This window comes from Dreissena polymorpha, chromosome 9 (genome assembly GCF_020536995.1).
Source record: "Dreissena polymorpha isolate Duluth1 chromosome 9, UMN_Dpol_1.0, whole genome shotgun sequence".
NCBI classification, from domain to species: domain Eukaryota; kingdom Metazoa; phylum Mollusca; class Bivalvia; order Myida; family Dreissenidae; genus Dreissena; species Dreissena polymorpha.
The window spans coordinates 14,731,362-14,803,450 of record NC_068363.1 but is presented as its reverse complement, the minus strand read 5'-3'; the positions used below and the strand labels follow the sequence as shown (position 1 = coordinate 14,803,450).

At 34.2% G+C, this 72,089-nt stretch overlaps 1 protein-coding gene and 1 long non-coding RNA gene across 3 annotated transcripts; one reads left to right on the top strand and one right to left on the bottom strand.

The window, feature by feature from the left end:
• The first annotated feature begins 40,120 nt into the window (after positions 1–40,120).
• LOC127846677 (uncharacterized) lies at positions 40,121–48,515 on the top strand. Its single transcript, XM_052378162.1, has 6 exons — positions 40,121–41,414; positions 43,271–43,427; positions 44,915–45,040; positions 45,385–45,654; positions 46,074–46,248; positions 46,762–48,515. Exons 3-6 carry the CDS (start codon positions 44,997–44,999, stop codon positions 46,873–46,875), a joined length of 603 nt encoding a protein of 200 aa, XP_052234122.1. The 5' UTR covers positions 40,121–41,414; positions 43,271–43,427; positions 44,915–44,996; the 3' UTR covers positions 46,876–48,515.
• On the bottom strand, positions 48,250–64,270 carry LOC127846678 (uncharacterized). Of its 2 annotated transcripts, XR_008033609.1 has the most exons (5): positions 64,022–64,270; positions 50,732–50,810; positions 49,937–50,065; positions 49,098–49,160; positions 48,250–48,347 (listed from the first exon to the last, which is right to left on the bottom strand). It is a non-coding gene; the product is annotated as an uncharacterized LOC127846678 (long non-coding RNA). The 2 variants fall into 2 exon arrangements; XR_008033608.1 differs by lacking the exon at positions 48,250–48,347 and having other exon boundaries at positions 48,872–49,160.
• Positions 64,271–72,089: the final 7,819 nt, after the last annotated feature.

Below are 72,089 nucleotides of genomic sequence, written 5' to 3'. Positions count from 1 at the left end.
TAGGCCTAGAATTTTATTAAAACACGGACAATAATCAAGAGAATGAAAACATAAATCAATAAAAAAGTACACGATTAAAAGTTCAAAACAAATAAATACAAATGCCTAAAACACCTGATCTGCACATAATTCTAGTTATTGTTGAACTTAGTCAGTTACCCTCAACTCCTGTGTGAAGTATCAATTGCATACCTATATATCTAGCAGAAAAAGGAATATGAAGCTGTCGCACGTTTACCTTTACCATTACACAGACGCCGACATTTGGGTGAGTAGTATAGCCCGGGCTATTCGGCAAATAGTTTAGCTAAAAGCTAATAAAACGTATTAAAATTGTTTACATCAATCTTTTACTGTGATCTTTAGTCAGAATTCTAAATCCTAACTTCTGATCGTTCGCTGTGCAATTCTATAATTTCACCTATGGATACAACGACATGACTTGTAAAATTACATGTATAGGTAATTGGGAAGTACCCAAGAGACCACTAAACACCCCGCCAACGAAAGAAAAGCACGCAAGCCGAGCAGCGAGTAGAGAGAGAGTAGAGAGTAGAGAGAAGAGAGAGAGAGCGAGCAGGAGCTGAGAGAGAGAGCAGTAGAGAGAGAGATAGGTAGAGAGAGATCGAGAGAGAGAGAGAAGAGATATGATGGCGAGACCTAAATAGCAAAAAATATAGATATCTCGTCTACGTCTTACTAATATGATTATCTATATCTATCCTCTTTCTCTTCTCTGTCTCTGTTTCTGTCTATTGTCTCTAGACTCTGTCTATCTCTAGTTCCCTATCTATTCTTCGTCTATCTCTCTCTCTCTCTCTCTCTCTCTCTCTCTCTCTCTCTCTCTCTCTCTCTCTCTCTTCTCTTCTCTCTCTCTCTCTCTCTCTCTCTAACATGAAAACATCGTATTATCTGGGCCAAGCTCGTTATCGTGTTATTATATAGATATCTATCAATACTGAATAACTAGAACCCAATCATTGGCAAAACTGTTCCTTTGTCCTTCTTAACAATAAAACCAAATCCTAAAAAGGCTGGGCATTTGAAAGAAAGTGCTTGGCTCATAAGCTGTTATGGTTGAAGCACCACATATCATCAACGTGCCTGAATCCGATTTTCTATCGGTATTTAAGTAACGACATATATGTGTGGAATCATTTAACATGCATAAATTGTAAGCATTTAGATGACGTTTTTTAGGTTTTTGGTAAACCGTTATTTCCAGTTGCCCGGAAATGCCGTTTCACCGTCCAGAGGTCTCAAGGAGACCCCCGGGTCGACCCGTGTTTATTTGCTGCTTTGTTTTCGCTGCAGTAAATACTGGGGAAAAGTGTTCATGTGCATAGTTTGGTTCAAAGTAAATAGGTAGCTGTTATATTCTATCTGATGTTCGTCAGCTTCAATAATTGCTATTTAAGGAATTTCATGTTTAATCATATATTTTAAATTAATGAAGGTTATTCAGAGTTTGGAACCGATTCTAATTGACGGAACTGTAATATAGATGTCATACCCAAAATAACTGGGCGAAATGTTCGTTCGAAGAAACTTATTTACTGATTACACACAGAAAAGTGAGAGAAAGCGGATATTTATCTTTAGGAATACATAAACTGGATTCCCAAATACCTGCATATAAAATGCACATTCAGCTTTTCTATATACATGTATATGCCAATTATAACTCTAAACGAATGCGAGAACAAAAAAAATGTGTCACATCCATTTGTAACAAGAGAGCTAACCGTAAATTGCCTGTTTGAGAAATATCGATTACGATTGTTCCCCTTTCAAAGATCGTGAGAGATGTATGATGGACAAAGTTAAATTGGCTGGCCGTTAAAAAGGGATCTTTTCACGCTTTGGTAGATTGACAAAATTGAAAAAAGTTGTTTCAGATTCGCAAATTTTCGTTTTAGTTATGATATTTGAGAGGAAACAGTAATACTGAACATTTACCATGGTCTAATATAGCCATTATATGCATCTTTTGACGATTTTAAAACCTAAAAATTATAAAGCGTTGCAACGCGAAACGATTGAATAATTTGGAGAGTTCTGTTTTTGTCGTTAAATTTTGTGAAACTACGAAGACTGCTTATATAAGGTATAAAATATATGAAGTATGTGTAATCGGCGGAATAGCTCCGTAGGCTCAAGCGTTTTAACTTCAGGACTCTGGCAGGACTCCAGGGGTCACTGGTTCGAAACCTGGTCCGGGCAATGTTCTTTTCCTTTTTTTAATTTTATTCTTGATTTTTTACTGGAGATTTTACGATTTAAATGTTTACATTTATCGATATAAAGCATTTAATGAATAAGTTAAAAAATGCCAAAATCTGTGAAAAGGCCCCTTTAAATGGGCTGATAGCAACAAATCATAGACATGTCACATTACCGTTTGTGTTAATTTACATTCCATATGTATATAATTTAAGGGATTAACAAACGCAAACTCGTTATCATATGAGTCGTGTTCTGAGAAAACTGGGCATAATGCATGTGCGTTAAGTGTCGTCCGAGATTAGCCTGTGTAGTCCGCACAGGCTAATCAGGGACGACACTTTCCGCTTTTATGACATTTTTCGTTTAAATAAAGTCTCTTCTTATCAAAAATCCTATTCAGGCGAAGAGTGTCGTCCCTGATTAGCCTGTGCGGACTGCATAGGCTAATCTGGGACGACACTTTACGTACATTAATTAAACCATGCATGCTGTTGGAACTTGTGATGTATTTAAAGCCCTAAGTTGGTAATACACGTGTTTGCTTAATTGTCGATGGAAACAAGTTCGTTTAAGATATGGTGCTAAGAATCCATTCGTGGCGCCATTGGTTTGTAAAACTGAATCGGTATCATTGCTGCACCGAGCTTGAGCAAATGTAGGAACTTTCCTATCCACGTTGTTCAAAAGAATTTCATACTATAACACGTCCCATGTATGGTCTTTTTCTTTTATTGAACAGCGGAATACTTGTTTGCAGTTGTTGAACGTTCGCAATTTGGTGATTTGTTTAAATCCAGAGCACGTTTTAAATTCTATTTCTTGTTTGATCCTTCTACTATATATTATTTGCCAAAAAAAAACGCGTTAATTAACCGACATAACGTTTTTTTCTGAAGAAAAGTTTTCAAACAAGTTATTAGAAAAATAGCGCTGGTCAGATTAAAAACGTTACATGGTGGAATTCGATCTTGTGTCCACATTGTTTAAAAAATAATAATTCCTTGCAAATTGCAAAATTTGCGTAGACGTTAGCATACAAATCAATACAAAAATAGCTCTGGGGCATTGAAAATAAATGCGTATGTTGGGATTCGCATAAGCGACCGCACGCATGTTGAAATAATGTTTTGCAAGCAATAGACTGAGACGCTTTCACAGTTCTAACATTGCCTGATCATAACACTGTGGGAGTGAGTAGTTGTTCACACCCATATATATGCAGGACATGTGAATGTCTAATTGCAATCACGATTTTTATGCCGACCAAAATGAGTTTGTCGAACTATAGCCAAACAATTTTGACCCATATGTCTTCTTACTTTAAGTTTGGCATCACATTTTTAAATGGAATGAGGCACGTTCAAAAAGGTGTCATGGATTTATTTAAGTGTGTGTTTTATGCCAACAAGGAGTGGGAGGCATTATGCATTTTACTTGTCCGTCTGCCCGTATGTACGTATGCCCATCAGCTTGTGTTTTCAACTTCTCTTTAAAAACTGGATGGATCTCGCACAAACTTTCACAGTTGAATGACCTTAATGTGTAGCTGAAAGGATTTTTTGGCTACGACGAGTTTTGGCAGAAATATAGCCCTTTATATGTTTTACGTTATAAAATATATACATTTAGTCCTGCCAGTTTTCAACTCTGTGCATTTTGGATCTTCGTCTATTAGGAACTGAGGTCCACAGTGATTGGAAGGTTTTGTCTTATATACTGATGATATTCTACATTGTATTGGGTTAAAGAAAAAAATTTGTTCCCAATAAAAATGTTGTACACCAGGGGTCTAAGATGGCCGACCAAAAACCTAGGAAATACCTTTATTTCGCAAATGACACAAACAACATAAACGTTTCATGATTTTGGCAAGCTGTATGAATTTAAGCCATTGAGAAGCCATTGAGGTGTTTTCACAAATGACATAAACAAAATCTGATTTCGACCATTTCGATTAGCTTTATAATTGAAGCAATTTATAACATATTATTTTTAAAAACAATTAACTTTTGTTATGAAATATAATACGTGTAATGTAACAAATGATGAAATACACGTTACATCGGTACACAAAACTGGTTGTTTCTGCCTAGGACATGTTTCAAATTTTACCCGAAAAGCTATTTGGATTTAATTAACATACACACTTCGTATATAAAGAGACTTAGAAATACAACGATAATGATTTTATGTGAATATGATTCATAATTGCGATACACAAGAATAGAAAAGTGGTGAGGCAAATGAAAATCTGACGAAAAAATGCATGTGTTTTATAATATAATATAATTGAGCCTTTTTAAACTTCTTATGTTCACGGATATACTGATTAGTTTTCTTATTGATAAGTACATGTACAGTGCATGTAATTAGACAATACATTCCATTAACTCATACCAGTATTGTTAATAAAAAATACGAAAAATTATTTTATAATTTTGTGCATTTAGGTAACGCATTAAAGTATCTCAAATAACTCACACTGTTGTAAGATATTATTGTCGGTAGGTACATTTGTTGTCGGTCGGTAGGTCGGTATGTTGTCGGTCGGTAGGTTGGCATTATTGTCGGTCAGTAGGTTGGTTTTCTGTCGGTCGGTAGGTCGGTTTGTTGTCGGTCGGTAGGTGGGTTTGTTGTCAGTCAGTAGGTTGGTTTGTTGTCTGTCGGTATGTTGGTTTGTTGTCTGTCGGTATGTTGGTTTGTTGTCTGTCGGTAGGTCGTTTTTTTGTCGGTCGGTAGGTTGGTTTGTTGTCGGTCGGTAAGTCGGTTTGTTATCGGTCGGTAGGTTGGTTTGTTGTCGGTCGGTAGGTTTGTTTGTTGTCTGTCGGTAGGTTGGTTTATTGTCGGTTGGTAGGTCGGTTTGTTGTCGGTCGGTAGGTTGGTTTGTTGTCGGTCAATAGGTTGGTTTTCTTGTCCGTCGGTAGGTTGGTTTGTTGTCGGTCGGTAGGTCGGTTTGTTTTCTGTCGGTAGGTTGGTTTGTTGTCTGTCGGTAGGTTGGTCTTTTGTCGGTCGGTAGGTTGGTTTGTTGTCGGTCGGAAGGTTGGTTTGTTGTCTGTCGGTAGGTTGGTCTGTTGTCGGTCGGTAGGTTGGTTTGTTGTCGGTCGGTAGGTTGGCTTGTTGCCCGTCTGTAGGTTGGTTTGTTGTCGGTCGGTAGGTCGGTTTGTTGTCTGTCGGTAAGTTGGTTTGTTGTCGGTCGGTAGGTCGGTTTGTTGTCGGTCGGTTTGTTGTTGGTCGGTAAGTTGGTTTGTTGTCGGTCGGTAGGTTGGTTTGATGTCGGTCGTTAGGTCGGTTTGTTGTCGGTCGGTAGGTCGGTTTGTTGTCGGTCGGTAGGTTGGTTTGTTGTCGGTCGGTAGGTTGGTTTGTTGTCGGTCGTAAGGTCGGTTTGTTGTCGGTCGGTAGGTCGGTTTGTTGTCGGTCGGTAGGTTGGTTTGTCGTCTGTCGGTAGGCTGGTATGTTGTTTGTTGGAAGGTTGGTTCCTTGTCGGTCGGTAGGTCGGTTTCTTGTCGGTCGGTAGGTCGGTTTGTTGTTGGTCGGTAGGTCGGTTTGCTATCGGTCGGTAGGTTGGTTTGTTGTCGGTCGGTAGGTTGGTTTGTTGCCTGTCGGTAGGTTGGTTTTTTGTCTGTCGGTAAGTTGGTTTGTTGTCGGTCGGTAGGTCGGTTTGTTGTCGGTCGGTAGGTTGGTTTGTTGTCGGTCAATAGGTTGGTTTTCTTGTCCGTCGGTAGGTTGGTTTGTTGTCGGTCGGTAGGTCGGTTTGTTTTCTGAAAGTAGGTTGGTTTGTTGTCTGTCGGTAGGTTGGTCTTTTGTCGGTCGGTAGGTTGGTTTGTTGTCGGTCGGTAGGTTGGTTTGTTGTCTGTCGGTAGGTTGGTCTGTTGTCGGTCGGTAGGTTATTTTTGTTGTCGGTCGGTAGGTTGGCTTGTTGCCTGTCTGTAGGTTGGTTTGTTGTCGGTTGGTAGGTCGGTTTGTTGTCTGTCGGTAAGTTGGTTTGTTGTCGGTCGGTAGGTCGGTTTGTTGTCGGTCGGTTTGTTGTTGGTCGGTAGGTTGGTTTGTTGTCGGTCGGTAGGTTGGTTTGTTGTCGGTCGTTAGATCGGTTTGTTGTCGGTCGGTAGGTCGGTTTGTTGTCGGTCGGTAGGTTGGTTTGTTGTCGATCGGTAGGTTGGTTTGTTGTCGGTCGTAAGGTCGGTTTGTTGTCGGTCGGTAGGTCGGTTTGTTGTCGGTCGGTAGGTTGGTTTGTCGTCTGTCGGTAGGCTGGTATGTTGTTTGTTGGAAGGTTGATTCCTTGTCGGTCGGTAGGTCGGTTTGTTGTCGGTCTGTAGGTCGATTTGTTGTTGGTCGGTAGGTCGGTTTGTTATCGGTCGGTAGGTTGGTTTGTTGTCGGTCGGTAGGTTGGTTTGTTGCCTGTCGGTAGGTTGGTTTTTTGTCTGTCGGTAAGTTGGTTTGTTTTGGGTCGGTAGGTCGGTTTGTTGTTGTTTGTCAGTAGGTTGGTTTGTTGTTGGTTGGTAGGTTGGTTTGTTGTCGGTCGGTAGGTCGGTTTGTTGTCGATCGGTAGGTTGGTTTATTTTCGGTAGGGTTGTTGGTTTGTTGTCGGTCGGTAGGTCGCTTTGTTGTCGGTCTGTCCGGAGACCATTTGTTTCCGCACAATATATAACACACACATTTGCGTACAACCATGTATTCTTGGGAGAAAGGGAAAAGGCATATTGAGTTTAACGTTCCGATAGTAATTTTATGTTGCATTTATGGCTTTTTATGCCAATTAAAATCCCTTACAAATACTTCTAACTGTTATCAAAGACCATCGGATCAATTTAAATTGAATTCAAAATTGATTGCATACTAGATAATTAAACTGGTAACAATAAACATCATTCAAGCGTGTAATCATGTCGATCATGGTGCTGACAAACAATAGCAATGACAACAAGCAACATGATTCAGTCAGTTTTATTACGCGTATATTCATTTTCACTTGAGGAACGCGGAGCCATCAGTGTACCTCTTTCCTTCATGTCTTCCTGACCATCTTTCAATCCGTCAGTTTGTCCGTCCGTCAGTTTTACCTTTCGCACAACTTGATCCTGAAAATACTTGGTGTACTTATAAACGGCAATAATTAGTTGCGATAGTTACTTTTTACCTTTAAGGTCAAATACCAGGGCGCTGTTTCTTAAATACAACAAAGCTATACACAGTAGTGATCAAAATACTTAAGATATTATAATGAAACTTGATTTACATATTCAGCGATAGTTTTTCAGTAAATATGTATGTCAAACCATTATTCTCTTCGTCCGTCTGTTGTTCAGCCGTCCGCTATATCTAACATTTTGGTGAATTGAAAATGGCCTTAAATATTTAAGTTTGTAATGTTAATATCTTTTAATATCATTCTATGTTCACCCATCTTTCTGTCTGTCCGTACTTAAAAACCGAAACACAAACAAAATTATATAATTATCATATGATTAAATCCTGCAAATTTTCACAAAGCACTGAAGATTGTTTGACAGAACTTAGTGAACTACAATGAGCCGTGCGCGATTGCAATAAGACTTTAATTCCATGACTTAAATTAATATTTATGGTAACATAATTATCTCGATTAACACATTGTATAATCCCATTCATATAAAACGAGATATTTATTTTATAAATAAAATATTACATCAAATGCTTAATAAATTATTCAAAGCATAATTTTACAATCTTTTTCATTGGTTCATTTAGTTAGTCTGTATTAAATTGAATACTTATGACATGCAACAAACAATGCTTATAATACTAAATATCTTCGTGATGAATTAGATTTAAATGTTAAGTACGTTGAACGTTATTGGAACTTTAACTAGGTTACACGCTTTTGGTTTAAAGTGCATCATGTTCAAAGTCATCGGATATAAAGTTGAGCGCGGATTACGTCACTGAATAGTTTTTGACGATGCTGCGAAGCAGCTCGTCTAAGTTATCATACCATGAAAAAAATATTCACAATGGCGACCTATGTAAAAGACCGAGCCAGTCCGATTGAGATAGCTAGATTTTTCTAATCGGAATACCTCGCTGATTATCGTTGATAAAGGTATAGGAAGCTCAGCTATAAATAGGACAGCATATTCTGGGGAAAAGATTTAATAATAGTTTGAAAACGTTAATTTTAAATCAATTATATTCAATCCATTATATGTTTATAGATCAATGAAACAACTATGCATTTTCTGTATTGTATTTGACATTTGTCGTGATTCAGTAATTAAATTGCGAATAAAAACGTGTGTAATTAACTTTCAACGCGATCATGAGTGTAAAGAAAACGAATTATTTCGAACCTGTCATTTGTTAACGGTGTAGCGACTATGGTATATAAACAGCATAATAGCCGTATGACATCTGTGAAACTCGCTCTTATGAGTGCTTTATCATTTTGCATATTTAATAAACTTTTCAAACAGAAATTACAGAGCCACATCAGTGCACATACTATGTCTGATAATTCGTTCGTTTGTTGGATATTGTTTGCTGTTTTCAACACATATTAGGTCATATCGCGGAGATTAAGTTAATCTTACCATGTGTTCATGGGCGAACTCACGTATTCACGTGCTCTTACGACTATGTGCTCATACCTACTTTCGGGAATCATCATGAATTTATTGCCGTACTTAACGAACAAACATGCCTAAGCTTATTGAATTAGAGAAAAAAACAATAATCATGTGAAACCACGTCCGTACACATAGCATCATTAACTTAGAAAAGGAAACAACGAAATATAAAGTTTGGTATAATATACATGTGAAATTAAAGAGCATGGTGTAATTAAAGAGCATGTCAAGTTTTGAATTTATATGCTGAAACGTAGTGTTATAACCCACAAACGTTTTACTGTAACATAACGTTTTAAGATAAGTGGTACAGAAAATACACGATGAATATCTTTTTAAAGATATTTCTTTTTATATTTGATCGAGAATGTAACCCGCCTCCCAGTTTCGCTGAATGGATCAAGTTTCCCACGGGTACTACTTTCCCGTACCCCCATTTTTTTTCGAACCCTACATTTATCGTACCCAATTTTTTTTCGTACGCAATTTTTTTCTTACCCAAATTTTTGCTTGTACCCAATTTTTTTTTCGTACCCAATTTTTTTTCCTACCCATTTTTTTTTTCGTAGCCAAATCTTTTTTTTGTACCCAATTTTTTTTGGCATAATTTTTGTACCCAAAATTTTCGTACCCATTTTTTTCCTACCCCACATTTTCGTACCCACATACACAATTGTGGTGATGTAGATAAACTTAAATATATGCTTTTATATCAATTCTCTTCAAAAGCATCGTCACACCAGAACTGTCAGTACTTTGATTAATTATTACTGACACTTGTTTATCTTTTGAAGAAAATGTTAATGGATTCTATGAATTTGAGAATATAATCTCGGTGTTTGTTTAATTATCCTATTTTTATTTTTATTGACTGTAAACACTTAACAGTGTGTGTATTTGAAATTTTTTTACTTATTTGAAACTTTTTAACCTGTCCTATTTGATGAGGACAGACAGACAGACAGAACGACAGACAGTTTATTCAGACTTATGCATAAGTACATCGTCTTCATGCACAAATATACACATTATTCTCTGTCACGTAAATAGGTATAAAAACATTACATTACATAACATAACATAAATGGTCATTTAAGAATACAAATATAAATAAACACAATCGATTGCAAGAATACGTAAATTCCATCAAAGCGGTAATGAAATTTTTTAAAACATAACATAACATAAATGGTCATTTTAGAATACATATATAAATAAACACAATCAATTGCAAGAATACGTAAATTTCATCAAAGCGGTGTTTTATAAATAAACACAATCAATAACAAGAATACCTAAATTCCATCAAAGCGGTAATGAAAGTTTTTAAACATAACATAACATAAATGGTCATTTAAGAATACAAAAATAAATAAACACAATCAATTGCAAGAACACGTAAATTCCATCAAAGCGGTAATGAAATTTTTTAAACAACATTATTAAGAATTGTATTTCTTATAGCGAGAGCTTCCTTCATATATTTACATGCATTCGAAATAACTGATTTGTCACATGAAACTTGGAATGTATATACATATGGGTTTATATAAAAAATACGGCTAATATATGTTTTCCTAAAATCAGTGTAACAGCGGCATATACATATAAAATGGTATTCATCTTTTAAGTCAACCTCATTACAGCATAAGCACTAACGTTCATTTCGTGGTATGTTATTTTGGGCGTATCTGCCAGTTATTATTCTCTGCGGATGTGCAGAGACTCTTAATCTTTCAAAAAATAATCGCAGACGTCTAGGAAGTAAAAGTAAATATGTTTCATATTCCAAACAGCTTTTAAAAACTTTATACATATCTAATACAGTACTGTTATTCATTTAACTATACCACTCTTGTTTAAAATTGTCAACAAGTCTACATTTGAACTGCATTATGATATTGCTATTGCTCAGAACTTTAAACCAATATTTAATAATTTTAACAAACCTGTTTACATACAATGGGTATCTACCTAATTCTCTATAAACAGCAACATTACATGTATTTATTTTCACCTGTAGCAATCTCTTGCAAAATTTTAAATGTATGCGTTCTATAGAATCTGACTTCGTAAAACCCCACACTTCTGAAGCATATTTTAATATAGAACCCACAAAAGCGTCAAACAACTGGCTAAATATTTTCGGTTTCATATCAAATTCATTGCATTTAAACAATAATGTATTCAATGCTTTAAGGGCTTTACCAACCAAATGTTCTTGGTTTAATTTGAAACTTCCAGTATAATTCAACACCGTGCCTAAATAGTTAAAGTTATCAACAACTTCAATATCATTGCCATTTCATGACCATTTTTCATTTTCTTTTAATCGTCCTCTTTTCCGAAATACAATTATTTTAGTTTTGGCAGTGTTAACATTTAGCCCCCAAGCATTGCAGTATACATATAATTTATCTAAATGTGATTGGACTTCAGCAGGCGACTTGCCTAAATAGCCATGTCATCAGCAAATAATAATAAAATCAACACAAAATCATCTATACACAAACCAGAGTAATACTATCTTGTAAGTAGAGTTCAAGATCTTCAACGAGTAAAGAAAACAAGATCGGCGACATTACCTCCCCTTGCATCAGTCCAACCGCATAACTTAAATAATCTGAATACGATGAACATGATTTTACACGTGACTTAACATTCGCATACATATCCTTAACTATTCTAAGCAATTTACCTTGTATTCCAGACTTAAACATTTACAACCACAATGCATTACGGTAAATACTTTTTTTTTTTTTTTTTTTAAAGAACAAAGTTTTTTTTTTTATAATTCAATATCATACATACAATGTAAACATGTATATGATCATACAACATAGTGATTGTACAAAGCAATAAAGTTCAAACATGTTATACAAGATATGCTAATATATATTTTTTTAGAGAGAAAAAAAAAGAGCAACAGAGGAATAGTTATGAAAAATGATGAGTTGTATAAAGTCGGAAGAAAGCGTGCTGGACTTGTGTGTTTTGTTGTATATTCACAATGATCTTGTCAGATTGACAAAAATAAATCAATAAACATAACTGTTTTAGAGAGATAAACTAACATTATAGTGAATGTATATAAGTGGACAAAACATTATGAGAATTTAATCCGATTCCATTTTTGTTCAAAGATTTGTAATGAGTCATTACTGAGGGCTATTTCTTTCTCAATCTGGATTTTTAGTTTAAGACTATGGACAAAACAATTAAAATTTGGTACTAGTTTTTTGTACTTCATGTTTAAGATAAAATATTTCATCAATATGACCATAAAATTCACAATATTATTACAGTCTATTGATTTCAATGAGTTAATTCCGAAACTTATATTTAAGAAAGATAGTTTAACGTTTAGTTGATGTTGTTCAAGAAAAGATATTAATTGATTCCAAATAGGCTGGATGTGTTTGCACTCCCAAAAAAGATGTTCTATAGTTTCAATGTTTTCACTGCAGAAGTCACACAGATTTGAGTTAGATAATTTGCATTTAAAGAGATATTTATTTGTAGCTATAATTCTTTGGATGTATTTATATTGAAAATTTCTCAGTGTGCTTTCAATAGTTGCTTTATATGGCATGGTAAATATGTGTTTCCAATTAAGTTCATTTTCTCCAAAAAGGACTTGCCATTTATTTTGGATTTTGGAGTTTTCTGTAGGGTTTTTAATTTGTAGTGTGTAAAATATTTTATTTGTTTTGTTTTTTCTTCCAAGTATGTTTTCTACAAATGTTGTTTGAGTACATGGTGTATTATTTGTATTGATTTCAGATTTAATATGTATGGGTATGCTTTTGATTAGTGTGTAGTATTTCAGAAAATTATTTGAAGGTATTCCGTATATGTAGCATATATTATCAAAAGAGTAGAAATCCTTAATTCTGTAGTCATATAATTGGTCGACATATTTAATGCTTCGTTCAAACCAGTCTTTATAGAAAAACGTCTTATTGTTTGAAGTTATGTCTTTATTGTTCCACAAAATTGTTTTACTGCTGGTTTGGGTTTCTAAGTTATGAGTGACATCACTCCACGCTGATAGAACATCAGACAGAAATATGTTTTCGTTTGCAATTTCATGTAAGATAGTATTGCTGATGTTACATTCAAAGAGTAAGGAGTCACCATATTTTTTTAGGATTTTCTGGTAGAATAATTTCCATTTACTCGTATTGGTATTATCTAGGTATCTTTTAACCCAGCTGCATTTGATTGCATTTAAGAATGAGTCAATGTTCGTTAATTGGATACCTCCATTTTCTACAGATTGAATTAACTGAGTTCTTTTTATTTTATCAGGCTTACCGTCCCATATGAAATTAAATATTGCTGATTTTATATCGTTAATAATATCATTTGGTGGATTTGGGAGAACTGTTAATACATATATTAATTTAGGAAGTGCAAACGTTTTCAATACTGTGTTTTTTCCGATGAGTGTAAGTTTACGATGATGCCATGATTTTAAGCAGTTTTTGAAATTCTGTAATTTAGGTAGTATGTTTTTAAGAACTGTATCCTTTTCATTATTTGTGAAAGTAATTCCTAACGTTGTGGCTTCATCGGTTGTCCAATTAAATTTCATTTCTTTTTTATATTGAACATTACTTTGTTTTAATTTACCTACTCGTAGCACAGTACATTTACTTTTGTTTAGTTTAAGACCCGATGTCATTCCGTAAAGGGTTAGCGACTCTATTAGGTTATGGAAAGAATCGTAATTGTCATTTAAAAAATAAGTTGCATCGTCGGCAAATAGGGATTGTTTGATTTCTTCGTCAGGTTCTAGTGATATGCCTTTTATGTGTTTATTTGATTGGATGTGATGTGATAGATACTCGATGCAAATAATAAATAGCGATGATGAGAGTGGACATCCTTGTCGAACCCCTCGTTCGATGTTAAAACTGTTTGAAAAGAAGCCATTGTTTATGATTATACTGTTAATATCGGTATAGAATAGTTTAACCCATTGAATGAGACTTTCGCCAAAATTCATATTTTCTAAGCAAGAGAACATAAATGAATGATCAAGCGAATCGAATGCCTTTTCAAAGTCTGCAAAGAATATTAGACCAGGATTATTTGAATTGTTGAAATAGTTGATGCATTCTTGGATAAGACGAACGTTTTCACCAATGTAGCGTCCTTTTATGAAACCAGATTGAGATTTTGAAATGATTGATGGTAATATTTTTTTAATTCTGTTTGCTATACTTTTAGTTGCAATTTTATAATCATTGTTTAGTAAACTAATCGGGCGCCAGTTTGATAACGATTCTAAGTTTTTTCCAGGTTTTGGAATAAGTGATATAATACCTTGTTTTTGTAGAGTAGTTAAGTTTTCGTTGTTAAATGAATAGTTAAGTGAATTAATTAGATGTGTTTTTATATCATTCCAGAATATTTTATAAAATTCGATTGTGATGCCATCAGATCCTGGGCTTTTGTTATTTTGCATTTCTTTTAGGGCTAATCCACATTCATATTCATTAAGCAATCCGTCGCACAGTTGTTTTTCCTCCTGGTTTAAAGCGTGATGTGTATTTTTAAAAAGGGTGTTATCTTCAACATTTTTTCGTTTATAGAGGGTTTCGAAAAATAAACGTTGTTCTTCTAGTATTTGAGTTCTGTTTGTTATATCTTTGCCATTGACTACTAATTTGTGTATAGTTTTTTGTTCACTTCTACGTTTTTCAATGTTTGCGAAATATTTTGTGTTTTTTTCATTGTGTTCAACATGCTGTGCACGCGCTCTTAGTATTATTCCATTGAGATGTGTATGATAGATTCCATCTAATATTTGTTTTTTTATTGTTATTTCATTTTCAATGTCGGTGGTATCATTTGTGTTTGTTTGATGCAATTGTTTTTCAAGTGTTTCAATGGTTTTGATGGTTTCAGTTTCAAGTTTGTGTGTTTCTTTTTGTTTAAATGATGTGTATCTAATTGTTGTATTACGTATATTTCCTTTAATTACTTCCCATAAGGTGTTTGGGTTTGCGTCTTTATTATTTTGAACAGTATTTAATATTTCCTGTTTTATTTGTGTTTGGTATTGTGTATCTAATAAGATGCTGTTGTTAATTTTAAAGTATCCTGGGCCTCTTTCAGGTTGTATATTGTGCAGTTTAAGTTCAACTAGAGAGTGGTCTGTCATAAATCCTGGTTTAATGCTACATGAGTCAATAATGTTGCAAAGTGACTCAGATATTAAAAAATAGTCTAATCTACAAAATATTGTTGGTTTTGTGTTTGAGTGCCAGGTGAATTTGCTTTCTTTTGGATTTACTGTACGCCAGATGTCTATCATATTGTAGTTTTCAATAATGTTATTCAAAATGTTTCTATTTTTAGGATGAGTATAAAGGTTTCCCTTCTTTTTATCTACTGATGGGTTCAGGACAGTATTGAAATCACCACCGATTATTATATTTTTATCTTGGTTATTAATTATGAAGGTTTGTAATGTTTCGTAAAATGTGGAATCGTCTATGTTAGGACCGTAGACGTTGATTAATGTTAATTGTGTTTCGTGTATTTTGATATCTATACTTGCTAGTCTGCCAATTATTATTTCGTTTAAGTTATCGACTGTGATCCCTGTATTGTTTTTAATCAAAAAAGCAATGCCTTGTTTATTAGTATGTTGTCCACTAAGATAGATGTCGCCGTCCCATTCATCCTTTAAGATTTGTGCTAAAGAGTGTGTCAAGTGACTTTCTTGTAGTAGGCATAAAGTATATTTTTTTTCGTCTAACCATTTGAAGATTTTTATTCGTTTGTCTTTATTGTTTAGCCCTTTTACATTCAAAGTACATATTTTAATCATTTAAAGCGGTAGAGGGTAATGTACATGATAATTTGTGTGTGCTTGTCCAGTTGGTTTCTATTTTAAGACATATGTCCATACATACAAACAAAAAAAGGAAACAAAGATTAGAGATACAAAAAGATGAATATACCATAGAAATGAGGAAGTAAAAGGAAATAATAACAAAAGTGAGAAAAAAAGAACAATAAACGACTGCCTTCCAATAGAGACATGAAAAAAACATATTTCCGTACACTGGAAATACTCAAACTAATTGAGTAATAAAAGTGATCTGAGACATAAAATGTATGGCAGTAAATTCTAAAAAACAGTTGTTGTTTTTTCATATCTTCAAAAGATAATTTTAGTGTAATAGAAATAAATGGTCAGATAAGTACACTGTGCGCAGAAAATCACAATTCAAATTACAAAAATAGCTATTTCATAAAAATACTTTGTGTTTTTCTTAGTATTATCGTCTTTGGGATGATTTCGCGTCTAAATACACATGCAAGATTAAAAAGAAAACAACACTAAAAGGTTATATGTACAAAAAGGAATACGAATATTATGTTCAGCGATGACTAAACACTGTTTTGTCAACATCGTAAAATTATTGATAATGATCTGAAAAAAACAACAACAACAAACAATTAGTATATATGACACCGTGCAATGGATGATCACTCTTTGGAAAATAAATCACTGAATAGTGAATTTCTTTTTCTACGTATAAAAAGAAATCGATTTTATATTTAGTATTATAAATGTACGTTTCCTGGTTTCAATATGATATAGTTTACATTTAATAATGTAAAAAGAGTCGATCCACCAATGTGTTATTATCGACATCAACATTTAACAAGTTACACGTAACCTGGTGTGTGTTGGGGGTGGGTATGTGGGTGTGTGCGTGCTTGCTGTGTGCGTGTGTTGTGTTGGTGCGGGCATGAGCGTGTGTCCACAAGTTTGTCTTTGTGCGTGTGTTTGCGTGTACTTGCGTGTGTGTGTGAGCGGGTGTGTATCCGTACGCGCGTTTGTGCGGGCATGAGCGTGTGTGTGCAAGTTTGTGTATGCGCGTGTGCGCGCGTGCGCGCGTGCGTGTGTTTGCGTGTACTTGTGTGTGTGTAAGTTTGTGCCTACGTGTGTGTGCTCGTGCGTTTGTGTGTGAGTGTACGTGCGTGTGTGTGAGCGCGTGTGTTTCCGCGTGCGCGTGAGTGCGCTTTCGTGTGTGTGCATGCGCGCATGTGTGTGTGTATTCGTTTGAGTGTGTGCGTATGCTGGTTTAACTTTTCGTGCACGCGAACGTGTGAGTTTTGGGCATGCGCGCTTTGTGGTTGCGCGTACGTGTATGTGTTTGTGCGTCCGTACGTGTGGGTTTGCCCGTCTGTGTACGTTATCATACTTATTAAGCGTAGATAACTTTAATAACAATAATAACTAAATATGGTTATTGCAGTTACAAAAATATGTGTTAATATTAAGAGACATATGCTCTATAAAGAAACGCACACGAAAACGTAGGGTAAAACTGCTAAATTAAAACAGGTTAACAGGTTATTTTGTACATCCGTCTCCTTGTCGATCCAAATATACGAAAAACGAAATATGCTTAGATCGACTAACGGGTACTCACACTTTTTACTAAATAAAGAAAGGTTTGTTAGAAGTAATCTACATTTGGAATGAAAATCTCATATTTTAATTTCGTCTGTATCCGGCCGTCAGTTTATCTAGCTCCGAAAAAAAAGATGAACTAGACTAACTACCGGATGTGTTTATACTAAGTTATCAAAATTATGAGCTGTATCCGGCCGTCAGTTTATCTAGCTCCGAAAAAAAGATAAACTAGACTAACTACCGGATGTGTTTATACTAAGTTATCAAAATTATGAGCGTGTAACTCTAATGGGAATGAAGTATTTGGTTAAAAAATGTTTACGAGAGTAGTTAGATAACAACATAGGTGATGTGGTATTATAGAGTAAATCTAATTTACAGATTGCATATATCTGCATGTTTAGCACAAACGTTCGGTATATATTAGCACAAACGTTCGGTATATATTATAAGCACCGCACGGTACATATTTAAATATATATCGGTGGCATAAAAACAGTGTACAGATGTGTGGAATTATAGCAATGCACGTGTAAAATATCTAGGTTCAAGTATAAATAAGCATGAGTAGCTACATTGACAAATATTAAAATGTTACATCCTTAGATAATTGTATACTATTGTATAATAAACATAGCTACATCGACTAATATAAAATTTTACATTATTAGATAATTATGGTATACTGTATAATAAACATATTTTTAATATTTTTATGAATGGATGTGTTTTTATGTTAATCGGTGGTTGTAAAGCACGTGATGTGTGCATGCGTGTGTTTGTGCTCTCGTGTTTGTTGGGGATGTAGGTATATATAATGATATGTCGGTGAATGCGTGCGTGCATGGGTGCTTGCGCGTTTGTGTGTGTGTGTTGTATAATTATAAAGAACCACAGTTTATGAAAAGGGTTGCAGACAACAGGTGCTCAAAGGAGCCATATCTGTTATATATTAAAGTATATATCAATTACATAAAAACAGTGTACAGATGTGTGGTATTATAATAATGCACGTGTAAAATATCTAGGATCAAGTATAAATGAGCATGAATAGCTATATTGACAAATATAAGATGTTACATCATTAGATAATTATGTACTTTTGTATAATAAACATAACTATTTTTCATTCGTACCAGGTTCATTTCGTACGGTAAATACTATCAAAACATTTTAACATATTGACGTATATAACATACAAACGTTTATTTTCATTCAAATAATTTTGAACAATTGACATCAGTATAAAAATAGCATCAACAGTTGAATAGCCTTTTCTAAATCCGAACTGCGCATCCGAAATAGTAGTGTTTTCATTGCAAAAGGTTTCAATGCGTTTATTTAAAATCGTGGTAAATAATTTTGAAAAGCAGCTTAATAAGGTAATCCCTCTTTAATTATTTACATCATTAACTGAACCTTTTTTATGGAAAGGGATTATAACCCCTTCTGTCCATTTATCGGGGAAAAAGCCCGATACAAAAATACCGTTAAACACATCGCATTAATGGGCAGACAAAATATCACTACATTCAAGAAAATATTAATTCAACATACAATCACTACCCGATGATTTATTTCGTTTTAAATGTTCATTGCGAACTTCCTCAACAGATATAGGCAAGTCAAGTTCAGGAAATGCAAAATTCTCTAAGTTAAAATCGTTATGTGAACAGAAATCCTCTGCCTCAGTATGAGAAAAACCAGCATTATTGTTACTAAGGTTTTCAAAAACCATTGTAAATTCTTCTAATGATATTTTATTTTTAATGACGCTATTTATTGCTTTGAAAAATCGCCAAAAGTCCCTTGGTTTGTGCTTCCTTAAATTTTCGATCTTCAACATTTTTTGCCAATAGCAAACGGCAAACGGCTGTGTATTAAGTCTTTATAATATTTCTTACTTGAACATAAACATTCTCTGTTTGTATCTGTTTTACAAGAGTTAAAAACACGTAAAGCGGCGTGGTACAAATTTCGTGCAGTAACGCACTCGTGATCAAACCATTCCGCATGCTTTATGCAGGTATTAACATTAAAACTGGGGTTTGTATTATAAACACGACTTTTGGCAAATAACGGGTCCGCAACACTGCCTATGGTTTCAGTAAAACTATTCAAAACGTTATTAATTGATGATCGACTTGAAAAAATCTATATGGTGCACAATATTATTAAATGCAGGTAACAAAGAAATCATCCCTGAACGAAATTGCTCTCGTAATACATCGTCCCATTTATAATTAACATAGGACTGATACTCTGACGATACATTATTGCATAATAACGAAAAATGTAACGGGGCGTGATCACTGAACTCGTTAAAATCATGCACGGTAAAATCCGATATATATGAAAAGCTGCATTCTTTTGTCAACAAATAGTCAATGACAGACTTACCGTTATTAGAATAAAAAGTTTGCTTACAGCTATTTCCAACTCTGCCATTAACAATACGTAAACAGAGGCTTATGCATTTTATGATAGACAACTTAGCAGTTGTCATTTCACAACATCATTGCAGCTTCTCACTGAATTGCATGGCGATGATCTTAATGTTAAAACTGTATGATTATATATCTCTTTAGCTTTTTAAAAAAGACGAAATGCCGTTGCATACATTAAGACGAGAGGTAGTTGAAACTTGTTTTTGTTAGTCCCCTACCGGTTTCACCGGAGGGGACTTATGGTTTTTGCTCCGTCAGTCAGTCAGTCTGTCACACTTTTCTGGATCCTGCGATAACTTTTAAAGTTCTTAATATTTTTTCATGAAACTTGAAACATGGATAGATGGTAATATAGACATTATGCACGTCATTTCATTTCGTTCCTACGTGAAAACTTCTGTTTGCTATGGCAACAAATAGACTAGAAATACTGCTGAAAATGGTGGTTTTCTGGACCTGCGATAACTTTTAAAGTTCTTATTATTTTTTTATGAAAAATGAAACATGGATAGATGGCAATATGGACATTATGAACGTCATTTCATTTTGTTCCTACATCGAAAATTCTGGTTGCTATGGCAACAAATATATATAAAAAAAATCTGAAAATGGTGGAATTTCTGACAATGGCGGAGCCGGTAGGGGACTTATATTGCTTGGCAATAGTCTTATTTCTCATCGTTCCTCATAAAAGTAAGTTTCTAGTGCTCTGGTTTGTATATAACCTTTTCGTAGTCATATGCTACTTAATTTGAATTTTTATGTACACTAAAATATTAAAAAAAAATTTTTGGCAATCTGTGAGGTGTTAAACCCCTTAAAACTGTAAAAAAAAAGCACAAGAGCCTTTGAATTGACCGTTCCCTGGCATATAGTTTATTATTATAGTCTCATCTAATATTTACAATTTTCACAATTTTGCATATATAAAACATTAAGATAAAACATTGGCGATTCATAATATGAATTTTAAGAGACTTATTCTGTGTATCAATGGACTTTACATGACAATCAATATACATGTTAAAAGCTATATTGCAACCACCAATCTTACCCATCGTCATACAAATGTGTTGCCGTATATTATCCAACTTTGTGAATTGTGACATTATTGCACAAACAGTTAACCAACTAAAAAGAACATTCAACCAGCATGACATACCATGATAAGATGACTGGTGGTGATAATATATACTTCTAATCTATTATAAACTTACAATCAGTTATCAGACTGTAGACAATTGCTCCATAACTCTTCAAACCCTATCGATAAAATATCTACTTTTTAAGCCATGAAGAGTCACCTTTCTTTCATTAACATTCAAATGCGCTAAGACGAAAGTTCAGTGCATAATTGTAGTCCTAGCATATACAATGTACTGTAAAAATGTCTTTTAAGATTCATAAAATTGATAGTTTGCATATGACCACTTTACAAAAGCCTTAGAAAGGGATTTTCAATATACATACATATCAACATATTGTCTGTACAATCAAACCAACTAATCATTGCTAATCATTGTACAAACAGAGTTGGAAAATTGGAAAATGAAGTGATGCCTTACACAAAGAGAATATTCGCCTAAATAAGAGTCTTTAACATCAACTATTCATATCTACAACCATGATGAATACAATTACTCAAAGATTACAATACATAGTATTACACACAGGTGAATAAAATACCAATTGACCAGGTTGTTAAAAATCCTCTATCTAGTTATTTACATATATAAAATGAGCGTAATTTTAAAATTTCAAAACAGGATTTTGCAGTTATTCTTATCAAAAGTGGGTTGGAGAACACCAAAATAGTCTTCTCTAACAATGACATATTTTCAAAGTTTGGATTAACTATACAGGCTTTCTGGGTAAGAACATGTGTCACATAATGAACATTTGCGATCATTGACATCTAAATTTTCATAACGCCTGGTTTTGATCCTAAGTGGTGCTACACCACACCTGAATTTACTAAACGTTGCACGATGATTTAAAGGCAGGATCATTTTACAATAAGATTCAGAACAATAGACGTTTTAAAACGAACAATATTTTCTTAGTTTATTACGTCCATTACATCGACCACTTTTCTCACGATTAATAATTGCATGCCAGTCTACTACATACTGTTAACAAATCTTGTCTCTTACAATTACAGGTAGTCCATAATTAGTATTCAAGCTACCCAAATCACAAAATTCTTTGTTTTAACTAAATAGCACCAGTTACCTTTACCTTTGGATAGAGTCCAGAGTGCAATTCGTCTGTTAAGTCTGTATTCTTGCATTGCGGACAATCGATACCAATGACTGCATATACTTTTCCACTGTCGCGCAATTGTAGGAACCCAACCCATTTCGCCTGCTACAGCTGCAATTGGAGTATATCTACCAACCCCTAGAAAAAAACTCATCGCCCGATTATGTACTGCGTTAATACATGAATAGGATTTTGTTCCTCATATTACCGAGCCATACTCAATCACGGGTCAAACTAAACTATCATACAACTTGGTATAAACATCGTATGTTAACCCTCCTGCAGTTTTACATTTAGCAATAAGGAGCCCCAACGCCCGACTAGCACTCTGTGAAGCCACCTTGGCTGTAATATTGAAGTCCAAATGGTCTTGTAATAAAACACCCAGGTAGGTATATCTATCCATGGTTAACAACACTGATTCACCACATTTGAAAACACTATCACATTGTTGGATACTATTAGGTCTGAAGTGAACAACATTACTTTTCTTATCGTTAATCATTTGATGAACACCAGCTATCGAAATGGTATTTGTAGACTTTGTTGACTATCTGCTAGTAAGACTATGTCGTCTGCATATAACAGAATACAAATAATTTCTTCACCAACCATTATACCTATACCAGTAGCTTTTAAGTAAATAGCTAGATCATTAATATGAAAATTAAATTGAACAATAGAGGCGACAACGAACACCCTTGTCTTAAGCCACAATTGACATCAAACCAGTCTGTCTTAAACCCATTCAACCGGACACAGGATGAAACTTAACTATATAAAGATTTTATACTGGAGAACAATTTTTTCATGTTTTCCAATTCGTGTAAGGCGTCCCCATAATGTAGACCTTTTAATTAAATCGTAGGCTTTTTTGACAATCGACAATCCAGATTTCTTCCTAGTGTCAATCAAATTTGTCAAAGCAGATATTTGGTCTATAGTGCTGCGGTTTTTCCTAAAACCGTTCTGCTCATCAACTGATATATTGTTATCATCAGACCATTAAACAAATCTATTGTTCAAAATGTTACAATATAGCTTATACATTGAGCATGCAATGGAAATCCCCCTATACGAAAGCGGGTCTCTTGGATCATACATTGCTGATTTGGGTATGGGATTTATTATACATTTACCCCAAATAAAATGAATCACACCCCTATTAAAACATAAATTAAAAAGTGAATGTAAAAATATGACTGAAGTATTATTCTTCAATGACTCAACATGTATATTATCGATACCACAGGCCTTTCCTAGCGTTGCATCTTTAATAACGGTCATTACTTCAAGAATACTGATACCATCATTAAACAGGGGCTCATTTACTGTGTCTGACTCGTCAACTATAAAATGTACGTGTTCTTCATCATTTATACAGTATAATGTACAAAAATCCCTCTTCCACTTATCCAAAAAAACTTCATTAAAATCCTTCGATACAGACCCATCATCTAAAATACCTTCCATCGGGAGACCATTTTTCTTACAATGACCAACCCCTATTCTACCAATAGATTTCCAGAACTGTGACTGATAAACATTACACTCATTAAGCAATTCATTCTGTAATGAGTGCCATTGTAGGCGTTTGCAACGCTGAACTTCTCTGTCAAACTTCTTACGCACCCCAATATAATTTGATTTCAGTACCTTTTTATCACCTTTATTGCGCATTTCAACCAAAGACGTTCAGCTTTACAAACCTCTAGTTTAAACATATTTTATTTCCAAAATAATCACAAAACTACAAAGTATACATAGGAATACAACTATTTTGAAAAAAGGGTAGGACCTAAAGTTCTAACAACATTATAAGTGGTCTTTCCCTGTTTTATTATGAACATTACATGTTCGTGACGATAGCGTGATTTTGTAAAGCTCTATGTTACATGGTCAAAAGTACATTTGTCATAAGAAAACAAAAGTGCACATGTAAAAAAAAAAGAAAGAAAATCATTATTTGTAAAGAATTGGAAATAAAACTCTTTTACATAAAGAACAATCTTAAGATGGTGAAGTCCTGTCCAGGAAAAAAAATTATGCGCTACAACAACATTATGAAAAACGTTTTGTCGTCTTAATAAATATCTGAACATGTTTAAATATGAAGCAGTTGGTGTCATTATCTAACATGTTATTACCAAACAGCATTGTATTGCAGTTTATTTGTTCAATTGCATGAAGGCTTTCAAAAAGATTTGTACGTTGAAAAGAAAAGCGTGGGCAATAAAAAAAGAAATGATACACCGAATCGACTTCTCCACATACACATACAGGTGAAGGTTCTAAGTGATTGGTGTACAAGTGCAGTTTAAAGTCGCTACAGTTATTCATTAATCGAGCATGTAAAATGGACGATTTTCTATCACCAACATGAAAATATAATGGAGTTTCGACACTTGGGAGAATTAATTGTTTCAGTTTAATTTTGTATCTTGATAGAGAATCTAACAATCTTATGTCGCGAGGTAGATCCATAGGTCGATAGCCGACGGGATGAATGACCGTGAGTACAGTTCCGTTCTTCTAGTAACGATTACATAATCATTTGCGTTCCTCAGGTTTCTAGCAGATTGTTGAAAAACAGTTACTGGTAGTAAATTTTGTAAGTAGTCTGAACATAAGCCACTGTGTATTTTGTACATTTGTATAAGTTTGAGATACTTCCTACGCTCGGCTAAACTATGCCAGTTGATTTCTGAATACAAGTTACACAAAGAAACAGATTTTGTGAGACCCGTGACTATTCTTGCCGCTTCATTTTGTATTTTATTTAACATTTCTTTTTCATAAAGAGCACAGCCATCCCAAACGACACATGCATACTCAAGTAGTGGTCGTAGGTGGGAAATATAAATTTGATTAAATGTTTTTCTAGAGACCATGTATTTAACTTTTCGCATAATTCCAAGTATTTTTGATGACGAGTTTACTATGTTAATGATATGATCGTGCCATTTACCGTTTGAGCTGAGTGTAAGACCGAGGTGTTTGTGGTTTTCTACAAAATTGACCGGTACATTATTAAATAAAAGATGTGGTTGGGGAACAGCATGGTGTGATGAAAATAACATAGCCACGTTTTATGTGGATTAAAATCTTCAATCCAGTGTTTTGCCCAGTTACTAATAACTTGTAGGTCATGGTTCAGAACAATTTCAATGTTAGACATATTTGATGTAGTACAAGAGAGGGAAGTGTCATCGGCAAAAAGGCGGGCTATGTCGTTTACATAAACAAGACAAAATAATGGGCCTAGAACAGATCCCTGTGTGACACCGACATTTAGCTCTAACGTTTGAGCTATTGATGCACCAACCACGACTTTTTGAGTGCGACTCCCGAGATAACTTTTGATCCAATTGAGTAAATTTCCATCAAATCCATTTTGTTTTAGTTTAAAGAGTAGTCCAGTGTGCCAGACGCGGTCAAACGCTTTAGAAATATCACAGAATACCATGCATGTTAGTTTCTTTTCATCAATACCTGTCGTTATTTGATCAAAAATGTCGATTAATTGAGAGACTGTGGAGTGACCTTTTAGAAAGCCCGACTGGTTTGAGTATATCAGTTTGTAAGCAAGCAGATGGTTATATAAATGTTTGTAAACTACCCTCTCCATCAGCTTGCCAACGCAACTTAACAATGAGATAGGACGGTAGTTGGATGGATTATTCGATTCCCCCTTTTTAGCTCATCTATTTTTTGAAAAAAAAATTATGAGCTATTGTCATCACCTTGGCGTCGGCGTCGGCTTCTGCGTCGGCGTCGCGTCCGGTTAAGTTTTGTGTTTAGGTACACTTCTCAGAAAGTATCAATGCTATTGCATTCAAACTTGGTACACTTACTAACTATCATAAGGGGATAAAAATTATCTTCTTCTTAGTATCAATGCTATTGCATTCAAACTTGGTACACTTACTAACTATCATAAGGGGATAAAAATTGTCTTCTTATTTTTTACTGGAGAGTTTTAGTTCAAATGTTTAAATTTATCAATATAAAGCATTTAAAGCAGTTAATGACAAGCTTTAATACATGCCAAAATCTGTTGGACGGCCCCTTTAAGCATTTTATAACGTCTATAATTTCTGATTCTGATATGGACAGGTTATACAGTTTTGCGTTAGAAATATCAATGAATTGTGGAAGAACACCGGTCGAGTCATTCAACGACGCAATAGAGGCAAAATATCTGTTTAAACAGTTGGAGTTGTAAATATCTGACATATGTACAATAAGGTTGCCGTCAGAGTCCGTTGACTGCAAAGGTGGTATCGAATTCGGATGAGAATTTGTTTCTATAAGTTGCTTAAGTGTTTTCAAATATTTTTTTTGGATTTGAAGTGTTCAGTTTATCAAGAGTTGTTTCTAGGTTTGAATAAAACTGTTCTTTTGCATGTATTATCATGTTATTAACATGATTTAATTTTGGAAGAGGTAAAGCTTGCAGGTAGTCACATAATACAGGAAATTTATGATTTCTTATTGTATCTGGAAGTTTTTATTTCTTTATTTTCTAGAATTTGCATGTGCCTTTCAAACGCCTCAGCTTCAGTTAGTTGTTTCAGTTATGTTTATATACTCATAACAATAAGCACACGTATATTTTCACGTATATTTTTTAGGATTATTAAAATATATGTTGTACTCCTTGTTAAATATACTTCGGTAAGTTGATATTTTTACCGGAACAACATTTATACTGTTCAACTTTTCAACGTTTCAAGTGTGAAATTGAAGTATAAAGTATTGAAGTATGTTGCAACAGGCCATTTGAATGTAAATGTAGGTCTCACGTTAAACTTTCGTCTAAATAATAAGTCAATGCATGTCAAATTAAAATCAATGTTTTAATGTGACGGATTTTTTCACTGAACATTATTTAGTGTATACGAGTGTATTAAATAACTATAACTTATTATACTCTTTGATCGAATTTAATACAAACGGATATTTTAATATTTGTTTCGTGTCGAACAATCGCCACCAGCCATCGGGCGTAAATATTTTAAGATTTCAACTTTACAAATCGATATAACTATGCTGAGTAGATTTTAATTGAAAAAAGATTGAGACCACTAAATGCAATATGTTTAAATCAATTACAGCTATCGAAAACAATACCTAGTCACGGAACTGCGGATTTAAACTACACAGTTTCAAAACTTCCGTATTGAGAAGTTGCCGAAAATCACTTGACTGCATGTCGATCGAACGCTCAACTCGTGACTGAACTGTGGACTGTTCGAAATATTATGACTGTTTTAACCATTTATAAAGTTGGTGTTTCGGGTAAGTTCCTTTTTTTTCAAATTATTTATTTATTAAAACATCGCTGTAAAGGTTTGGTTGGTAAAAAGGGTCGTAATGATGAAGAAAAGTGGAAAATAAAGCTACCGATATATTAATTAGAATTATAACAGAATGATCGCCTTTGCCAATACCGTTTGATTCATGTTTTCTAAGCCTCGATAACTTGACGTATTTATTAAAACTGAAAGGCTCTATAAAGGTCACAAACCCAATTATTATGCATATCAACTGGTCTAATTTTTACCGGATTTCAGATACTCTTGCATAAAAACTGCTAATAACACAGCTTAGGTACAACGTTGTCAAGAATTATGGAAGATAAACCCGTTTCATAATTGGAAGAAATGTTTACATTTTTGCAACTAACGTGATGTGAAGCCTCAGAGTGTTGAGATATGCTAAAAATAGCAGAAAGAAAATTCTACTTTAACAACTTTTTACCAGCAGAAATTAACTTATTTGATCACTACAAACGTTTTAACCATTTAGAAAAGACCTACTTTGAGAGTGATACCGGAAAACGTTAAAAGTCATCGTTATATTTTTTGTGACCTGAGTCACTTTCACTTTCTCTTTCGCGAGTAAACAGCGATGTAAATAAACTGATTGTTTGTAAACACAATTGACTTGGAGGACACTTTATTTTGAACTCAAAACTAGTTGTATTGCTCATTTTTTTATTATTATGTCCAATAGCATATATATATATTGTTTTTTGATAACCTTTATAAATAAAATATGATTTTTTTTTAAATCTGTAAATAATTACGTATCTTCACCTTTATAGAGCCTTTAATAAAGAATTAGTAACTACATGTATACTGAATATATATATTGTAAATCACTACGAACATTCAATTAGCCTGTAACAATACGGACACGGCTCTAGGCGAGTGCACGTTTTTATCGGTGAGTTTCGATCAATCAATTTTGAATTATCTATTTTTAGAACTTTCCACTGTCATGTTCAATATTGCATGTACAACCATATCTGTGTTGACAAGCCCCTGATGAAGACGAAAAGTCGAAAGCGCTAGGGCATATGTATAAAATATGTAATTAGCACTGTTTGAACAGCATATTTCTCCAATCTATATATATATATTATATGTATATGTTACGTCATCAGTCATTTTTTTCGAATTACATTACAAATGTCTTTAAGGGACATACAAACTCAATGAACATTTGATAGTGCATTTATCATTAAATATTCAGCAAGTATCTTAATTTTGTACACAAATAGTCATCATGCTAGTTATGGCTAAATAGTGTCAAAATAAGGCCATTATAATCATAAATAGGCGATAATATAAAACTCTGACTGACATTATGCTATTAGCACAAGGGAATGTTTTTTTTAAAATGTTTTCGGTAATATTACTTGTAATACGGGTACTAAATATGATATTTCAGAAATATAATTTAGGTTTTATAATGTTTAGTTCGATTTTTTTATCGATTTCTTGACTCAACACATGCCTTTATCCATATGTTTTACGTTACCCTAACCAGTACTTTTGCAAAACAGTAAGTGTTCGTGTGCGGAAAATCCCGAATGTTAATAATAAGACTCAACTGGTCAATATGGTTGAATTTTAAGCGTTCATCCTATTTGACAAGTATGAAATTAATGATTGTATTATTTTCAATGCTAATAGTTTTCCATAAAAGAATGGAGTCTTCCTGTTTGGAATACGAAAACAAAAATATTCCACTTTTTTCCAACTTGTGAGTTATTTTTAAATGTTTGTTATTGTAAGTTTTTTTCATTTGAACTTTTTTGTAAATAGTATATATAAATAGTATATATTTTAAGCGAAAATAGACACCATACAAGAAATCTTCCAGAGTATTACCGAACGTGATAAATCTTTTCATGTTTATTAGAAAGACAGGTCTATTGCAAACTTCTGCAGAATTTCAGAAATTTGAGAAATAAAAATCAGTATATGATACACAAGGCAAAACAGGATTTTTTTAAAAGATAAATTAGAAGAGAACAAGTCTGATTCTAAGTCTCTCTGGAATACACTAAAGAATCTTGGTATACCTTCCAAAAAGTCCATGTCATCCTCTTGTTCTAACATTGGCTTGAAATTGGATAATAGTGATGAAATATGTTTTGATAAGGAAAAGGTATCAGAGAATTTTAATATTTTTTATACAACAATGGTATCTGAACTGGTTGAGAAGTTGCCAAAGGCTATTTATAAGTATGGAAGAAATTTTGTGTTTAGTTTTTACTCACAGAAAGGTATATGTCACAACAATTTCTCTTTTTCAGTTATGTCTGAGAATCAAATTTTGAAATATTTAAATAATTTGAGTGTTACTAAATCTACTGGGTTGGACGGTATTCCCTGTAAGTTTGTTAGAGATAGTGCTACTATTATAACATGTGCACTTACTCATATCATTAATTTGTCTTTAATCCAAGGGGTAGTTCCTGATGACTTGAAGTCAGCAAGAGTTGTCCCCCTTTTTAAGACAAATAATGATGTTGGCAATTATCGCCCTGTGTCCATACTCAGTATCATATCTAAGGTTTTTGAAAGGGTTGTTTATGACCAAATTGAATCCTATCTTAATGAAAAATAAATATTATACAAGCTTCAGTCTGGTTTCAGAAAAACATTTTCAACTGACACTTGTCTCATTCACTTGTCTGATTATATTAAATTTGAAATGGATAAAGGTCACTTTATAGGCATGGTATTACTGGACCTACAGAAAGCGCTCGATATTGTTTATCATTCTACCCATATTATGAAACTTGAAGCCTTAGGCCTCAGTCAAGGTATTCTGCGTTTGTTCAGGTCATATTTATCTGATAAGCAACAACTTGTTGATGTGTCTGGTACCTTCTCACAGCCTTGTAAAATTACACGTGGTGTCCCAAAAGGGTCCATAATCGGTCCCCTTTTGTTTTTAATTTATATCAATGACATGTCCACAGTGGTAAAAAACAAATTGTTACTATATGCGGATGATTCTGCTATTTTGGTTTCTGGGAAAAATAGGTCAACTATTGAAAAAGAACTGACAGAAGATCTTGAAACTGTTAGCCATTGGTTAGTTGATACTTAATTGACTATGCATCTTGGTAAAACTGAATCTATCATATTTGGGTCTAAGCAGAAACTTAAGCAAAATAAGGATCTTCATATTACATGTAATGGCCAGGTAATTGATTCAACTTCATCAGTAAAATATTTAGGTGCCACCCTTGATCAACATTTAACAGGTAAATCCATTATTTCTTCAATCATCAAAAAGGCAAATGCCAGGTAAAATTTATGTACAGGAAACAAGCATTTCTTACAGACCACACTCAAAGACTTTTGGTTTCTTCACTTATCCAGTGCCACTTTGACTTTGCGTGTTTCTTCTGGTTTCATGGTTTAAATAAATATTGGAAGGATAAGCTCCAGGTCACCCAAAACAAATTGGTCAGATTTGTTCTCAATCTGGAACCCAGGTCTCATATCAGCAACCAACATTTTGTTTCTTTAAACTGGTTACCGGTTTCCAAAAGAGTGGAACAAATTACACTATGTCATGTATTCAAAATTAAGCATGGCCTATCTCCAAGCTACATGAGTCAAAACTTTGTAACTAAGGATTCTGTTCATACTTATAGAACTAGGTCTAGTGAACATGGGTCATTTGTGCCTCCAAATGTTAAAACGTTTGGGATTAAGTCTTTTGCTTACCAAGGATGTAAGTTATGGAACATGTTACCTCCACATATAAGGAGTATTCCCACTTTCGATACTTTTAAAGGAGCAGTAAAGAACCACTTTTTAGAATTGTGATTTTTGTCCTGTTCATTTTTGTTTTGTTTTTAACTCCTCACTAGTCCCAAGAGTAATGTGATATTATTTTATTTTTAACATTGTGCTTTTAGCCTGAGATAACTACATAGGTCAGTTACTATAAGGTCTTTCTTTTTTATCTTGTTACAGTGTCATAATGAATTGAGCAACAGCATAATTTAGTCATCTTTATAACTACCTTTGTTCTTTCATATTGTAATGGTTATTTTTATTTTGTTTTCATGGTAAATGCCTCTCTATGTCAGACCACCATCAGTAGAAAGGACCACAATTGAAACAAGAGATTATCATCTCTTTTTGTGTCATCCTTGATATTGATGCTTACTGACATGGTTTATCACACAGAATTTCATGAATAACATATTTTAAATGTTGTTAAATTTAAATGTATGTATGTGTTGTTGTATTATGTTATGTTGCTCATTATCTAAATAAATCTATCTATCTCTATACGTCTTTATTTAATAATTTCGCATATTTTCATCCGATGCAATGTTTACAGTTCATGTACAACATTTTCTATTCACAAAGCATTATACTAAATGCGTGCTCGCTAAAATTTATATGAATGTAACATGGACGGAATTCAATTATTTAAGTTGATTATAGATTCACACCACACATGATAACGATTTGGAAATTATGAAAGTGCTATAACACTTACACGAGCTTAGATACAAGTACTAGTCTTGACTTTAAAGGGGCCTTTTCACAGATTTTGGCATTTTTTTAACTTATTCATTAAATGCTTTATATTGATAAATGTAAACATTGGATCGTAAAAGCTCCAGTAAAAAATCAAGAAAAAAAATAAAAAAAGGAAAAGAACATTGCCCGGAGCAGGTTTCGAACCAGTGACCCCTGGAGTCCTGCCAGAGTCCTGAAGTAAAAACGCTTTAGCCTACTGAGCTATTCCGCCAAGTACACTTTATTGACGTATTTTATACCTTATATAAGCAATCTTCATAGTTTCACAAAATTTAACGACAAAAACAGAACTCTCCAAATTATTCAATCGTTTCGCGTTGCAACGCTTTATAATTTTTAGGTTTTAAAATCGTCAAAAGATGCATATAATGGCTATATTAGAGCATGGTAAATGTTCAGTATTACTGTTTCCTCACAAATATCATAACTGAAACGAAAACTTACGAATCTGAAACAATTTTTTTCAATTTTGTCAATTTACCAAAGCGTGAAAAGATCCCTTTAATACGCACGTCAATTAAATTGCCATGTCCATTAATGTTTGTTTTTAATATATGTTTTATAAGTCTAAGTATACTATTTTCTAAAATCGTTTTACAGTTAGAGACAACAACCATATCAGAAGTAATTTGGATTTCAAAGATGTGTCACGCCACAGCGATTTAAGTGCAATAAAACTTAAGCCCAATATCATAGTTGATGCGTAGAATATTGTGTATGCACCAAAATAACCCCAACGGGATAAAAAAAACACAACGTATCCATCAAATCAGATCCGCACAGAAAAAAGTATTTCACACTTCCCTTTTGCGAATAAACTTTGGAGGAAAAAAAACGATGTGTTTACATACGCAAAGTAATATGATCACATGTTTTGATGCCGAACAACGCGACGAAAAGACGGTTTAACCTTTGCAACTTCATAAAACGAGTGTTGAGCAATGTTTATTGTTTCCAAGCAAAAACGTACTTCAAACCGTCTTAATGCATTATAAAAGGGTAAACTAAACTATTTTAATATTGCTCTTTATGCAGATATCTCATGTATTTCGCAAAACGAATGTATTTGTTAAGAGAGAAACGTTATGAATATTTCATAAACGTTCGTAAAACATTCTTCCAAGTAGAATGGAATGATTTTAACTTTAACAAGCGCTTTCTGTGTGACTGTGTGTCTTTGACGCTCTCAGATGGCTGGGCAAAACACACTTTTTTCATTGTGGAAACAAACCATGGTCTTATAAGAATAAATGGATATTTTAAAGCATTCACACTATAAGCGCTGACCTATACAGGCATTCGTATGTGTGTAATGATGACACAAGTAAATACAGAAAAAGCTTCAATAATATTTGAACTTTATTTCCATTTATGTGATTCATAAGAACTCTAAATACTAATGTGCTTGTGAGCATAAATAATCATCTGAATGTGGATTGATCATCATATGTTCAAGTACGAAAACGTATCGCATTCAATATTACTTGAAATATTGTATTTTTCTAAAATGTCATTGAAATCGTGAAACTAAAAAAATGAGTTTATATTTTGTCATAAGAATGTCTTCACACTATGTTATGTAATGAGTGGTTATAGTTAACAGAACAGAAAAACAGAACAGAACAGATCAGTTTATTTTCGACCTAAGCATGTACATCTCATCGTCGTAAACACACATATACAATAACATCATGCGTTTAAGTACACATTAAACACATATCATTTTAAAGAACAGTTAATCTGAATAAACAGGAAATAAACAAATTTCGTGAACATATTTCGTAACAATGTCTCATGGATGGAGTTAATACATAGTGATCACACAATGTTATGCGTACAGGTTTACAATTGTAGAAATATTTACATAATTACATAATTCTGACCTTATTTGCTTGAAAAAGAACTATTATTTTACACTACATATATGTGACATTTTCTCTTATTTTAAAGCATTTTAAACTAGACACGGCTATCTTTCTTAATACAGTTTTGTTTGAACTTTTTAGTAGTTTAATAAACTTGAACATATTTGTATAATTTGTATTCTATACTATTTTGAAATTTATGCATCCCTAACCTCATTATAATACGGATAGTTCAGATAAAAGTAAAATTCATCCTCGATGTTATTTGGGTTACATAATTTAGGTTAACAGTAGCTATACTAAAATAATAAATTATTAACTGTCGGACGAACAAACTATAGAACGACTTTAAAAAATATTAAAATTACAAATTTGTGCAGGGAGTTAGGCTCAAACCGAAAATACAATAACCGCATATTGCACGTGAGACGATCATAAATAAGTCGTGATGACACCAGAAAAAAAGTATTGCCTCAATAGCAACATGACAATTCGTTGAGTTCTCATTTCTTGCATTTCTTAAATGTTTGTGCAACATTTTTGCAGATGCCTTGTCAGAAGGATTTTTGGTTCTTGGATCCATTTTGTAAGGTGATGATGGGACTCACTTTTTCTCAATACCGATTGATACAGAGGCTGGTAACACCACCATTAACGTAAATAGTGTACAGAAAATTAATTACGAAAACCTCCTTGATCAACCGATGAGCCTTGACGTTGATTAAACAAGGAAGCAACTGTACATTTATAACCGCAACACAGCGAGTCTCGAAATGCTCAATTTTAATCCATATATGCAAATTTGACCTTAACGCTTCTACATTCCGGACTTTCAAGAGGACAAGTAAAGATAGCTGTAGATTGGAATTCCAAAAATCTTTACTGGACAGACCCAACGTTTAGATGGCTCGCTATTCAGTCTCTGCAAAACAGCAAACATTACAAAATTTTAGTTAACGATAATTTAAAACTGCCAATTGGAATTGCTGTTGATCCCATTCGCAAATAAGTTGACTTTTGGCTAGTTGTTTATTTCATTATCTTAATGAAATTTTAAAGACATCATATGTGTTTTATTATTTTTGACTGTTAATCATACACGAACAAACCCTGTAAATTTTCGTTAAACAAACAATCAAATTAGGAACTCTATTTTATGTTTTTGATGTATGATTCATAAGCCAAAATATTTCTTCTTAAAGAACGCTTGAATCGACATAATTGGAGACCACGATACAAAAATGACATGTGAATAACAGTATAACCAATACTGATAGCCCCGTTTTAATATTAAATAAAAGAATAAGCCATGTTTACCCTTTGTAAAAATTATGTTCCTACCGCTTCCGAATATAGTTCGAACACAGAGTGTATCTTTCCACTGTAGATATTTGTTTTGGAGCGATGTTGGATCGTTACCAAAGATTGAGCGCTCAACTCTTTCTGGAACCGGTCGTAAAACCATTATGTCTCAGGGCATAGTTTATCCCATGAATTTAGACATCGACATTGCATCATCGATGCTTTACTGGGTTGACTCCATACGCGACTCATTGGAAAGATCAAATTTAGATGGTACCAAACGCGCGACTATTAAGAGATTGTCGCACACTACATTTTTCGATATAGCAGTATTTTCCGTACGTATTATTCACTTTTAATTTGCAGTATTATTTCGTTGATAAAACAAATAACACCTCAAAGATGATAAGGACTATAACACATTTTACAAGGTAGCAAAACACCATTAATCAACATATTACGACAGGTCGAGTTGTCTATTGTCGTTCAAATCTCATTCTTTGACTTGTGTGGTGTGCGCGCTAATCATATCATTATGTTCTTAACTGAACGATATTTCAGGACGTTGTGTTTGTAAAAGATTTTAATCCAAGCTTGGGAGGAATAGTGCGTCTTTTTAACAAGAATACTGGCGTAGCCGTTAAAGATGTGCCGCTTATTCGATCTACCAATTCGCATATAACTTGTGTAGCATTTTATGCACCACAACCTATGATAACAGGTATAACAATAATTTCATGACATGACTTGGTTTATTCAATTTGCTAGTTTTAATACAGTGTAATTATGTGATTACACCGTTTTCTGGACATTATTTTCTGTATGCATTTTCCTTACTCCCTATAAAGTTCTTAACAGTACTGTTTTACATAGTAAATCATTAATATTCATTGTCACACCGCATTTATTTCATCAGCACACTGATCATAATATCCTTCTCATGTACATTTTTAATTGATTTTAGTTGAATCCTGCTGCAGAACAAATCTTAGTATGTGGTACTAGAGCTATTCTTTCAAACGACACCATTTTAAATTACTAACATTTCAAATATTGTGTATATGCTATCATTTGCCACTTCCCCATGCAGATCACTGTTCAAGCACTCCATGTGAAAGCATTTGCGTGAGCAAATCGACAGGACCCACGCGACTATGTCAGGGGGGGGGAGGGGCGCTGTCTTTAATTCGGATGGACGCACGTGTGTAGGTACGGTTTGGCATGTTTGCAAAACAATACTTTCTAACTACACAAACATCAAAATGGCGTCCGTTTCGCAGACGGAAAGTAAACTTTATTCGGAACACAACTAATCGTAAGGTCAAAACATCTGTTACCTAGTATATTCACTAGTATTGCATGAATATTCGCATATAGCAAATGATTTGAGGTGATTGAAATTTAGAATAAAAAAACACTCCGTCGATTGAGAAAAATTTATTTTAAAAACACATTAAATTAATCGGACAAAAACAGTGATTACTGTCTTCCTTTCCGACAATGCCAAATTACCTCGATGCAATCACAGTATGGTAGACATGAGTGTCACTCGTCGTTACATGTTCAATTAGGCACTATTAGCGTCACTATTATTTTTGGTATGTTATAATAATTATTCACGACAAAAATGAATATTTAGAAAACGGTAAGATACATATAATACCAATCGTGCGTGTGTGGATATCTTTATGGATTTGCAGAATCTACAGGGTCTCTGCATCGCGCCTTAGTCTGGGCTACATCTAACACAATATGTGCTGCTGATATAAGAGGGATCCATGACGAAGTAGAATACATTAACACGAATAAAACATGTTTCTCTAACGCTGGAACGAATATACATTGGCTTACAGTCGGTAAGTGACTTAACGGCTTAAGAAAAGTTAAGTGCGTTTATTTAACAACTGAATTATTTGTTTAAGATGGCTAAACAAAACGGTAATTTATGGAATACCCATTTTGCTGTATAACGAGAAAAATGTAGTGCATCTTCAAAGTAACTATTTTCATGTAGATTCCCACGTTCGGACGGTAATTTTTGCGGACGGCAGTGACATCTATGCTATGACATTAGATGGCGTTCACACGAAACAGCGTGTTACATCAGCAACAGAGAACGTGACTGGTATCGTTAGCAATATGAACTTTAAAAACTTTAAATATGATTTATTGAATCGCCTTATTGCAAATGACGCTTTGTGTTCATATGCTGCATATTTTGTTAAAGGAACGTGCAAGCCATTAAATATCAAGTATTTGCAATTAAGTAGTGGATCATCCTTTAACAATATTTAAAACGAGGCTCGTCTAAAGTTACTTGCATTCCCGTATCTTCACAGAACCTCAACATTGTGTTGAGTTGCAGCTGTTTATTGTTTGCCGTGTCATCATTATCTGCAATGTCGTCGGAAAAAATCAACTAGAAATGTATCTGTTCCTGTTTGTAAACTTTAATTTCTCCATTGATTATCTGAACGATGAATGAGTTTATTGAAACAAAGTGAACTGTCGTCAAATTAAAATCCTCTTGCCTGCTCCCGATGTTACAAGTAAATAAATAGTAAGGTCGCCGTGGTGTAATGGATATGGTGTCCGCCTTGCGACCGGGAAGTCACGGGTTCGATCTCCGGTGTGGGAGCGTTCTTTCGATCTCCCATATAGACACCAAGTTCTGGTTCTAGGCCCAGGAAACGGACTCGAGAGCATTTCAAATAAGTAGGAATTACTTTCTATGCAATCGAGCTAAAATAAATAGGTTTAAACTAAATAAATAACTAACCGCGCTAACTTAAACTTTGAGCGGCCGTCGTAAAGAATATTATATTAATAAAAATTACCTGCTGTAACGTTTTTTTATTTAAGTTTCGAGTAATTGGGGATGAATAATACTGTAAAGGTCAGAGTAACATACATTTGAAAGCATTCCCGGGCTTAGAAACTGTAATGTTATCATACGCTGCAAACATAGTATGTTGTCGATAGGTCTTCACTTCTTTATATTAAAAATACTCTACTATTACTTGTCTTACTTTTAAGCTATTTAGACATTTGAAGAATACATACATGTACATCTGCAATCAGGTCTAGCAGTAGATTGGGGAGACAAGAACGTTTATTGGTGCCAAGGACAACACTCTGGAACTGGGAAAATAAATGTTTTCTCTAAAACAACGCGAAACCTACACACGCTCGTTTCAAGCGGGTTGGATAATCGAAAGGCATTGAACATTCTTCCGTTGCAAAGTATGAACGTAAAAAAAAACACGCGAACAACGATAAACAAAAGTATCAAAACAGTTCTTTAGAACCAACTAGGCATACACACGTAACAAACTGTATACTTATTAAAACGATATTTATGTAGTACAAACAAGTTGCGAATTCAAATTTTTATAAAACACGAACACTTAGACACTTCTGTTTTCGATAATTATGGAAGTTGGTACCTGTTTTAGTACAATGGTATGGATAAATGGGAGATTAGGAAACTATAAGATCAAGAAGGCTCATGTCCATGGGACAAATATTCAGACGATTGTAAGTGGGACGTACTTGTCCGAACCTCCCAAAGGTTTGTGCATGAGCTGTTTTTCTTTATATCCTAAATATACATTCTAGTAAATGCGTTTTCAATGATACGCACAAATGCGTTTGAAAATTGTAAAACACATTGCGAAGGGTGATAACTGAATTTTAAAAAATCATTAAATATCATGGTTATCGTGAAAATGAAAAACCGGTGTATTTATAAAATAACTAATTATCAAACAACAGTAGTTGTGCAATTCATTGTTACTTTTGATCATCGTAAATATAGTCTATCATAGACTGATTATTCACTTATTTGTTGTTAAAATCATTCATTATAACTCTATCATTTGTCAAGCACTTTGTCGTAAAATAATATTTTTATACTTATATTTCCAGTCTGTATTTCATTGAAACACTTTAAAATCAGTGTAGTTAGATGGAACTAAACTGACATCAGTAGGCGTTGGGGTTGCTAACTTTATTTTGCCTCTAAAACTTCATTCATACAAGGTGAATGTGCGTGTCTATATTGTATCGTACGAGTGTCCTAATGCCCACAATATATAAATATGATAAATACTATTCATGCCTCAATTTTAAAAAGGACGATTGTAACTTCATTAAACCAAAAGCAAAATATGACAACAGAGTAGAGTTCTTTATTTTTAATATGAAACTAGTCACACACTGTTATGTTTACTTATTTATACGACCATAGCAACGTTGTTTGCAAATACATTGTTTATCGGCAAAGTTGTTTGGTAATCGGAGAAGTTGGGTCTACAATGAAAAAACTGTCAGACTGTATCTCATCACAAATTTTGAATTCCAGAATCACCTTCTTGTGGCTGACACAGGCAACAAGCTGGATGTTCTTTCTATTACAAATTCAGGAAGCACAACTTACAATCTTACAACTCGTGTAGCAGTTACTGATATAGGCGTTGTTGATATAACCGAACAACAAGAAGAGACCGGTAAATGATGTTCGCGTTTATTGCTTTCCGCCCAAAAAAGTATAATGCAACATATGTTGGTTAAAAGCTCCTAAAATTTTCATATTTTGCAGAAATATTAGAATTAACTTATTGCGTAACGAAATGTTTAAGCATATGACATCCGATATAAAAACACCTTGACATATCTACATACGTTTTCTTTTTAAGAGGTCCTTGTGATGCTGATAATGGAGACTGAGAGCACATCTGTATCCCACTTGGTCGAAACAGAATATGTCAGTGTAGCTATGGTTACATTCTTGATAGCAACAAGGACACGTGCTCATCAGGTACGTGCCTATATCAGTTATCCTACAATTTGCTTTCCAATCAGTTATGGCGCTACAGGAAAGCAAACATCAAATTAAATGTGATATTCTCACTAGTAAGATAATTTAACAAACCCAAGATCTTTAAAAATCATTGCTAAACAAATGTAATGCTTTGTAAAAAAAAGTCTAGTAAAATTGTCATGCATTGCTACAAATAATTGATTTCGTAAACCTCTGCTGAAAAGCTTGTGTATTCAAAAATTAAATTTCAACATCAAATAGTTTATATTAGATTTCTACGCTCATGACAAAACATGTGTTCAAAAGACACCTTGGTATTGCAGAACCACTGTCGGACAATTTTATGTATGTTTCGGATTGGACCCATGATAAAGTATATCAAGTTTCTTTAACAAATGACGCTGTAAACGCCCTTGATAGTTCGACCGTCGATTCACCTACTGGAGTAATCTACAATTCAATTACGAACATAATATATTGGTGTGATACAACATCGAAATATATTCAGTCTGCAAATGTCAACGGTACGGGTTATTCAGTGTTATTTGATGTTGGTAAGTATTGCTCTTTGGTTTAACATAATTTGAATTTGCATGGCTTTTGCTTCTGCACAAAGGGTTTAAGAATTTTAGTGTTCGCCAGTGTTCGGCCGGACTTAAGATCTTATATACCTGTCTGGAATCAGCGCTTATATGGTGTATCAGTGTACATCATTATTTCCAGTTTCGTATCTGTTACAGACAGTTGGAATAGTGTAATTGCGCAAACGTTTCATAATATTCTCATTTAAAAACCCACAACACTAAACTCAAAGAATCTTAATCAGGAATATCACATTGGAACGGAAAATGTAATTTAATGCGGTTTAAAATCATGTACAGGTATAAAACCAGACGTAACGAATAGTATCGCAATATAAAAACAAAACAAAAGACTATTTATTTATATCACTCTACATTCTGTTTACCAGTTGCGGAAACATAGTTTCCTTCAGCTTTCTCTTTCTATTATAATTTTAAAAGGTTTTAAAATTACTTGATTGTATTTTCAAACCCTCTTCAGATATTTGGCATGTATACATGAAATTATATTTTTCCAACTCAATTATTAATTTTTATATTGCATCTTATCTTTTTTAAAATTTTAGAAGTATGAATAACAACTGTTTAGCTATTTACTGAACTTTTTAACTATTTATCATGATAATAATTCAGCTTATAAAGCCTAAGTTTGACCCATGGTTATAATTGTAGCTGTTTTGTATAAAACTTGTCGTTGCTATTTCAACTAAAGGTTGTGTTTTGAAACCATTTAATTAATCATTAATTTTGATTAAATATTTCCCAGTTCATAACAATTATTTGCATTTCACTTTCTCCAAAGGGGCGTATCGCGCACACCCCGACCGGCTGGCTCTTGACTACAGCACGGGCAACATTTACTACACTGCTGTGACATCAAGTCAGTTACCAACAGGTTTCACCGGAATCGGAGTTGTGTCTCCTAATGGTTTCCATAGAAAATTGATCTTGGAAGGAGTTCATCCGAGGGCAATTGAAATTGACCCTAGCAAAGGGTTGGTAGACATATGCAAACATGTATCGAAAACAAGATAGAAGTAATGATTTATACAAAAAGCCTTTTTAAGAAGTTCCTTTTAAAATAGTTAGGCCTTATAAAACTCCAAGACCATCATCAGAAGGTAACCTCTTACTTAAGCTTATCATTTACTAAAGGCAAGTGAATAATTCGCTTCATAAAAAGGTTTGATACATGCAAAAAGAGATAGAATGTAAATATATCAAAAGATATATGACCTATTAATGGTATCGCCGTCTTAAAACAGTCAATGCAACAAAAAGAGGGTTAAATCGGTAGAAAACCATACCAAACCTTACATTTAATCCACAAATAATCGAAAACCACACACGTGTTAAGGTAAAGAAACATTTACCGCAAAGCAAGCATAATAATTAAATTAACATTCAATGTGTCGCTTGTTTTGATATTTACATGAGCAACACAATTGCAACTCCCTTTGACACGATTAAATTGAGTATCAGAAAGAAAATGTATATCTGCTATCAATATTTCGGATATTGGCATCGCTTATTGATATTACCAGATTAGTGTAACTGATCTTAAGAAATCCATGAATAAAATATCCGATTATGCAGCTGTGATGTATTTGCATTATATTGATTAATTATAATACATCCTGACAAACTATTTCACAAAAACTACATTTGTAAATGTTGTCGGTGCAATAATAGGTTATACATAAAACTAAATGTCTAACATGTTATGTTTTTTTTCTTTCCAATAATGAAGAAACACTTTTGGTTTTGTAGTCATATTCGTAAGTTATCTTTAAATAATAGTCCTGCCGGAGAAACATATTTAATTATAAGCATCAAACAAAACTATTTTACAACTACATTTTAATCAGAATTCAGTTTTTATGTTTGATTTCCTGTTGAGTGTTTGCTTCTTTTGGATATAAAACATCTGTTCTTTGATGCTGCAAAACATGTTTGTGTTTTGTATGCTAATGGGTTTATTTGTATTAATATTGGACAGTTCTGTTAACAAATCATTTAACCCAATCCCATTTAGATTTCTGTTTTGGACCGACTTTGGTACAACACCTGCAGTATTAAAACGCGCCGAAACAGACGGTACCAACATTGTAACACTGTATTCAGCAATGATTTGGCCTAACGGGATAGCCATTGACACATCGGGTATCACATTTACGTGTTCTGTTTATTCTTCAAACTTGATGTGTGATTTGAAGATTACGTTATATAATTATATTGTTTTTATGTATATTTAGATTAAAGTACACACATTTAGTTTTGGGATACTTAAAGACACGTATCTGAATATTTCCTTTCGTGTTAAGTTTAATTTTACTGTTCTCGCTAAATTTCTATAAATTGAATATATAACGCTTATGGAAAATGTATGCGCAAAAAGGGACAGTTACTACTGGTCAGACATAGAAGGTCTCCCCAATGGTAGTTTACATTTATATTACACGGTACAAAACGCCCACAATATCTCTATTTTAATAGGCATAAGAAATGTTTGATTAACAATATCTTCAGAGATATAAGAAAAGTATCAATATATTATATGCTAATATAAGACAAAATTGTAAAGCATATGTTTTGTGCTTTTTTAAACGACAAAATATATATTAGTAATGACTTGAGAAACACATTCTTGTTTTGAAATAAATACGCATTTAATTCACTTCTTATTATGAGCGTATATTCATGGCATAAATTTGTAGCAATTTGTAATTTATGGGACGAACATCTGTTTGGGTAAATTTCTAAAAAGTGAAAGGTCTCTCTATTAAACAGATAAATAGAAGAAAATTGTTTTCAGACAGAAAATGTTTTGTTTAAAATAAAATGTTTTTAGCAAGCGCATTATACGTTACCGACGGCAAAAAGAACATAATCTACCGCCGTGGGTATGAGGCGAACACGTGTGTTCAGTACTTTAGTGACCCTGAATCTCAACTCATGGACATTAAACTTCTCGGCAACTATCTCTATTACACTGCTTGGAATAAAGTGTAAAGTTAATTTACTTATGCAATGTTATAGAGAATTTTACGAAATACTTCATCTCATGACGTTTGATATTAATTGTCACGTTCCTTTTAATTATATTCCTTATTCTCATAGTATCGGCCCTCCTCATAGTACTATAACTTGAACGAAAAGTGCTGGCAAGTTAATGTTAATGGATAAATGGTATATTTATCAAATGGTTTATTTGCCGCTTATTTTTTTAATAAAAAGTTAAAATATTGTAAGAACATCATGAGCAAAAGTTTCGTTTTTCTATTAAGATACTATTTTTAGAACAAGCACATGCGCATAGTAACAAATCTTAGCAACCAATCAGAAGGGCCAATATTATGAGAACCATTGTACATTATACATATTACTACTAGGAGCTTAATCTAGCCAGTATTTTGTCAACACAATGCCGAATAAAATGCAGTTTTCGTTCTAATGTCCAATAATTATACATTTAACTATAGATTGACACATAACGCATGTGTGTTTTTGTATGTATTCACTTGCAAAATTCGTATGTATTCATTAAGAGGGCCGATACTACGGATATACATGCTTCTTACAATATATATTTTATTGATTACGTCTTAGCAAAATAAAAGCAATACCAATCTTCACATTTAATTTAATTGGATGTATCAATATGTTTTTGTACACGGAACTAATGGATGAAAATTAGCTTTGTCACAATATTCTTTTATTGAAATGATTTTTTAATGTAACTTACAATATGTATTTTATTAATTACATTTTAGCAAAATGAAAGCAATACCAATCTTCACATTTAATTTAATTGGATGTATCCATATGTGTTTGTACACGGAACTATTGAATGTAAATAAGCTTTGTCACAATACTCTTTTATTGAAATGATTTTAAATGTCAATTGCCTTGGGAAAATGTATTTCAATCATCTGCTTTCAGGACATAACTAAATTGCACAAAACAAACTCGAACGACACCGCTAAATTCGCAAACAATGCAGAACTCGGCAGATTGGATTCCATTTCTTTGTACTCTTCAAACTTTCTCCAAACAAATGGTAAGATTATCTCAAATAAAAAATAAAATAAAAAATGGCATTTATTGGATTTGAATACAGTCTATTCTATTTATTTACCTACGATCAATTTACAAATAGCAGTGTCGATATTATTTTGTTTTTGTCATTAACATAATCAGTTACGTTTTATAAATATTTTCATTCATACACATTAATGACGAATATGATTTGTTTTCGTCTTCATTGCATAATCTAGTTTTCCATGTATTAGCAATTTTAAACCAATTAGCGATGATGCAAATTTTTTAATCATTCCGTTCAAATGTATTGACATGGGCTGTACTCAATTTTGTGATAAATAGTGACCACGAGCGGAACGAAATTAACACACTATGTCACAATAGAAATAAGACAGTTAATATCTTTAAACATAAACAATTTCGGACAATATCATAACTTTAATGAATATTATAGTCCAGTCACAATGCAGCGGTAACAATAGACGAGGAAACTGCAGCACGTTCTGTCATCCAACACCGAACAGCTTCACGTGTGGATGCCCTGGCGGAGAGCAATTGCTTCCGGATGGAAAAACGTGTGGTAAGACGTAAATGTAACGTGTATGATACATTATGATACATTATCGATATTTCGAAGTTTTATTAACACAAAAACGGCAAAAGACAAATGACCATCTTGTTTAGCTTAAGTTAATGCACGTATTAAGCACGTATAGCATAGTGATATAGTAAGTTTCCTTTCCCAAATGTTTTAAAGTTTTCCTTTCACGACAAGACAAGTTTTAGTATAATTAACTGGTCAAAAAGTGTGATATATATCATCAGTTAAAATTCTATAAAATGTCTCGAAATTCAAGCACCCCGTATTGATTTATGTAACTATATATTATGTTTAATGGTAAGATGTATTTATTTTTGTTGCAGCTATAACACCAACGTCATCATCCACATCAACAACAACAACACATCATCCACACCATTTCTAACAACAACAACAACTGAAACAACAAAGACAACATCAAGTTCTTTTATGACAACGTCCACGACTTCCAATACGACATCTCCTAAAATTGGTGACGATAAAAGCAACGATGATAAAGCTTCTTCCTCCCAAATCATGTACATCGGAGCAGGCGCTGGTGGAACTGTATCTATCGTCATTATTGTCGTCGTAATCGTCATCGTCTTAATAAAGTATGTTTACAGTTTATTCAAATGGTATCGTATAACAGTTCATAGCATGTGTGTTACGTGTTAGCTAAAATAACACAATGAAGTTTATATGGTTGTAAACGAACACATACAACAAAACTATTTCCTTGCATGTTATATATGTGCCAATACCACCCAGTTAACCCTAAAACCTTATTTGTTCCTCTGTGGGCTAAATCTCTAGGGTATAATGGGAATGCGATGTGCATTGAGCAGCTGGTATATAGCTTCATACAGTCAGCTTCGATATATATTTGTGTGATCATGTTTTAAGTATGTTCTTTAATGACATACAGGCTCACATATGTTTCTCTAGGAAACACGATTAAAATTTTACGTTAAATTCTACATTTGTTTACTGAAAAGTCAGTTACGCGCTTCTGAAATGATTCATGATTTAGATGCGGAAGAAAGGCACAAACTGGTGCACGGTACGAACATAATCCACAAAGCGGCCTCGTCAACTACGGGTTCGAGCATACTGCCGAGTATAGGGATGGAGCTGTAACATTCCGAACGCAAGGCGAACAGCCATACTCAGTGCTGGGTAATTTCGGAGGCGTATCTCATTACTCGGTAAATACCAAATGTGTTTGGTTGGAAAATACATAATGAATGGATTTGTAACATATTTCAACGTTGTGCCTTTCCATTTCTATTTACTGTTCTTCAGAAAACTTTGAACACGCACATTTTTATGCCCCCGGTAGGGTGGCATATAGCAGTCGCACTGTCCGTCCGTCCGTCTGTCCGTCACACTTTGCGTTTAGGTTTTGAAATATGCTCATAACTTCTATGTCGCTTCAGATGTAGCATTCATATTTTGTATGAATGTGTATATGGACAAGGCCTTTCCATAAGTACACAAATTTGACCCCTTTGACCTTGACCTTGAACTTAGGGGTCGCGTTTAATTTTCGAAAAATCCGTTTAGGTTTCGAAAAAATGCTCATAACTTCTATCAAAGCGTTTATCGGGGGCGTATGTCATCCTATGGAGACAGCTCTTGTTCTATGTGAGTTCTCTTGCGTGTGCTATTCATTGTCATGAAGGTTGCCTATGACTAAAGAGTTTTATCATTGATTTCAGAGGAATGAAAACACATACAGTACACTGCAGGATGTAACAAACATGCACGCATACGACACGATCAATCGTATAAGTGACTGCCCAACCACTGATGCACCTTCTCTCCCCGTCTGATTGGAGACACATGCCTCGAAGCAGCGAGCTCTCTGTTGTGAATGAGGCAGATCAGTTATGAATTCGTCTGACCATTTCCCCGACAGTGGTAGTAGTGCAAAGCATTTTAACTGGCCGAGTTGATACTTAAAAAGGTCAAGTCTTGAATATACATTTATTTAAGTTGTTGAAATGAACGCCATGTTCATTCATTTTTTGCAAAATAATATTTTTGCTACCCGTACTTCACAACCGTAGTTGGAGACTATTGGACAATCACATATTTAAATAATTGTTTGTTAAACAAAATCAAGACGAGTATGTAAGATTAAATTAATTAAAAATTATTTTAAATTAAAACAATATTTGTGTGAGTATGATTTACAACTAAATAATAAGTCTTAAAACTTTGTGTTATTGGTAAATTATTACATAGGTAACGGACACTCGTTTTATATACATGATACACAAAGTATAGGACTTTGTTTTCGACGTACCCTATTTGAACCGTTAATAAGGATTCGTTGAGCATACTTATGTTGATTTGTTTCTGATATGACGAACATATCTTTCATATCATCAATATATGAACATGTTGTTAACATTGATATAATATTATTAATAGAGGGATATTCACATTTTAACAATCGGCATTACAAATCAAAAAATGTATTACAACAATTCCATGTTGTAGAAGTCCCGTTGATGTGTATAGGTCTGAATATTAACCGTTTCATCGATGAAAACGAAATTAAGATAGTGGACTATTATACGTGTCCGTTTGTAATATATTAGAATAATCATGGTATGTGTTTAATAGATGAACGACGCTTCATGCGCATATTTATGAATTGTATGCAGCATAGAAATGCACCTTTAAAACTTACGACAATTAGCTTCAAATGTAGGTTGATGTATCCGCACACTCAAATACTTATACTATGCAATAATTATAAAAGTTTGTTATCGTGTCACCCTGAGTACTCATCGTATATGTAAAATGTATATATATTTAAATTATGGTTTATGGTGAATATTATATTTTAGTCTATATATTGTATACATTTTATATTAAAATTACCAGATTTGTTAAATTTTGTTTGGACTCGGAAAATGTTATACAAGAAGCAAATATTACAAATACTCTCTTCGCCGGAGATCACCTTTCCCATTAGTGTCATACTCTAAGCGCGCTTATATATTTTTACGCTTTGCATTGGAACGTTATTTAAAACAACATATGATTATGTATTGTATTAACCTATCCGTATACAACAAATGCGTAATTTATTTAGATGATCTCAAACATGTGTGCGTCATTGTTCATTAAAGTTACTCTATTCCTTATTGATAACACCCTATATTCTATGAAGGAAATGCCATCTGTCAAAATTGAAATAAGATATGAATACAAATGGCAACATATGTAACACAGTGTAAAGGCATGTTACACCCAATATTGCTGCTTCTTCCTGTATTTTCATGACGATGATCTGAAATATAAACTATATGATGCAATAATCTTAAATCTGTTTTGTAAAAAGAATGGATGTAGTTGACACTTGTTCGTAATTTCATTTCATCGTTTCTCAAAAAAGTTGTGACTTTGTTTCTCTGGTCTCCTTCCAACAATTGAATAATAAAACGATAATTAAATTGAATGTGTTTTAGTTCCCTTTTATTATTGTTTTATTTGAGTTGAAATGCTATGAGGTTAAATTTTATTTACACTTATATGTATAATGAATATTGCTTGTGTATATATGGCAAATGAATAATTGCTAAACCACTACGTCACAATGCGAAACAGCATACACACATAGTAAAATAAAGCTTTGGTCACCGCATTGGAACGGTCAATGCAAATCACTTGGGGTTAAAACCGGTTTTAGAGCGCTCAACCTCACACTTGGCCCAGCAATATTCATGATACATATAAGTGTAAGATGTATATGATATTATGTCACCTTTAATTTGATGAATAATGTTTCTTGAATTAATGTGTATGGTTTTCAATAAAGCATTGTTTTATACAGGTGAAAAATTATGTTTATTAATTTATTATATTAAATTGCTGTGCACGGATACCTTTGCAAAGTGCAATAAAAAGTAACAATTCATTACTACACACATAATTACATTCTAAAGCTAAATAATAATAGTAAGTATATTCACAGCTTGCTTTTATGTTAAATATTTTTACATTTCGTATACAATGGCTATCAATAAAAAAGACATCAAACCGTCCTAGCTGAAGAGTGCTCGGCTTTCTATAGGTATGTTAGTTATCATCACCATTCAATAATCTGAAATACGAATTTAAATGATATTTGAGTAATAATACAAGAAACAATGTCAATTAATTGGCATACAATTCGTTTACAGAGTTATGGTATTACAAAAGAAGCCTGTTCAAAATGTTATATCGGTGTTATATTTAGGGTAATAACAACATACACACACCACGGAAACACAAAAAGTGTTATTGCCTTTAAAGGATTTGCAAACTTGCGCCCAAGCAATTTATATAGGATCCGGCACGAGTTGTCATATCATATCATATTTGATTAAACGAGTCTAGGAATTTTGTTAGTAAGCGAGCCTTTTGCAATCTTACTAACGAATTTCCTGGACGATATTAATGAAATATGAAATGACGAAAATGACAACGAGTGTCAGATCTTTTTATCGCATGCTTTTAAATGAGAAAATTAAATAAATATTTACGCAAACATAATGATAAATCCCTAGTGTTGTTTACATTTCGTGACGTCATTTGACGTTGCAACCTTATTTCAGCAAAATAACCAAATGCGATTGGTTAATCGAACGAAAACTAAGCCAATACAAATATTCGTAACGGTTTCATTACATGGGAAACAAGGTATGGCATGTGATAAAAAGACATACACACATATTTATCTCTATGTTAATTAAATACAATGACCCAAAAATTCGGTACTGACTAATTTATATAAGCTTATTCCGTTTTAAGCATAAGCATAAGAATGTAAAATAAATATTTCAACAATATATTTGTTGAAGATAACAATTTAATGGAAGCACCATTACAATGAAATACATTTAAGCTTCTTCGGCGGTGTTTCCGTCGTGTTCTTGCTTCCCAGTTGTGTCACAGAAAATGCAGCAGTTGGGAAATTGATTTGGACATGGCGGGAGCTGCCGTTTCATTCTGTTTAATGTCCTGGGACTAAAAAAGCATTATAAAAATATGATTATGCACACTGGTACACGTGACTGACATACCGAAAGAAGTATTGTTATATGTTGGTATATCGTCGATATTTTACCAAAATATGATAAGAATTGTATAGATGTATAAATGGTGTTATTATTTACAAAAACAGATCCGTTTATTAGTAGATTCATAATTTTACATGATTTTATGTATGGGGTATTACGAACACTATCTTTTTTTCATATATGAACTTCATACATTAAACAACAAGTTAATGTTTGTAGTACCCCATAAATTAATATCAAGTATTATGCCAATTTATGGCAACCAAATACCTTTTTGTACTTATTGTAATGAAGCAGACTTATGTCTTGCAGTTACAAAATACAAATGCTATTACGATAAATTATAATAGACGCGATTCTATGGTGGTAATACAATAATATTATCATATTAAATATTACACGAACAAATGGCGTTGCTGTGCATGCTTTATCTGCTTATAACAGACTTTCGCTGTTGAATATTGAAACTTAACTGTTTCAAACTTGTATTTAAGTCCATCGAATATGTTTTGCATCGAACGTATTGATACATTTTCGCGCCTTTTATTACAATACACAAGTTATCGTGAATACATGGCACGAGTACACTTTGTACATGTCAAAGAACACTTACCTTTCAACGAGATACTTCAAGTCCACTAAATTACTGCTAATGCCATTGTTGACCAGCGCATCATTTATCGGCACGGAATCTAGATTTACACAAGAACATAAATGTATAAAACAAACACATTAATTGGACTTGAATATGGTAACATAAAGAAGAACTACGTGAGGACATCATTTGGGCATGAAAACCTACACACCATAGTCGGATACTTACGGCTGGTCGTTCCTTTACGCTCCAGTATTAATGGAAGGAGCGAGGCCGACTGGGTCAAACGTGTGTGGCAGACAGTACTACACGCTACACGCTGACATTATAAAGAGTATTCTCTACAGACCCTTGCACAAGGCATATTTCACGCTGACATTATAAAGAGTATTCCCTTCAGACCCTTGCACAAGGTATATTACATGCTTACATTATAAATAGTATTCTCTACAGACCCTGCACAAGGTATATTACACGCTGAACTTATACAGAGTATTCTCTACAGACTCTTGCACAAGGTATATTACTCGCTGACATTTTAAAGAGTATTCTGTACAGACCCTTGCACAAGGTATATTACACGCTGAACTTATACAGAGTATTATCTACAGACCCTTGCACAAGGCATATTATTCGTTGACATTTTAAAGTATATTCTCTACAGAACCTTGCACAAGGTATATTACAGGCTGACATTATAAAGAGTATTCACTACAGACCCTTGCACAATGTATATTACACGCTGACATTATAAAGAGTATTCTCTATAGACCCTTGCACAACGTATTATACACGCTGCCATTATTAAGAATATTCTCTTTAGACCCTTGCACAAGGTATATTACACGCTGCCATTATAAAGAGTATTCTCTTCAGACCCTTTCACAAGGTATATTACACGCTGACATTATAAAGAGTATTCTCTACAGACTCTTGCACAAGGTATATTACTCGCTGATATTTTAAAGAGTATTCTCAACAGACCCTTGCACAAGGTATAGTACACGCTGACATTATAAAGAGCATTCTCTACAGACCCTTGCACAAGGTATATTACACGCTGACATTATAAAGAGTATTCTATACAGACCATTGCACAAGGTATATTACACGCTGACATTATAAAGAGTATTCTCTACAGACCCTTGCACAAGGTATATTACATGCTGACATTATAAAGAGTATTCTCTACAGACCCTTGCACAAGGCATATTACATGCTGACATTATAAAGAGTCTTCTCTACAGACCCTTGCACAAGGTATATTACATGCTGACATTATAAAGAGTATTCTCTACAGACCATTGCACAAGGTATATTACACGCTGACATTATAAAGAGTATTCTCTACAGACCCTTGCACAAGGTATATTACATGCTGACATTATAAAGAGTATTCTCTACAGACCCTTGCACAAGGTATATTACATGCTGACATTATAAAGAGTCTTCTCTCCAGACCCTTGCACAAGGTATATTACACGCTGACATTATAAAGAGTATTCTCTACAGACCATTGCACAAGGTATATTACATGCTGACATTATAAAGAGTATTCACTACAGACCCTTGCACAAGGTATATTACATGCTGACATTATAAAGAGTATTCTCTTCAGACCCTTTCACAAGGTATATTACATGCTGACATTATAAAGAGTATTCTCTACAGACCCTTGCACAAGGTATATTACATGCTGACATTATAAAGAGTCTTCTCAACAGACCCTTGCACAAGGCATATTACACGCTGACATTATAAAGTGTATTCTCTACAGACCCTTGCACAAGGTATATTACATGCTGACATTATAAAGAGTATTCTCTACAGATCCTTGCACAAGGTATATTACATGCTGACATTATAAAGAGTATTCTCTACAGACCCTTGCACAAGGTATATTACACGCTGACATTATAAAGAGTATTCTCTACAGACCCTTGCACAAGGTATATTACATGCTGACATTATAAAGAGTATTCTCAACAGACCCTTGCACAAGGTATATTACATGCTGACATTATAAAGAGTATTCTCTACAGACCCTTGCACAAGGTATATTACATGCTGACATTATAAAGTGTATTCTCTACAGATCCTTGCACAAGGTATATTACATGCTGACATTTTAAAGAGTATTCTCTACAGACCCTTGCACAAGGTATATTACACGCTGACATTATAAAGAGTATTCTCTACAGACCCTTGCACAAGGTATATTACACGCTCACATTCTCTACAGACCCTTGCACAAGGTATATTACATGCTGACATTTTAAAGAGTATTCTCTACAGACCCTTGCACAAGGTATATTACACGCTCACATTCTCTACAGACCCTTGCACAAGGTATATTACACGCTGACATTATAAAGAGTATTCTCTACAGACCCTTGCACAAGGTATATTACACGCTGACATTATAAAGAGCATTCTCTACAGACCCTTGCACAAGGTATATTTCACGCTGACATTATAAAGAGCATTCTCTACAGACTCTTGCACAAGGTATATTACATGCTGACATTATAAAGTGTATTCTCTACAGACCCTTGCACAAGGTATATTACACGCTGACATTATAAAGATTATTTTCTACAGACCCTTGCACAAGGTATATTACATGCTGACATTATAAAGAGTATTCTCTACAGATCCTTGCACAAGGTATATTACACGCTGACATTATAAAGTGTATTCTCTACAGACCCTTGCACAAGGTATATTACACGCTGACATTATAAAGTGTATTCTCTACAGACCCTTGCACAAGGTATATTTCATGCTGACATTATAAAGAGCATTCTCTACAGACCATTGCACAAGGTATATTACACGCTGACATTATAAAGAGTCTTCTATACAGACCCTTGCACAAGGTATATTTCTCGCTGACATTATAAAGAGTATTCTCTACAGACTCTTGCACAAGGTATATTACACGCTGACATTATAAAGAGTCTTCTCTACAGACCCTTGCACAAGGTATATTACATGCTGACATTATAAAGAGTATGCTCTACAGACACTTGCACAAGGTATATTACATGCTGACATTATAAAGAGTATTCTCTACAGACCCTTGCACAAGGTATATTACATGCTGACATTATAAAGTGCATTCTCTACAGACCCTTGCACAAGGTATATTACAGGCTGACATTATAAAGAGTCTTCTATACAGACTCTTGCACAAGGTATATTACATGCTGACATTATAAAGTGCATTCTCTACAGACCCTTGCACAAGGTATATTACAGGCTGACATTATAAAGAGTCTTCTATACAGACTCTTGCACAAGGTATATTACAGGCTTACATTATAAAGAGTCTTCTATACAGACCCTTGCACAAGGTATATTACAGGCTGACATTATAAAGAGTCTTCTATACAGACTCTTGCACAAGGTATATTACATGCTGACATTATAAAGAGCATTCTCTACAGACACTTGCACAAGGTATATTACATGCTGACATTATAAAGTGTATTCTCTACAGACCCTTGCACAAGGTATATTACATGCTGACATTATAAAGAGTCTTCTATACAGACTCTTGCACAAGGTATATTACACGCTGACATTATAAAGAGTATTCTCTACAGACCCTTGCACAAGGTATATTACACGCTGACATTATAAAGAGTCTTCTCTACAGACACTTGCACAAGGCATATTACATGCTGACATTATAAAAAGTATTCTCTACAGATCCTTGCACAAGGTATATTACATGCTGACATTATAAAGTGTATTCTCTACAGACCCTTGCATAAGGTATATTACATGCTGACATTATAAAGAGTCTTCTCTACAGACCCTTGCACAAGGTTAATTACACGCTCACATTCTCTACAGACCCTTGCACAAGGTATATTACACGCTGACATTATAAAGTGTATTCTCTACAGACTCTTGCACAAGGTATATTACATGCTGACATTATAAAGAGTCTTCTCTACAGACCCTTGCACAAGGTATATTACACGCTGACATTTTAAAGTGTATCCTCTACAGACCATTGCACAAGGTATATTACATGCTGACATTATAAAGAGTCTTCTCTACAGACCCTTGCACAAGGTATATTACACGCTGACATTTTAAAGTGTATTCTCTACAGACCATTGCACAAGGCATATTACATGCTGACATTATAAAGAGTCTTCTCTACAGATCCTTGCACAAGGTATATTACATGCTGACATTATAAAGAGTATTCACTACAGACCATTGCACAAGGTATATTACACGCTGACATTATAAAGTGTATTCTCTACAGACCCTTGCACAAGGTATATTTCATGCTGACATTATAAAGAGTATTCTCTACAGACCATTGCACAAGGTATATTACATGCTGACATTATAAAGAGTATTCTATACAGACCCTTGCACAAGGTATATTACACGCTGACATTATAAAGTGTATTCTCTTCAGACCCTTGCACAAGGCATATTACATGCTGACATTATAAAGAGTATTCTCTACAGACCCTTGCACAAGGTATATTACATGCTGACATTATAAAGAGTCTTCTCTACAGACCCTTGCACAAGGTATATTACACGCTGACATTATAAAGTGTATTCTCTACAGACCATTGCACAAGGTATATTACATGCTGACATTATAAAGAGTCTTCTCTACAGATCCTTGCACAAGGTATATTACATGCTGACATTATAAAGAGTATTCTCTACAGACCCTTGCACAAGGCATATTACATGCTGACATTATAAAGAGTATTCTCTATAGACCCTTGCACAAGGTATATTACATGCTGACATTATAAAGAGTCTTCTATACAGACTCTTGCACAAGGTATATTACACGCTGACATTATAAAGTGTATTCTCTACAGACCCTTGCACAAGGTATATTACATGCTGACATTATAAAGAGTCTTCTATACAGACTCTTGCACAAGGTATATTACACGCTGACATTATAAAGTGTATTCTCTACAGACCCTTGCACAAGGTATATTACACGCTCACATTCTCTACAGATCCTTGCACAAGGTATATTACATGCTGACATTATAAAGAGTCTTCTCTACAGACCCTTGCACAAGGTATATTACACGCTCACATTCTCTACAGACCCTTGCACAAGGTATATTACACGCTGACATTATAAAGTGTATTCTCTACAGACTCTTGCACAAGGTATATTACATGCTGACATTATAAAGAGTCTTCTATACAGACCATTGCACAAGGTATATTACATGCTGACATTATAAAGAGTATTCTCTACAGACCCTTGCACAAGGTATATTACATGCTGACATTATAAAGAGTCTTCTCTACAGACCCTTGCACAAGGTATATTACATGCTGACATTATAAAGAGTATTCTCTACAGATCCTTGCACAAGGTATATTACATGCTGACATTATAAAGAGTATTCTCTACAGACCCTTGCACAAGGTATATTACACGCTGACATTATAAAGAGTATTCTATACAGACCCTTGCACAAGGTATATTACATGCTGACATTATAAAGAGTCTTCTCTACAGACCCTTGCACAAGGTATATTACACGCTGACATTATAAAGTGTATTCTCTACAGACCCTTGCACAAGGTATATTACACGCTGACATTATAAAGAGTCTTCTCTACAGACCCTTGCACAAGGTATATTACACGCTGACATTATAAAGTGTATTCTCTACAGACTCTTGCACAAGGTATATTACATGCTGACATTATAAAGAGTATTCTCTACAGACTCTTGCACAAGGTATATTACATGCTGACATTATAAAGAGTCTTCTATACAGACTCTTGCACAAGGTATATTACACGCTGACATTATAAAGAGTATTCTCTACAGACCCTTGCACAAGGTATATTACATGCTGACATTATAAAGAGTATTCTCTACAGACCCTTGCACAAGGTATATTACATGCTGACATTATAAAGAGTCTTCTCTACAGACCCTTGCACAAGGTATATTACATGCTGACATTATAAAGAGTATTCTCTACAGACCCTTGCACAAGGTATATTACACGCTGACATTATAAAGAGTATTCTATACAGACCCTTGCACAAGGTATATTACATGCTGACATTATAAAGAGTCTTCTCTACAGACCCTTGCACAAGGTATATTACACGCTGACATTATAAAGTGTATTCTCTACAGACCCTTGCACAAGGTATATTACACGCTGACATTATAAAGAGTCTTCTCTACAGACCCTTGCACAAGGTATATTACACGCTGACATTATAAAGTGTATTCTCTACAGACTCTTGCACAAGGTATATTACATGCTGACATTATAAAGAGTATTCTCTACAGACTCTTGCACAAGGTATATTACATGCTGACATTATAAAGAGTCTTCTATACAGACTCTTGCACAAGGTATATTACACGCTGACATTATAAAGAGTATTCTCTACAGACCCTTGCACAAGGTATATTACATGCTGACATTATAAAGAGTATTCTCTACAGACCCTTGCACAAGGTATATTACATGCTGACATTATAAAGAGTATTCTCTACAGACCCTTGCACAAGGTATATTACTCGCTGACATTATAAAGAGTCTTCTCTACAGACCCTTGCACAAGGCATATTACATGCTGACATTATAAAGAGTATTCTCTACAGACCCTTGCACAAGGTATATTACACGCTCACATTCTCTACAGACCCTTGCACAAGGTATATTACACGCTGACATTATAAAGAGTATTCTCTACAGACTCTTGCACAAGGTATATTACATGCTGATATTATAAAGAGTATTCTCTACAGACCCTTGCACAAGGTATATTACACGCTGACATTATAAAGAGTATTCTCTACAGACCCTTGCACAAGGTATATTACATGCTGACATTATAAAGTGTATTCTCTACAGACCCTTGCACAAGGTACATTACATGCTGACATTATAAAGAGTATTCTCAACAGACCCTTGCACAAGGTATATTACTCGCTGACATTATAAAGAGTCTTCTCTACAGACCCTTGCACAAGGTATATTACATGCTGACATTATAAAGAGTCTTCTCTACAGACCCTTGCACAAGGTATATTACATGCTGACATTATAAAGAGTATTCTCTACAGACCCTTGCACAAGGTATATTACATGCTGACATTATAAAGAGTCTTCTCTACAGACCCTTGCACAAGGTATATTACACGCTGACATTATAAAGAGTATTCTATACAGACCCTTGCACAAGGTATATTACTCGCTGACATTATAAAGTGTATTCTCTACAGACCCTTGCACAAGGTATATTACATGCTGACATTATAAAGAGTCTTCTCTACAGACCCTTGCACAAGGTATATTACATGCTGACATTATAAAGAGTATTCTATACAGACCCTTGCACAAGGTATATTACAGGCTGACATTATAAAGAGTCTTCTCTACAGACCCTTGCACAAGGTATATTACTCGCTGACATTATAAAGAGTCTTCTCTACAGACCCTTGCACAAGGTATATTACATGCTGACATTATAAAGAGTATTCTCAACAGACCCTTGCACAAGGTATATTACTCGCTGACATTATAAAGAGTCTTCTCTACAGACCCTTGCACAAGGTATATTACATGCTGACATTATAAAGAGTATTCTCTACAGACCCTTGCACAAGATATATTACAGGCTGACATTATAAAGAGTATTCACTACAGACCCTTGCACAAGGCATATTACATGCTGACATTATAAAGAGTATTCTCTACAGACCCTTGCACAAGGTATATTACACGCTCACATTCTCTACAGACCCTTGCACAAGGTATATTACATGCTGACATTATAAAGAGTCTTCTATACAGACTCTTGCACAAGGTATATTACACGCTGACATTATAAAGTGTATTCTCTACAGACCCTTGCACAAGGTATATTACACGCTCACATTCTCTACAGATCCTTGCACAAGGTATATTACATGCTGACATTATAAAGAGTCTTCTCTACAGACCCTTGCACAAGGTATATTACACGCTCACATTCTCTACAGACCCTTGCACAAGGTATATTACACGCTGACATTATAAAGTGTATTCTCTACAGACTCTTGCACAAGGTATATTACATGCTGACATTATAAAGAGTCTTCTATACAGACCATTGCACAAGGTATATTACATGCTGACATTATAAAGAGTATTCTCTACAGACCATTGCACAAGGTATATTACATGCTGACATTATAAAGAGTATTCTATACAGACCATTGCACAAGGTATATTACATGCTGACATTATAAAGAGTCTTCACTACAGACCCTTGCACAAGGTATATTACATGCTGACATTATAAAGAGTCTTCTATACAGACCATTGCACAAGGTATATTACATGCTGACATTATAAAGAGTATTCTCTACAGACCATTGCACAAGGTATATTACATGCTGACATTATAAAGAGTATTCTATACAGACCATTGCACAAGGTATATTACATGCTGACATTATAAAGAGTCTTCTCTACAGACCCTTGCACAAGGTATATTACACGCTGACATTATAAAGTGTATTCTCTACAGACCCTTGCACAAGGTATATTACATGCTGACATTATAAAGAGTCTTCTCTACAGACCCTTGCACAAGGTATATTACATGCTGACATTATAAAGAGTATTCTATACAGACCCTTGCACAAGGTATATTACAGGCTGACATTATAAAGAGTCTTCTCTACAGACCCTTGCACAAGGTATATTACTCGCTGACATTATAAAGAGTCTTCTCTACAGACCCTTGCACAAGGTATATTACATGCTGACATTATAAAGAGTATTCTCAACAGACCCTTGCACAAGGTATATTACTCGCTGACATTATAAAGAGTCTTCTCTACAGACCCTTGCACAAGGTATATTACATGCTGACATTATAAAGAGTATTCTCTACAGACCCTTGCACAAGATATATTACAGGCTGACATTATAAAGAGTATTCACTACAGACCCTTGCACAAGGCATATTACATGCTGACATTATAAAGAGTATTCTCTACAGACCCTTGCACAAGGTATATTACACGCTCACATTCTCTACAGACCCTTGCACAAGGTATATTACATGCTGACATTATAAAGAGTCTTCTATACAGACTCTTGCACAAGGTATATTACACGCTGACATTATAAAGTGTATTCTCTACAGACCCTTGCACAAGGTATATTACACGCTCACATTCTCTACAGATCCTTGCACAAGGTATATTACATGCTGACATTATAAAGAGTCTTCTCTACAGACCCTTGCACAAGGTATATTACACGCTCACATTCTCTACAGACCCTTGCACAAGGTATATTACACGCTGACATTATAAAGTGTATTCTCTACAGACTCTTGCACAAGGTATATTACATGCTGACATTATAAAGAGTCTTCTATACAGACCATTGCACAAGGTATATTACATGCTGACATTATAAAGAGTATTCTCTACAGACCATTGCACAAGGTATATTACATGCTGACATTATAAAGAGTATTCTATACAGACCATTGCACAAGGTATATTACATGCTGACATTATAAAGAGTCTTCACTACAGACCCTTGCACAAGGTATATTACATGCTGACATTATAAAGTGTATTCTCTACAGACCCTTGCACAAGGTATATTACACGCTGACATTATAAAGAGTATTCTCTACAGACCCTTGCACAAGGTATATTTCATGCTGACATTATAAAGAGTATTCTCTACAGACCCTTGCACAAGGTATATTACACGCTGACATTATAAAGTGTATTCTCTACAGACCCTTGCACAAGGTATATTACATGCTGACATTATAAAGAGTCTTCTCTACAGACCCTTGCACAAGGTATATTACATGCTGACATTATAAAGAGTATTCTCTACAGACCCTTGCACAAGGTATATTACACGCTGACATTATAAAGTGTATTCTCTACAGACCCTTGCACAAGGTATATTACATGCTGACATTATAAAGAGTCTTCTCTACAGACCCTTGCACAAGATATATTACATGCTGACATTATAAAGTGTATTCTCTACAGACCCTTGCACAAGGTATATTACATGCTGACATTATAAAGAGTCTTCTATACAGACCCTTGCACAAGGTATATTACATGCTGACATTATAAAGTGTATTCTCTACAGACCCTTGCACAAGGTATATTACATGCTGACATTATAAAGAGTAATATCTACAGACCCTTGCATAAGGTATATTACATGCTGACATTATAAAGAGTATTCTCTACAGACCATTGCACAAGGTATATTACATGCTGACATTATAAAGAGTATTCTATACAGACCATTGCACAAGGTATATTACACGCTGACATTATAAAGAGTATTCTCTACAGACCCTTGCACAAGGTATATTACACGCTGACATTATAAAGTGTATTCTCTACAGACCCTTGCACAAGGTATATTACATGCTGACATTATAAAGAGTCTTCACTACAGACCCTTGCACAAGGTATATTACATGCTGACATTATAAAGAGTCTTCTCTACAGACCCTTGCACAAGGTATATTACATGCTGACATTATAAAGAGTATTCTCTACAGACCCTTGCACAAGGTATATTACACGCTGACATTATAAAGAGTATTCTATACAGACCCTTGCACAAGGTATATTACACGCTGACATTATAAAGTGTATTCTCTACAGACCCTTGCACAAGGTATATTACATGCTGACATTATAAAGAGTATTCTCTACAGACCCTTGCACAAGGTATATTACACGCTGACATTATAAAGAGTCTTCTCTACAGACCATTGCACAAGGTATATTACACGCTGACATTATAAAGAGTATTCTCTACAGACCATTGCACAAGGCATATTACACGCTGACATTATAAAGAGTATTCTCTACAGATCCTTGCACAAGGTATATTACACGCTGACATTTTAAAGTGTATTCTCTACAGACCCTTGCACAAGGTATATTACATGCTGACATTATAAAGAGTCTTCTCTACAGACCCTTGCACAAGGTATATTACATGCTGACATTATAAAGTGTATTCTCTACAGACCCTTGCACAAGGTATATTACATGCTGACATTATAAAGAGTAATATCTACAGACCCTTGCATAAGGTATATTACATGCTGACATTATAAAGTGTATTCTCTACAGACCCTTGCACAAGGTATATTACACGCTGACATTATAAAGAGTATTCTCTACAGACCCTTGCACAAGGTATATTACATGCTGACATTATAAAGTGTATTCTCTACAGACCCTTGCATAAGGTATATTACATGCTGACATTATAAAGTGTATTCTCTACAGACCCTTGCACAAGGTATATTACATGCTGACATTATAAAGAGTCTTCTCTCCAGACCCTTGCACAAGGTATATTACATGCTGACATTATAAAGAGTATTCTCTACAGACTCTTGCACAAGGTATATTACATGCTGACATTCTAAAGAGTATTCTCTACAGACCCTTGCACAAGGTATATTACATGCTGACATTATAAAGAGTATTCTCTACAGACCCTTGCACAAGGTATATTACATGCTGACATTATAAAGAGTATTCTCTACAGACCCTTGCACAAGGTATATTACACGCTCACATTCTCTACAGACCCTTGCACAAGGTATATTACACGCTGACATTATAAAGAGTCTTCTCTACAGACCCTTGCACAAGGTATATTACATGCTGACATTATAAAGAGTATTCTCTACAGATCCTTGCACAAGGTATATTACACGCTGACATTATAAAGAGTATGCTCTACAGACACTTGCACAAGGTATATTAATTGCTGACATTATAAAGTGTATTCTCTACAGACCATTGCACAAGGCATATTACATGCTAACATTATAAAGAGTATTCTCTACAGACCCTTGCACAAGGTATATTACATGCTGACATTATAAAGTGTATTCTCTACTGACCCTTGCACAAGGTATATTACACGCCGACATTATAAAGAATATTCTTTACAGACCCTTGCACAAAGTACATTTTGCCCACACAATGTTGTACGTTATAAGAATGGTTAATCAGATGAAACATCATTGCGTGCTCGCTTTCGTTTTCATTTTGATATACAGAATTAAAACTCGCTGATAAAGTATGTTTTGATGTTCTTAAACCAATTAAGAGGAGTTATTTGTAATGGACTTGTCCAAAGTAAATGAGAGATTCGATGAGTTATAGGTCTTTTTGCGTTTTTAATGGAAATGAAAGAACCATTAATAATGTTCTTCTTTTTTGTCATCGTTCAAATAACACAATAAAAATTAATATTTGTATCTCGACTGTATATGAAAAAAAAAACAAGTTAGAATGCTAAACAGTATACATTTACACAAAAACTCAAATTATTGTCAAGTTGCATTAAATATTTTCCATGTACGGGACTTAAGTTTTGAAATAGTTCACATGATTTTGTATGATCATTACGAAAAGACCTCCAAAAAAATAACATCTTTCCTACAAGGAATGTGTCGTAAAGGTCTAAAAATGTGTTGTAAACATACGTGGATAGTATTGGATTGAGCTTGATTTTGGTAACACAAAAATAGACGACAATGCGGATACATTTAAAACCCTTTCAAATCCCATACCATAGCTTGAATTAAATCAGCGTGTGTCTATAAAATTGATCAGAATGATGTGAAAATCCGTGAATGCGGAAATATCCGGCATGGATTCGGTCCGGGACAATGTGGCAACCATTCACTGTCGATATTATTTGATAAGGATTTCAGAGAGAATCTTTAATTAGAAAAAACTTGGAAGTTCCAAATAAGAATAACCAGTGTTCCGGTATGATAATTGTTTATTATGCTTTCGCATTTTACCTTAAACGACCAGTTGAAAAAGTTGTGCAATGAAAAGTTATGAATAAAATATTTGATGGAATTCTGTTAATGTTTTCATGTCGCATGTTCATATAATCAATCAATCAATCAATCAATCAATCAATCAATCAATCAATCAATCAATCAATCAATCAATCAATCAATCAATCAATCAATCAATCAATCAATCAATCAATCAATCAATCAATCAATCAATTAATCAATCAATCAATCAATCAATCAGCAGAACTTTCTGAAAGATCAAACCGAACCTAATGATCGCAATCGTGATTAAGGAAATATTTACAACAGGTAAAATTAAAAAAATGAAAATCGTTTACTATAATTATCTTCCATAATGTACAATGCACATTATGATTTTAATGTCGTCGATGTTTTGCATTACATTTGAATCATTATATAAGCAAAATCACTTACTTGTAAAACCTATTATTCCGTTAAGACATACGATTAACGAACAGACCATTACAAAACGTTCCATTCTGTATACCCCGTATACTTGTTCGCGCTTAATCTGAGTCCGAATCTGTCCTATATTACATACTACAAGACATTTATATACGTCTCTCTCTGTGAGTACTTGATATCTTGTAAATGCACTGCCTCACCACCAATAATGATTACACGTTATTGCGTTACAGATGTGGCCTTTTTAATAACATTTTATTTTTTGTCAATCATTGTCATCAATAGCAACACGTGGTTTATGTCTGCTCAATGGACCGACTTGAACTGCACGAATCAGTAACCGATTGTGTACAAATAATTACATATTTGTTGTGTATAGACATAGATCGTGTAAGCTAGTACATTACATGTACCTCATTACCTACGGATGTATTTTATAATAAAAACAACATTTCAGTACACTGAGTGCAACTGATAATTGAGGCTGGATCACTACAACCAATCCGATGTAAGGTTAAGGTTTAGTGTGCATGTTCGCTCTTCGCATCAAAATGTGTTGGTTTAACGCAATACCAAATGCATAGCGCACACCTATCTGGTGTCGGCTACGATTCAAACTGTGTCTTAGTTTTGATGAATCGTAATGGTTTGATGGTTTAACCACACATTGTTTTATCCGTGTTCCAGTATCAAGTAAATAAAAATGACTACTATGTTAAGCATCACATGGATGTTATCGAGATAACTAAGCCACTAATGGTACTGGGACCTTAGCGACAATGTGTAGGGCACCTTAGCGACAGTGCGACTGGGACTTTAGCGACAATGTTACTGGGACTTTAACGGCCATGTGAAGAGTGTTTTAGTTGCAAACTTCATGTGACTTTAGTTAGAATATTACTGCGATTTTCGTTACAATTCGCTTTAGACGAATAAGAAAATGCGATAACAATTTTAGCGACAATGTGGCCATGGCTTTAGTACAAGGGCCTTTAAGTCCCGAACATCCATAGCATGTTTTGTAATTAAACTACCGAAGCTCGCACGTTCATATTTAATAGTTAACTTTACAATAGGCCACAATAAGTCTGGTGTGCAAGGTGCGGTACTTAGGCTTTATACTGCAGCTTACTGTGAATTCAAAACGAAAAAAACAAACTAACTAGTTGAGCGGCGTAAATGTAGTAACTATTTTAACTTATATAACATAACTGATTTTGTTGATGTTTTGGTTCAATACATTTATTATTGTCCACAATACCTGCTAATAAAGGAAGAGTACAGTGATGACTTGTAAGAAAATAAAAAAACATTTTGTATGGACTTAAACCAGGCATTAATATATTGTTGAAAACTAAAAAGGATTATACAAGGACATAAACCATTCGAAACATTAAAATCTGTAACGTTTGGAAAATCTTTTTAAAGCCCAAATGTTTTCGTTAATGAAACGTTTACATTGGATTAAAATGCTTAATATTGTTTAAAATGTAAATGAAGCAGCATGTTAGTTTCAAGAGTGAAATGCATGTGTTTAATGGTATTATACAGGAGTAGTACACATATTGTTATTTTTGTAAACCTATTTATTTAAGCTCGATTGCATTACACGCCTTAGCTAATATAAAACGTTCTCGAGTCCGTTTCCCTTGGTTTCTATGGGGGAGATCTAAACAGCGATCCCACAGTGGGGATCGAACCCGTGACCTCCCGATCGCTAGAAGGACACCATATCCAATACACCACGGTGATCTTAAATAGCCATATTATTGATTTACTTTTTTATAGATAATGTTCTTAAAGGGATGCGTGGAGAAAACAAAAACAAACAGTGAACACAAGAACAAAAATGACCCTTAAATGTAAAAAATTGACTAAAAAATACTGGATGCGTATTTACAATATAAATATATACATTTATATATCACAGTTATTGTAGTTTAATGCTTTAATTAAATATTTCACAATAACATTGCAAGAACGGTTTCCACAACAAAATATGGGAGTCCATACCACAACTCTCTCGCGGATAGCAAAACCATTCTAAACATCGGAGAGCATTGCCGCTTCCCAACCTTACGCGCACCCATTCGTTATAATCACACATGTTCTCAAAGGTACGTCAATTCAATCAGAGTAAGAATCACACAAGTATTATTCTTAAATTATGCACGTCGCTAGGTATCAGCCCCACACACTCTTTTCCGTCCCATGAACAACGCCATTTTTGCTACTTACGACCCACAGCACCGCTGCACGTGCGTGATTGCAACCGGAACAGTTCGACTGGTTATAGGAGCTTTTTCACACATTTCTTTCCCAGCCGCTAGAACTGGCTATGCAATCCGACCTTTAATTACCTTCGGCCACTTTGGTATTTCCGGAAGAAGAACTTCCACCCAGCCGCCTTTTCCCCAGCTTTTTCCCCACCCGCTGCTTCCCCAACTGTTTTCATTATTGCTGCTTCCCCAGCTGTTACCGCAATTAATGTTACCCCATGAGTTCATTGTGATTCCTTAAGGCTAGAACCGGTTTCCGGTTTTCCAATTATCACTGCATGCGTTTTTTTTCTTTTAACCTGCAAACATAAATTGTATTGAATGGTTATAACATTATTAATTTGCGCATATATAATCGTTTTACAAATACTTAATTATAAACAAGTAAAGAAAACATGCTTTAAATGAAAAAAAAGCACTTTTATCAACAAGGTTTGTGCGCTTTGTTAAAGCGGGTATATACGATCTTGTCAAATATTTAGTGATTAATATAAAATGTGTAAAAAACTTATTATACATATATTTCAATATAAACTAAAATAAAAGTTAAGAAGAACATGTGTTGAAAAATGCGAAATTAGCCATATATTTAATTCTGAAATTGAAAAAGGCTGTACAGCCGAAATCGTAAGCATGTATATAATGCATGTACGATGTGAATCTAATTTTAGTTTAACGGTTCATTTTAAATTCCTGCAGCGATATCGATTCATACGACACACGAACACTTTCTAAAAAGACGAATGCATCGGTTATTGTAGGAAAATATGTACGAATTATCTTCGTCACAATCGGCTCGGGGCGCTAATTTGCATTTGCTGCATTTTATGAAATTCGTTTTAAATATATCATTTTTCTTGCATATTGTGTGTTATGATAACATATTTGTATCAATATTTTACAATTTAACACATATATAAATATCGTATATACCCGCTTTAATGTATTGAACCTGATTCATTTCTATCTCAGACACAGTTAAGTATATCGCTCGATCACTAACTTACTCACACATGGTTTTATTTATTGTCATATAACATTTAAAACAAATAAGCTCATGCTATTTGTTTCGCGTATATTGCAACGAATTCTGAGTAATTGTAATTATTTATGAATTAAACTTAAGATATAAACAAAACTGCCTGGAGAAATACTTGTGCGGCATGTACACTTTTCTAAACGCACTTTAGTTGACGTTTGACACAATGCGATATGAAAGCTTACAACGGAAACAGTGTCCTTAGTATAGCATAGCGTATTTCATTAGGGAGATATTGCTCGATAACAGGTCTGAGATCCAGTAGAAGACCTCGATGACACTAATTGCAAAGGTTGAATAACTTTTTTGATAATTTTGAAATTCTAGAAGCGTTGGCGTTAGCCCTCTTGTGTTTTTTAGTTGTAATTCTCAGTAAAATGCGTATTTTCAAAGAAAGTTCGGTAAATAAAGTAGGATCTTCCACCATTTCGTTATGCGGGATGCCGGCGATAGTCAATATCAAAATAAGAACATCACGTTTTAATTTGTATGAAGAACGCCACACTTTTATTACAGGTTCGAGTTTCGAGTGCTCTTAAATAGGTAGTCCTCACTTCAAGCGGGACCCCGTTTAACATATGTCCAGTCTGAATGGCAGGTAAACGATGCTACATCGAGACTTATTGGCTCCGTATACACCTCTTTAACCAGGTTTTCTGAAAGAAAACTGGTTATTAGATTTGTGAATGACGGCGGGCGGGCAGGCGGGCGTGTGGAACAATAATTCCGAGCGCAACTTACCCTTCCGTTCTCAACGGATTTCAACGAATCATTCAGAAAATGATTGTCACCAAGTCCCGTGGCGCATATTGTCGGGATTATATGATTCGGTCGAATTCAAGGTCGCCACGACTAAAAATAAATTGAATATGACACAAAAGAGGTAACTCGGAACATACAGTAATGCTAAGTTTACATCTGGCCACGATCTCCCCGATTAGCCAGAAGCTAAAAAATCGGGGAGCTCTACGATTAAATGGTATACTCCACGTTCTGTTACGCTTCCTTACGAAATCAGCACGTTTTGTTTGTTGCGCTCTACTGCGCTTTGCTACATGTACGTTGTTCCCTGAAAGGTTTGCCTGAGTTAATATACACGTGCATATGCACAGTATTGTTCTATTCACTGCAAATAATTCAAACATATATGCAATCGCTGTGGGTTCACCTTTGTATTGTGATATATCCTGAAGTTCTAATTCTGTGATGCTATCATATAACGACATTTCGTTTAACATACACGTATTAACCTGCATCTTTTTAGATGGTAACGTTTGCGATGTAAATAAATATGGCATTTTATGAAGAAGTTAGATATATAAACATTTCAATGTGGTAAATAAATGCATAATACCGTAATTACTCGAAGTTTTCAGACACCGTCTTTTTAAGACAAAACAATATATGATTCCAATTGTTTTATACACACACATTTTTCCTAATAATCAATTACTCTAAAGTACACTTGCAAGTTATAAAAAATCAACATATTTGGTAAATGTGGGTGTATTTGTATAATGAATGTACCTTATTTGCCTCATATCACTTATTTCTTTTAACATGTACAGTTGTTTATACGTGATTAAGGTGTTTTATCCTGGTTATCACTGATTTCCGTAAACATGTTGTTTATATAATCACTTCATAGACTGCGTAGTATATTATATAAATATGATGTTATTAACATGTTCGCTCATAAGAAATGTATTTGCTACCCATTATTTCACGCAAGTATGAATGTCTAATAATATGAATTTGTTATCATGATGAGCTATACAATGCTTAAGTGAATACAATATTTGTTCTGTTCTTGTTTTGTTGTTCGGCAATAGACATTGGCTTCACTCGATAATTAATCACGGGGTCACAGAGTCCAAACAAAAAACTTCTGCAACATGCACATACGATTGCACACCGCAACATGAACGACTGTATGAGGTCAATTTGTACCAAAAATGTTACTTTGAACATGCTTATCAATCCACTATTCAATTATCAACAGCTATATGCCCCTGCTTACCGGCAAGTGTTACAAATTGACACACATTTTACTGTGTAAAATTCTTTTTAAGGACAACGAAAACTTCGAGTTTGTTTGGGTGCCAATTAAAACTTCTTGCTACAGTGTACCAAAATGCTTTTCCTCGTACTGTGTGGTCAAAAAATAACTAAGGAATGTCTTTCGTAAAACACAATAAAATTACGTTTAATCTTTTCCTACATATCCTTAAGTAATTAATACTATACGGTGTGGTATTTACAAGCACGTGCTATTTATCACAAAGACGTTATGCACGTAAATAAATGAACATCCAGTGCATTAAGTATAATGTGAACGTTTCTTATCAATTTCGAAAATTAATTTAAATTTATGTATCAAAAAAGTTATTACGGTTTATGACAAGGCATACTATTTATGTTATCTGAAAACACACGACCCAAATTTGAAAACGTTTGAAATAGTAACATAAAATAGTGGTTTTCTAATATGTTTGTTTAAATTCAGACCCTGGTGTGAATATTAATATGAATGTATTAAAATTTAATGAAAAACAGTTCACTTGTTTAACGTATCGCTTCTTTGTCTTTTGTCTTTCCGTTTGCTGACATTGCATACTTTTTAAATGTACGCATTTACAATGGGAACGATGCACGAATATTTCCATTTTTTGCAAGAATGTATATTACAACGCATCATGGGTTTCCGCTGTGATAAGTACTTATCAAATTCAAGAATAACTTTGACCGTAAAGGGTCAAGTATGTGAACAGCAGTTGCTAAAATAACAAATCAGCAATGTGTTGAAGAACAACATGTATTACACAATGCCGATTATAAGATACTTTGAAAGATTTATAGAGTTATTTGCACCCCGCAACAACGGATTTTGCATCTTTACAACGAACACAATGTCACTTTTTGGAAAGCGCCGATAGACGTAGTAAATTCGCCGATGTGATTGTTTTCACACCGTATGACCTATATTTGTTTCTACTGTGACAATACTGCGATCTCTCAGCAATCAACGGCGCCTTTATAACCTCCATACGATGCTTTTGTTGTGTATACTACGACACTATTAACACCTAAGCGTTTGAACTGCGACTGCAAAACGACCAATAACGAGACAGGGTCGTAGTAAGAACCTTAAATACCTTCTTAGAACGCAGTAGTGGCCTCAGAATATTCGTGCTTACATGAATCTATTAAATGCTTTTCACGGCGACTATGGTAGTTGACGTAAGGCGCCATCTTCTGCGTCTGAACGCCGTCCACATGGTCTTGCAGGATGACTCCACGGCAACCTTTGCGTTCATAACACATCGGCGTTAGAACGCAGTATAAAACGCCTGTCCGATGTGATGGGATGCATGAATTCGAACATATTTTGTGTGGATTTTTACATATAAAAGCATGTATAAAAATCACATGGACGTTGGTGGCAATAACACAATATTTTCTGTAGTCTTTAGATCATTTTTTTAACGTGATTGTATCATTTGATGGAGAGCTTTGAATGATTGCAAATTAAGAGAGATTTACATTGCAATCACTATATGTTCATAAATATTTTTAAGTGGGCAAAAAAAACAACAACAGCTAAACGGTATAGTATGTGGTTTTAGCGTGTATTTTGAGATCTAAGGCGTGCATTGTGATATATACATGATAGTGGATTTGGCCGTCTAGGGGAGCATTCAAGGATTATCCAGTGAAACAATCTCAATGGTAATGATGTGCTAAATGTGTATTTTGTGACTACTTTCATTTCATATTTGACTTTAAAAAAGATATGATAACATCATAAAATATAAGCAATTTTAATTGAGAAGTTGAATACAAGTTGGAATTATACCTTGAATATTAGCATAAATAAACTATAAAACATCATTTATTGAAATTCTTCAGTTGATACATGCATGAGCAATGACTTTTTAAATGTAACAATATTTCGTTTACAAAGTATGAATATACATTATTTGCGAAACTTATAAAACGGATTCATAATTCAACCCCCAAGAACGTGAAATGGGTATACTAGGATCACTATAGACATCTGTCCTTCTGTCTGTCGACACCGACTTGTCCGAAGGTTCTTCTGCACATTTTAGCATGCAACGTTCAAAATTACGTTATGTGAAGTTTAGCATGTGCGATTTTTATAATCCTATATTTAACAAAGTACCGGTATTCGTTTTTCAACTGATATATTCTTTTACATCATAATCATTAATATAATACCTTCTTATAAACTGAAATGTGCAAAGGTATTATTTTTGGTGGGTAACATCGAAAAGTGGTAGTCTACAAAGTTTTCTCAATTTATGCCCTTTAAGTAAAACTTGGCCGAACCCTGGTGTTCAAAAAAACATAAGGCCCGGAAGTGTAATGTTTTTTCTCATCTGCAAAAGTTCCCACTAGGGTCAAAACTGGCCACACCGCATCGTCAAAAATCATAAAGACTTATATTTCAAACCGTATTTTATCTAAGTGCAGTGATGAAAAAAAAACATTTCTACAGTGGTAATTTACACACAAAAGAAATAAGACCATGCTAAATATTTTGACAAGCGGTGCGGAGGGTATACTACTATACTTCGTCACTATTGTGACCAGCTCTCATTGAATAACTACTTAATGGGGTCCGAGAAATCTCATTGCAAATAATTTTATTGTTTTCCTCTGTTTTAGAGGCGCATACCATCTTAGTATTAATATCAACGTGGCCTGTCTTTTTGAAGACATTTCTTGTTGTTGT

Bases quoted from the DNA above. Each gene is read 5' to 3' on its own strand.
- LOC127846677 (XM_052378162.1), top strand. From the start codon at position 44,997: ATGCCCTGGCGGAGAGCAATTGCTTCCGGATGGAAAAACGTGTG. The intron at 45,041-45,384 runs GTAAGACGTAAA...TTTTTGTTGCAG, and splicing joins TCCGGATGGAAAAACGTGTG to CTATAACACCAACGTCATCA. The intron at 45,655-46,073 runs GTATGTTTACAG...TTCATGATTTAG, and splicing joins ATCGTCATCGTCTTAATAAA to ATGCGGAAGAAAGGCACAAA.